General features: G+C 33.8%; 1 protein-coding gene across 1 annotated transcript; it reads right to left on the bottom strand.

The window, feature by feature from the left end:
- Positions 1-44,934: 44,934 nt before the first annotated feature.
- LOC127849937 (guanine nucleotide-binding protein-like 3 homolog) lies at positions 44,935-49,087 on the bottom strand. The gene is made up of 3 exons (XM_052382680.1): positions 49,007-49,087; positions 48,583-48,633; positions 44,935-45,555 (listed from the first exon to the last, which is right to left on the bottom strand). Exons 1-3 carry the CDS (start codon positions 49,085-49,087, stop codon positions 44,935-44,937), a joined length of 753 nt encoding a protein of 250 aa, XP_052238640.1.
- Between the last annotated feature and the right edge of the window lie 23,002 nt (positions 49,088-72,089).

Genomic DNA, 72,089 nt, shown 5'->3' with positions numbered 1-72,089 from the left:
GTAAAAAACTTATGAATGAAAGTCATATGTTAAGACAGAAACACTTATTTAGTTGTATTGAATACTAATAACTGCTTACACAAGATTATACATAATCAATTAGCACGATCGGAATTGGCGCTGGTTAGAACGCAAACGGAAATCGCACACGATATAGCTAAAGAAGGAAAATACACACGATTTTAATTAAGGAGGAAAACGCCGACGGAAACCTGGTTTTTTATAAAATTGAGCTTAATTGTAATTGAAAAAAAAGATAATTTATCATATGCACGTTAATTGTATATGCTTTGACAAATATTATTATATATTGTCGATCTTACCGATAGTTAAAAAAAAAATATTTCAAACGGATGAAAGTGTTAAGTCCGCATGCCATGTTTGTTCTGGTTTGTGTAAAATGAATTTATGTGTTTATGTTGACGTTATATTAATTACAATATTTTTTCGTTTAAAATATTTCAAAACCAATAGCCGAAAAATCATCACTAAATATTTTCTTCTCTTATCTTTGTAATAAAAATATATTTGCTATGTGTTGTGTATCATACACCATAAACACAAAAGGTTACATGCAAAAGTTAATGTTGTTTACTATGCCCAGGCAAATATGCCAGCGTAGGGTGATTTCTTCTCGTATTCGTTTCCCTTCTATTGTTCATATAGTTTGCGTATTTCTTATATTTTCAAAACCTCTGCGTGTTCCTATATTTGATTTTTACAAATCTTCAAAGTTCAGACTTTAACGAGTTATTGACTATTTATACGTTTTAGGCATTCATTTGACTATATTTACTTGCAAATAAATAAGGATATGTTTACTGTGTTACGAATAATAATACCTATAACTTATAGTATAAGAAACAAACATTTATTACAAACATGTATATTTTCTATTCTTGCCTTGCTGAGATCAAGGAGAGGGGTGATTTTTTTTGCGTCCGTGTTTTTCTTCTATTTTCATGTTGTATGAGATGTTCTACTGTTTTCATATCGTCCGCGTTTTCAATAAAAACTTGCTGATAATTAAACTTAGATATGTATTTTACGTATAATTGATAAAAAATGCGTATATTTGATTTGAAAAATATCTTCTTTAACGATATATTAATTTGGTCCCTGTTTCCATAGCAAACTTTAACTTCCTAAAAAAATAGCAGATTTATAGTAATAAATATTGTGTGCTACACACAATAAACATTAAACAAACCACACATTACTTAAACAAATACTGTTATCCATTTCTGCCTTGCTTTTATGATTGCGCCGGGTGACTTATTGACGTCTGATTTTATTGTATGCGTTGTTTTACTATGGACATATTGTCTGCAGTTCCGTTGTACTTCACATCGTCTACATCTTTGAATTCCGTAATTTTCCAACACCAGTACAGACGTTTCGAGTCTTCAACTTGTTAGTTCTACTGTAAGTTTCTATAATATAATGTAGATACACATCATGTCAGAATAATGACCGCTTTAGCCTGGTGACCTATCTAGCCAGGTGACCGCAATACAAGGTAAACACGAAATCAGGTTGGGCTGTACATAATAAGTTTTAATACCCACCAAAAAGGGTTTCCGTTATAAACTAAACGATAAAATATCCGATATTTCAAATTTATCAATCAAAACGATAAATGCTTACCTATGGAGCTGTTTGGAACTCGTGATTTAAATAATGTATAATCCTTCTTTCCTTTTTTCATCTTTTTTTTTGGGGGGGGGGGGGGGCGAGGTGAGATGAGATGAAGCACAAGTTACGATACAATTCTAAAAATAAGATCGGCCTTTTTGCTGGGTTGGCGTATTATAGTCAATGATATTGCGTTTATACAAATGCACACGTAGATGTTTAAATATATGTACAATTGTATACAGCGTTTATAATGCTATACTACATATAGGCGGTTACTAATTAGTAAAGTAAAAAGACCCAGCTTTATCCTGGTACCCATGTTTTCTATTCAAATTTGAAAAAGTGACATGGAAAAATATATACATATTTACATGTATCACCCTCAAAAGTCTCGTGAATACGACCGCGCACTATACGTGTCGTTTTACTCTCTTTTACTGAGACCAATTAAGCGTATGTAATTGTTGTTACGTAAATTAAACACTCAATATAGCTCTTTAATCCAAAACGCGAGAACAATCATAGGGCAATTATTTATGAATATAGATCATCAAGAAATGATTTTTTAGAAGGCACAATCGTTTGGTAGCCTAGAAACAACATTTGCCCTCATTAATAACCTGTGAACAATACCATAGACATAAATAACAGAGATTGTCAGCTTTCTTCTTCCGATATATACCTTTGTACCGTGAATTCTATAAGACCTTGAAACGCTTCAGATAAAGTGGAAAACGACGAGGATTGCGCTTGTGCAGGGGAATAAAACAGACGATGAGAGCATTACATATTACCGGTAACGGTCCGATAAAAACTTTTGCTGATATTGGGCTGAGCGACGAGAGCATTACATAACCGATAACGGCCCGATAAATACTCTTGCTGATATTGGGCCGAGCGATGAGAGCATTACATATAACCGGTAACGGCCCGATAAAAACTCTTGCTGATATTGGACCCAGCGAGGAGACCGTTACATATAACCAATAACGTATAACGGCCCGATAAATAAAGAATAACAGGTTACTGCCTGATCTTTTTGTAATATATCAGGCAAGGCTTACCGAGCCGTTATTTTATTCGTGCCGAGCCTGATATATTACAAAAAGATCAAGCAAAAACCAGTTTTTTTGTTAATCATACCTCTACGTCCCCGATTTTAAAGAAATAATGAAAAAATCGCTTAAAAGCTGCATCTTTAGCGGGAAAGAATACTTTTGTTGTTTTACGTGTTAATTATGACGTCATGAGCACGTGCGCTTTATATTTGTAAAAACTGTTGTTTTTTTTGCTATTTGTGTTGCATTTTGTGTTTAAAATATATTACATCTTGGTATCAAATTGTTTGTTTTGTTGAATCTGATTCAAATTTAATGAAAATAATTACTTTATAGTTGATTCCGAGTAATATGACCCTCCTCCACACATGATTGATATAAGAACTTCCTGTTGACCATGATATAAAAGAATATATCAGGCAACGTTATATCAGGCAGATATCAATGTGGTGGTATGATAAATACCCTTTTTGATATTGGGCTGAGCGATGAGAGCATTACATATAACTGACAACGGCCCGATAATTACTGTTGCTGATATTGGGCTGAGCGATGAGAGCATTACATATAACCGATAACGGCCCGATAAATACTCTTGCTGATATTGAGCCAAGCAAATGCCAATTGGCAAATCCATAACGACCTGCTGTTTTGCCGATATTGAGCCGATAAGAGAACAAGATCGGACCGACTGCAGCCCGATACATGTTTGCTAGCTGGGAAATAAGCATATACTAAGAATCTAATGTAAGGACAAGTAACTATAACTTACTCTTTCTTGAGCATCATCATTATGGCACATGTATAGTTGGTCTGATAAAACTCACAGGTAGTTATAGTCATGTAATTATTAGAAAGAAAAGTCATTACAATTACAACCTTTATTATTATGATTATTGCATACATTGTGCTTATTAACTTTTATTAATTGGCTCTGTTAATATGTTCAAAGGGTTGTATGTTTACATTTCTAAACACATTCTCTGTCTCTTTAGGTTTATCAGAGAAAATGTCAATGCTGCATCTCCTTAAACTAGTGCCTTTGTCCTGCCTTATCTTGAAATATTACAGACACCAGATTTTTTAGCCGTTCTCAGTGTTTAGCAATTTTAGGGACAGTTTAGTTTTTCACCCTCATTATTTAGGAATAAAAAACTATGTTAAAGTAAAGACTGTTATATTTGAATATTATTGTAAATTTGTGTGGTCAGATGTTATTTTAAGTAATTTCTGGAGAGACGTTGTTAAGTCTTCAAAAACAGCACCTTACCCAGATGTTTGGTAGGTTCATTTCCTGTCACAATTATAGGAATTATCCACCTCTGACTAGGTTACTTTAAAAAATATTAATGATAACTACTAAGTTATTAAATATCCAACTCTAGCACTTTCAATATTGAATTATATATGTACAAATATAATGTTATTGTTATAGTTTCTTTTCTGGCAAGTTTTCTAATATATATTTCAATAACATAACTCATATAATTTATCATATAATAGTAACATGTCCAACAGAAATACGTTTCATGTTTATTTGTGAAGTTTGACTGTCTATTTACAGGGTTTGCGAAGTCTACATACAATGCACATTCAATATATAGTCATGTTCAACAAAAATAATACTGACAGGTATTTAATGTCGTTTTCATTGGATGAGGATTACCAGTGAGATTTGTCAGACCAGCCCTATGTATGCAATTAGGATGATGATAATGGTTATAGTGGTGATGACATGATTACATAGTCATTTTTGCCAGTGAGACCAAGTCCATGTATGCAATAATAACAATGATGAAGGTGGTAATGATGATATCTTGTCTTTCTCGTGATACCACGACTATTACTACCGGAAAGATTTGTCAGAACAACTTTAAGGTTGCAATAATGATGATAATGAAAGCGGTAGTGATTTTATCGTCACATTTGATATGTCAGACCAACAATATATTAAAAATTATAATGGTGATGATGAACGTGGAAGTGGTTTTGGTCATTCTCATTAGTTTGTTACTATGTCCGGCAAAGAGAGTTGTCATATCAACTAAATATATGAAATAATTATGATGATAAGGGTACTCAGGGTGTTGACTTTTTTTGGGCGAATTTGGAAATGGTTGAGGTTTGTCAAAAAACATGGCGGCTAGGGGCAGAGCAGTTTACGTATATTGCTATAGTGGAACCTTGTTAACAAACTTGTTATGAATCACACATGACCTTTGTTCGGAAACCCAATCCTTATTTACAGAGAATCGATGGATATTTAAGTCTGCTAGCCAGCGAGATGACAGATAGTTGGTCTCCTCAAGGGGACAGCAATGTAAGGATGTTCTTTTCGCACGCACAAACCACTGGCCAGCTTATACAGTATTTACATGCATAAAGATTGGTTTTATAATTAAAAAGTTTAGTTTATTTAGTTATGAGTGTGCATGATATAGAAACTCCAAATCAGAGGATTGCAGTTTCGATTCCCAGCCATATTATGAAAATTTTCCTGCCCTTTGACCGCCATGTTTGCCAACGAACAGGAACACTTTTCAAACTCAGCCGATACTTTATTAGAACAATTGATCCGACCAAGTTTCATGAAGATTTGACAATACATTTGACTTCTAGAGGTCAACAAGGTTTTACTACAGCCATATAAAGAAAATTTAAACCTTGTTAACACTCAAGAAGTCACATTTTGAGTCTAGTCTTCATAAAACTTGGTCAGAACATGTGTTATTCCCTGCATAAGGCTTGTCAATAGGTCCGTCAGTCTGTCAGTCCGTCCGTCCTTATGTCACACAACATTTAAGGGCTATATCAATATATAAGATATCAACATGAGACGTTACATATGTATATATATCAATGAGGAGAAGTGCCATGTACAAGAACCATAACAACACATTTTCTATAATTAGAGTTACTGCCCTTTGTTTTTTTTCCATTTCCACATGAAACTTTATGCGTGTATTGGTATTAATGGGGAGAAGAGCCATGCTTAAGAACTATATCCTTTCACTTTCTTAAATAGGAGTTATGGTCCTTTGTGTTTTTGTGTAATGGAGCATTTTAGGGCTATATCTCAGATATTATACAACATTTCAATTAGGATGTGTAGAAATCAATGGGAAGAAGTGCCATGTACCATAACTCTTTACTGTTTAAAAAAAGAGTTATCACTCTTTCTTGATTTTGTATTATGTAACTTTTCAAGGCTTTATCTCAGATACTCTACAAGATGTCAACATGAAACTTCATGGGTGTGTAGATATCAATAAGGAGAATTGCAATTAATAAAAACAATAACACTACACTTAATTATTACCTTCTAATTATTACACTACGCTTTATGATTCTACTCTATATCAAGAGACTTGCATCGATCCGTAAACAAAGTTTATTTGGTAAGGAATATCAATTGAACGAATTCGCGTGTTTTGCTCAGAGTTTAAATTGGTTGGGGTCCGTTTAACCATCGCTGCCAGGAGGCGGGGCAGTTTTCCTTATATGGCTATAGTAAAGTATATAAGATTGGACTGTAAAAGTGACTTTTTGTACACTCTAAACGTCACATTTTCATTCCAATCATCATGAAACTTGGTCGGGTATTTTTTCTAATTATTTCCTGTCTGAAATTTAAAAAACTGTACCGGTTTATTGGAAAACATGGCTGCCAAGGGGGGGGGGCAGTTTCCCCTATATGGCTATATGGAAACCTTGTAAAAGCACTGCTAGTAGTTGCCGAATTTTATGAAACTTGACCAGAACATTTATTCCAATCAAATCTAGGCTGACATGTGCGTTTACAAAAATTGGTAACTAGGTTAAATGAAAACAAGTATATTTATATTCTCGAAGTAACTTAATTTGTCTAATCTTCATGACCCTCGATAAGAACATCAGTGTTTATGATATCTCTGCCGAGATCAAAAATAAAAATTGGCCTATAAATCAGATATTTATGTTTCATTAAGTACTTTAATTATTTTGATCGCTACCTTGTCAGCATAGATAAGTTCATTAGGGTCTCAGGTGAGAGCATTAGGTGCCATGACAATTGTGTCTGATTTATCCAACAAAATATTTGTTGCAGCAAGTTCATGTGCCACAGAGCAAATTCATTTAAGATGGCCTGAACACATCGGAGTAAAATTCATCACCCAGCAGCAAGAAGCGCAATGGAAATTAAACTTGCCGGTAAAAAATATCTTGAAACTGAGTAAATAATTATTATGTCTGCTAAATGAAGATCTTCATTTACTTTAATTGAACCTAACAAAATAATTGAGGAATGTTTGAGCATAGTCGGCATACCTTTCTGTTGATGCATAGGTTTTTAGAGGCTGACATGTTCATATAATATAAAAAGCATGATGAAAATAATCATATCATGAACAGAAACAAATTGATTTTTGTTATGGGGTTCAACTGTGTTTGTCAACTGACCCTGAAAATCAGGTTAAACAGAATGACTGCACATTTTAAAATCAATTAATTTGTTATATAATAAAATAAAGCATTCTCATCACTTATCATAAACCTATGTTGTTGTTTTCTTTCTAATTTATTATGAATTTTATTTTATTGTTTTCAGTGTTTAAAAATGTTTGGCCTCAATTATAGAGACAACCACATGTGAGAATATTTTGGGAGTTTGGGAAATGCAGACTTCTTGTTCCTGGATGGTATCAAACCTATCTTTGTTTCTTAGTCGATTGCAAAGATCTTTACAGTAAAATAGGCTGGGTATCTTGTTACGCTTAGCACCGTATGGTCAGCATCTCCAACCCTAGCTCACACGATTGGTTTATATGCGCTATTTGTATTGCATATTCAGTTTATGATGCAAATGATGTGTTGCTCATGGCAAGCCTCGCCGTGTAATCCTTTCTTTAACGCGTCGGACAAAATCCAGTACACACAGAAGTATTCTGTCATATCTTTTTGAAAAAAACACACGCTGCACAAAATGCAGACATTAGCATTGATAGTATTTAACCAGAATAATGTCGTCCTAGTTTATTTTCACAGCCTGAAAAGAAACTAACAAAAAACTTAAATAAAGATAATATTTTAATTAAACTTTAAAATTTCACGAAGTTGTTGTTTCGAATCAAGTATAGTCGTTTGTAGCCGTTTCTTTAGCTCCGATTTTCTTTAGCTAAATTTTCTTACATTTAAACCCATCAAATGCGCAAAAAATATAAAAATCGGAACTACAGTGCTTAATTTGGTGATGACGTTATCGAACGGGGTACTCCCGGAATGAAGACAACTGTTTTACACGAAGAATGCTGATGCGTTGTTTGAAATATAGTCACAGTAAATACAGAGAAGAATTTTAGAATATTTAAAAGCCGTAAATTTGATCATTTATAACTATTGTATCATTATGATCAATCAGAAGACGCCAGTGATTTACTTCGAAAATGTCCAGTTTCGGTTTCCGGTTCGGATATTGCGCGCGCAGATACCAAACTTTTCAAAACAATAACCTGTAGATCTACAGTCAAATACACGTGTTAACGTAATACTCGCTTCTCTCTGCGAGCTCGCTATCAAAGGCTCTGGGAGTACTTTAATATGGACAAAAATATAAACCAGATTTGTTTACCCCATTTTGCAGATGCATATTAAGCCAATTTGATTTCACATCTAAGCTCTTCATACTGTAGTTGTAGCGACTAAAACTTCGAATATAAACTGGATCACGTCATGTCTGGTATCATTTTAAAGTGCAGATTGGGTTTTATGGCTGCCCATATAATCATTGTAATATTCCTTTAAATAATAGAATTGTGCAAGTTTTAATTTACCCCATTGTTTACATACTTGCCTAAAGCCATTTTGGGTTTCCCCAAGAATGTGCATATTTCGAGTGGCATATTAAGATAAAACAAGGGTGCATTAGAATTTGCATCATATCAAACTGGTATTTTTCTAAAGTGCTGATTGTATTGTATTTTTTGCTTATATTTTCGTGATGATATCCCTTCACTTAAGAAAATCCACTAGATTTTATTAACCCCATTTTGTGGATGCATGCTTTAAGCCAAAATGTGTTTCCCTCCATACTCTTCATAGTTGTAGGGACTGAAACTGAAAACATGTACTATGGACCATATCATAAATGGTATCATTTTAAAGTGCAGAATGAGTTTTATGGCTGCTCATATGTTCATTTTTATATTCCTTTAAAAATGAAATTATGCACGATTTAATTTATCCAGTTTTTCAAATATTTGCTTTGAGCCATTTTGAATTTCTTCGAAACCCTTTAATATTTTGAGTGACCAAAACTAAATAAGGGTGCACGGCATCATAAAATATCTGATAGTTTTAAAACGTGCCAAATGTACATTATTTAGTCTCACATTTTCAAAATGATATTCCTTTGCATAAGATAATAACATCAGATTTTATTTACCCCATTTTGCAGGCGCATTCCTTAAGCCGAAAATTTATTAAATCCAAACTCTGCAAAGTTGAAGCGACTAAATCTTCTAATATATTAATTATGGAGAACATCACATATGGTATCATTTTAAAGTACATATTGAGTTTTATGGCTGGCAATATTTTAATTTGGATATTCCTTTAAATAATGAAATCGCGCAAGTTTTAATTTATCCAGTTTTTCAGATATTTGAATTCGGCCATTTTGATTTTCCGCAAAAAAACTTGCATATTTTGAGTGACCAAAGCTAAAATAGGGTGCATTGTATCATATTATAACTAATATTTTTCTAAAGTGCTGATTGTAATGTATTTAGTCCAACAGTTTAATAGTTATATTAAAATTTACAAAGAAAATTACACCAGATTTGTTCCCCCATTTTTTATAGGTGCATGTTTTAAGCCAACGTTGTTTTCATCAAACTCCTCATTGTTGTAGCCAGTCAATCTGAAAACAAATCCCATGGATTATATCATAAGCATTATTGTTTTAAACCCTCGCGAGTTGATGTTAGTATATTTCCCCATTTGGTTATGTGTCGCAAAAAAGTGATGATGATTCAAAATGTGTTTGTATTTATGTCAGATGAGCAAAACAGTTAAGAAATGCCAATATTCAATACAAAGATAGGGCTTTTTAATTTTTGTGTATGCACAGAAATAATCTAAATTTAAACACGCGCGGGTCACATGTAAACTCAATAAACTTTTATCAAGCTCGATAAAAACTCCTTTTGTTTTCAATCCACAAATCGGCCTGATCTGAGAAACGTTTTTTATACAATCAGCTTGCATTCTGACTTTTTATGAACATGATATTCAATACTAAATGATCCTCGTTTATCCATTAAGACAAAAACATGTTTTATAATCACTTTCCTAGGGCTATCCGTAGATATATTTATTCGTTTGTAAATTGCTTGTGTTATTTAGTAGTTCTTCTTTGTTTTAAAATGCGAGTGGAAATCACGTGAAATTTGCGTTCACTTGACGTCACATGTTAATAATTGTCTTGAGAATTCCGTTATGTACACGATTAGGTTTCGTATTTTTGATGCTTTGGCATTTTTAAGCAAAATTTTTGCGAAAATCAGTATGGAAGAGTTAAGCTTTAGAATGTATCTGACGAATACTGATCAATTCTGGTAAGTTGAGATAACCGAGAAATGTTGTGAGAAATATCAACTCGGGCGGCTTTAAAGTGCTTATTGAGTTTAATGGTTTCTCATATTTTTATAATGATATTCCTTTTAACAATCAAATTATACAAGTTTTAATTTACCCCATTTTTTACATACTTGCTCTCAGTCATTTTTACTTTCAAACAAGCGTTCCATATTTTGAGTCATTAAATCTAAATGATGATGCGTTGAATCATCATAACTGTTTTTTTCTAAGATGCTGATTTTATAATATGTTGCCCACATTTGCTTAGTGAAATTCATTAACATAAGAAAATTACTACATATTTAATTTATCCTATTTTGCAGGTGCGTGAATAAGGGAAAATGACAATATAACTAAAAATCTGTGTTTAACTTGCTATTTTATAAATAATTATATCCCAAGAAGATTCAAATTATACAAAAATGTACAAAATAAATTTGTACAAAAAAATGGACTCAGGCGTGAAATTTGAGGAGGGAGATTTTGGGGAAGGGCTCGATTTCAAGAAGATATTATGGATTTTATGGATATATATTTTAATTTATAAATTTAGTTTTAATATAAGATTCATTTTATACTTAATATAAGAATTTAATAATTTAATTTTAATAAGGTGATCAATGAATGTTAAATCTAATAATTTAATTAGAAACAGGTGCTTGCAAATCAATTTATAATACATATTTGTAGGAGGCAATTTGAAAAGCTGTCTTAGCTCAGGTAATATTTTTTTCCACACAATACCTGGTTATAAGACAACATTTAAATGATTACAATTTTGTCTTATTACCAGGTATCGGTTGGTGTTATTTGTGGATTTGTTGTTTACTGTCTTCTTGTTATCATTTGCTGAATTATAACAATGCATAAATTAAAATGAAGTTCATAAAGTTACAAGGAAAGGAATTCTGTATTATGGAAGTGTTTTTAAGTTAGAATGCAACTTTCATGTAACACAAGTAAATCCTATTTTCATCTGTAATATCTTATGGAGAAATCGCCACTATTACAATATGCATTAACAAATCAAGTGAACAGCCTGAATGTTATCGGTGTGAAAAGCTGATAGAAAGACAAATAATTCACGTATGAAACATTACAAAATGCATGATGTTAACATGTATGGTTGCTTAAATGCCTTCTTTATACATTCCAAGAAGCCTTCATACTTTATCTTAATTTAGAACAGTATATAACACATATGGTGTTTATCTAACATGCACATTTGTATTTGCAGTTTTGCCATGCCTTGGGGACAGAGACTGAGTTATGGGGTGCAGAAGAAGCACAAGCGATCTCCACATGGACTTCATGAATCATCCCCAACTTCACTTGACGATGTTTTCCTGCTCGATGAGGATGACTCCATAACTGAGAACCGAGAGGATGATAATTGTCTCAACACCGCATTCTATGAAGACTACGCAACTCAGTGTGTTTCCTCGTCGTCAACATAAGCAACAGACTCAGTTGACACTGGAGACCTTCAAGTTGAGACTACTGTGCCTACCAGGGCTGAGAGTTTACATACTGAACATAGTGATGTTCCAAAGCCATTTATTGTCAATACGCACGCCAGAGACTTGGAAATTCTCTGTTTACATGATTACATTCAGATCAAAGCAATGGCAAAAGTATGAAAGTATGTGGTTATGAAGCAGGACAAACTACTTTGTATGTGTATGGTAAGGAAGTTGCCCAGGACCATTTGTTTGTGGCAACGAATTTCTAGTGATTATAATTTTGCTTGTTTAATTTATCCTTACACATAAATTTTGTGTCGTAGGTGTGATTTTCACTTTAACATAAAAAACTATATAAACAAATAACAGTTATGTTTAAATTCTCATATTATCATATTTCGTACTTTAGATTAGTAACTATAGTTTGAAACATTGTGTGTGATGAAAAATTCTTATGTGATTAAGATTTTTCTTCAGCAATTAACATTTATGACCTGCCTCATTCGATATTGGCTCGTATGCTTACATGTATGTTGCCTGCATAGCTTAAGAATGGTATCTGTTTACTTTCAATCTTTTATTTGTTATATCACTAACTTGCTTTATATGTGTAATGTTTGATAAATTGCTAATTTTTTTGTTATGCCATGTGTACTGGTATTCATTAATGAATTATGAAATTCTGATGAAATTTAATTTAACATTAAAAACTATGTTCACGTATAATTTTATTGCACGAACTTAAATTAAAGGTTTATTAAAGAACAGTATAACATAAATAGTTTCATAGGCTCCGCTGTAGAATCCGTGCCACATTTCATATAGTATTTCATTATGTATATAAGAGGACATTCAGTGCAGCTCACGCGGATTTTTCAAATTCCGCGTCCACTGCGGACAAACACGCCCGCGGGCGGACAATCGCGGCGATATTGCTTCTTGTTCGCGGTATTTCTCGGCGGTATCTCTCGTCGTCACAAAAACGCCGCGGACACTACCACAGTAACAAGTCACCGCGGAACGGCGTGGACTTATCGCGGATCGCGGTGGGCGCACGGCGGATCATGGTGGAGGTTTGTTATAAGACAATTTCATTCTTGAAAAGGTTCATTATTAAAAGATATAACATACATTTATACCTGTATATATTGTTCGTGGTGAATAATTTATTATTTTTACGGATACTTTAAATATTAAATATACGGTAGTAGCATGCAAAAGCACACGTAATAGAGTAAAAAAAAACACACAATACACGATGACAGACACGTCAGTCCTGTGAAAATGCATTGTCGTAACGATATGTATGGTCTTATCATGTTCGTATTACGCGTTTATCTTATGGAGCTAAATGGGAATAATCAAAGCTGACCACCTATACTATGAATTGCCATCATATCATTTTTGTGCAATGCAAAACTTTTTTAAAATAGTTTATTGCAATTTTATTCTTTAAGATGGTGAATAATCTGTTTCAAAAAATTCATCGCATGTGAGTAAGCAAGTGCTGTCTTTAATATGCATTTTATGGCAACTTAATAGTTATAATCCAAACATAAAACGTACTTACGAGTATGTATATGTAACGAATATTCAACATATGTTATTTAAAATTAATATGTTGATTAATTTTCCGATTCGGCATCTGCAGTTTAACATATATTTTCTTAAGTAAATCCATGACATGGATATGTAAATGAACGTATACTTTACAAAATGCTTTGCTTTCGAAAAACCATTGCGGACAATTTTCTGAACTACCTCCAAGTAAGTGTTTATGCTGTTACAGCATTAGCCATGTGGAGAAGATTTTAGATATAGATATAGTTTTTAATTTCAATATTTTAACACACACATATCCCTTTTTAATAAATTGCATCTCCTAGGAATAAAATTAATTTTTACAAACAATTTGATAATTTTTATTACACCGTGTGTTGGAATTTGTTTGGCACGGAGAACTACATTTTTTGTATGAAAGTTTTTATTCCATACATCAGGCGTGGTACAGACCGTTATAAATATAACTCAAGGTGCATTATTTAAGAGTTATTTCACATTGTGACTTTTCCTAGTCTGATACTTTTCTCCTTTGTATTTGCACTTCAAAAATAGGTTGTCAGGCTGATTGTTTTCGCACAATAATTAAAAGCAATTCTGCATAACTTCTGATGTTGCACCTTTTTGCATCTTTTTTTATACAAACCATGGCTATGTTAACATACTTTTTCTGGAGAAGCTTTCAGAAGTTACATATATTACTTGTAAAATATTAGATGGTAAACACATTTTTTCCATGAATGTTAGTGCAAACTCTATATGGTCATGATTTCAATATATGTCAGCAATATGAAACAAAAAATATACTTTTACACACGATGGTTCTAAGCCCAGCGATCCAAGTACATACTAATCAGGCCTACAGATCCATAGATCGCTCATCTGTGTGGACGTTGCTAGTTTTTTACTGCTGGTTATTATATGAGCAATCCGTGCAGTGAATGTTAACGACAATCTTCTATCAAATTTAGTTTACTCACAAAAATCCATACACCTTTTTGACCGCATTGAATCTCCCTGCCTTATTTTATATAAATACATCATTATTGTGTGACCCTCGAGCATGGCCAGCAGTTACCATATGGTTATACAACGAACAATATTTTGTGGATTACGATATTACAAAACAATTATATAAACCATGACCCTACATATCTAAGAAGATGTTTAACGTTACAAGTCTATATACATCAAATGACCACTAAGGTGTGGCAAGGTTGATCTGCTAAGGAATGATTTAATAAAACTTTGTCAACACGATGTAACACACCAAATGAGTATCCCCTTATCCTTGCGCTTTCTAAAAAAACGTTATTTTACTCATTAATTTAAACGTCTACATAAATCATATGACTTCTGGGGTGTGATCGGTTTTGATACAGGAATATTTTTTTAAATATCTTTACACAGTACAGTACAATAAATAAATAAAACAATAAAACGATGGTTTAAATTAACTGTGGTAATTTGATTACCGCAGTTATTTACATGATTAGGTTACCACCGTTTATGTTCATTTGTATAAACGATGGTTACTGCGCGGTTACCTAACCATTGAAATTTGTTAACTTACCGCAGTAAAATTACCAACAATGCAAAACTAAACATGACGTCATTTTCGCGCAAATTGTCAATTTTATAGACGACGTTTTAAAAAATGGACTTTGCAAAACGGGCTTAAGCTTTTAGCGACAGAGAAATTGACGTAATTACAGATTTCATGAAAACAAACATTCACAAGCTTAGAGCGAACCATGGCTCGGGCGGTCCGGGCATGGTTGCTCGAGTAAGAGAAATCTGGAGTGAACTTTTAGCGGGGGTAAATGCTTGCGGCAACGGCCCCAGGACTCTCCAACAAGTTAAAAAAAAGTGGAGAAACATGGTAAATATCGCATTAGTATGTCTTTTATTATTAATTTACATAAAAAAGACGAATTTCTATTAAACGAGTGAAAGAGATTTAACTTATGACAAAATTAAGCACTGACGGATATATATTTTGCCCGAGAGTGGCTCGAACCCTCGACTGCCGTAGTAAAAACACGTTTTGCAATTCATAGATATACAATTCACCTATAAATGCCAGAATATTAAAGAATGTTAATAAGCGAAATGAAATGTATCCATTTGTGTTATATTTATTTTAGACAAAAAACGCGAAATCCGAGGTTTCAAGAGAGCGAAACCATGCTGCAGCTACAGGGGTTTTTCAGCACTGTCTGCGCCTCCGGGAAACGGAGGCATTCCTAAAGCAAACGGACCCGTTCCCAATCGAATTTTGATTGCATTTTTCCCAATTCCAAAAAATAAAATCTTCCAAAATCGTAAAAAGTAAACATAATTTATGTCGAAAGAGAGACCTCCCTTCATTCGCGACGTAATAAAGCCTTTAGTGACACAGATTTTTTGGTGTATTTGCCGGGTGCATTTACTCTCAGCGACGACGTTCTAACTGTTCCGCATTATACAAGAGTATATATTAACTGGTCCCCCGTTGAATATAGCCGTTGACTCCGTTGACTATAATATACAACAGGCACAGGCTAATGTATCGGCGATTTTAATTGGATAACGCGAAGACCAATCGATATCGCTGTACGTGACGTTACGTTACAATGTTATGGTTCGCGCGACGGGTTTCCCAGATTATTTTTTAATCTCTATATCATTCAGTTCATAACTAGATCAAATACAAAGATTCACATGCTCACAAATCAAGAATTTCCACTTTTAAGTAACTCGAGGATAAAATATATCATTTAGTATTCAAGCTGCATATGCATTATGAATCTTATTTGACTAGAACGAGCTTTTATTCTTACCTGTCAGCTGTCAAAAAGTTCGGGAAAATAAACCGGAAATGGTACACGGATTAAATCCCCTGATATGTTTCTATAAATAACCGGTCCGAAATTGGACCGGTAAAATTAGCTTGTACCGATCCCTATAGGTCACTTAACTCCAAACCGGAACTCCTGTTTGCAGGGTTACATGCAGTCAGTTTGATACTTAGCACACATTGTTCAGTGCATGCTGCATAGGATTTGTAAAATACATTGCAAATGGAATGTTTTGGTATCAATTTGAAGCTATATTTGTAAGCAACAAGGAAAAAAGCCATTTTTGTGCTCTACTTTTTCTGTTGATGGTTCTGTTGAAAGAAGGTCATACTATTTGAGCCCAAAATGGTCGCCTGCACAGCTGTCAAAACCGGTTTGCCTATTCTAAGGTGAATATTTCGAGTTACAACGTATAGAATTTAATGACACCCATTTTTTCAAAAGATTATGCATTTATCTTTCCAATGATTTATAATGATATAGTGGGTCATTGCTTGATCATGGTAAAAATTGATATCGAACTTCAACTATTTTATATGTAATATAGAAGGAAATTAATTGCGCATGCGTAACCTTTAAGCACATCCGATCAAGTTAGTCGTCTGCCAGAATTTTGACATTTGACCATCAAAAACTCTCTGTACTGCAAAACATAACTGCCAGATGTCATTTTGACCCAAATTAGGGCTGTTTGCAATTGGGCTGTTGCACTTGGGGTCATAAGGGGGGTAAATGCTGGAAAATCACACCGAAACCTGTTCCGGAGACATGTTCTAAGACTACTTAAACACTCGGTATTGTTTTTCAGTGCCATTTTGACATAAATTTGCATCAATCTCAATAATTAACCTAATGAATGTCTTTATTTCATCTGTATTTATTATTATTGTTTACTTTTTGAGCCTTTTACTGTTAAAAATGCCCGCCAATTTTGGACCGACACTTCTATCTGCCATTCGCCTTCAACCCCGTCAGGCAGATTTACTCAGAATAACACTACTTTGCCTTATTTTACCTGTTTGGATATCTTGCTGAGTTCAAGTATTCAGCTAAAAACACAAAAATGATAATAATAGTATGTTTTCTTTCCTGGAAGAATGTTGTTGTGATAGACCCTGCGTGAAAAACACCAGGGAATCTGTATTGAAGTGACCTCAATATTATGCGTAAACCTAAGTGTGCATTTGTAGGCGGTGTCGAAATGGGTCTATAGCTCTGCCTGAACTGTCGTCCAATTGGTTTACAAGTCCGGCTGAAGTGACAGGCAATCAAAAACTGTACAGCATGACTGATTCGGAGACTGCCCTCAACACTCGCCCAGTCGTGTCGAGAGGATCGGTGTCTTTGCAGGTTAGTACGCCGTTATTTTCAATTAAATCTATTGTAAAATGATTTCTTTGATATCCTGGCACACTTTTGTCACCAAAATTAGGAAAATTGGGTGTTTTACATTGACTGCAGCTCTGAAACCACATTTTGTGGCGATAACTTTGCCGGTGTGTCCGACAATGTGATGCCGGCGTGGTGAATTAACAATTTGCTGCAAATAAAGCAACAAAGACTATTGAAAACTTACTCTAATTGTATCTAACTTACATTAGTTGGCACCGAAATGGGTAAATGTGCACAAAAAACCTTTTTGTTTTCTCAGATTACACGGAATTGAGCACCCGGGCCAGACTGACACTTTCCGGAGCCTGTCTGAGACGGAACTCGAGCCGAGGAATCATAGGTCCAGGTGTGACAAAAGACTTAAAGCTCATGTCTGACGATGACTTTTTTTAGTCAGGAAGTCAAGTGTGTTGTTTTTCCATGCAAGCAAGCCTTTTTGTTGGGTCAAATGACATTAGAATTGCTGCTTCTACATGGATTTTACCTAAAATGTGCAAAAAAAATTAAAAAAGTTTGTTCGAATCCAGTTCAAAACCTGCTTTGATGCACAAATATTGCCATTGATGATTTTTTCACTTATTAAGTCATATGTTAGATCAGCTTTGCCTATTAGAATCGAAAGTCATGCCTTGTATGGAGTCTAAGTGCTGCATGTATGATGTAACCAACTTCCAAGTTTGGCTTTTCTACCTTAATTCTTGACGCGAAACGCTGTTACGCATGGCGCTTTCAACGGCAACTTTTATTAATTAATCTGTGTGTCATTGTACCGGAACTTTGTGATCTTTCTCAAAACAGATTAAACCTGTGGGAAAAGTGCCTTTAATTTAAATTTGAAGGGGTTGGGTTCTCTTTAAGGTCACATAACCCCAAACCGGAACTCCTGTTTGCAGGTTTACATGCAGTCAGTTTGATACTTAGCACACATTGTTCAGTGCATGCTGCATAAGATTTGTAAAATACATTGCAAATGGAATGTTTTGGTATCAATTTGAAGGTATATTTGTAAGCAATAAGAAAAAAAGCCATTTTTGTGCTCTACTTTTTCTGTTGATGGTTCCCGGCTTTGAAAGTAGGTCATACTATTTGAGCCCAAAATGGTCGCCTGCACAGCTGTCAAAACCGGTTTGCCTATTCTAAGGTGAATATTTTGAGTAACAACGTATAGAATTTAATGACATCCATTTTTTGTCAAAAGATTATGCATTTATCTTTCCAATGATGTATGATGATAAAGTGGGTCATTGCTTGATCATGGTAAAAATTGAAATCAAACTTCAACTATTTTATATGTAATATAGAAGGAAATTAATTGCGCATGCGTAACCTATATAGAGAGTAGCGATAGATACGGGGAGGTAACCAATCTAGAGTATATAGAGCCGCAAATAGAGCCGCACAATACACATTCTATACCATATCTGTAGACGCTTATTTTCAATCATGGCTTCGCACAATAGTAAATATTACATTTTAAAAAAACACAAAAAAATAGACGCTAAAGGATGTGAAACGATATCATCGATGTTTTCGAAACGCTCAGAATCTTCCGATATTACTGCCGCGAGTAACCCTGAACAGACAGGCTCGGACGATACGCAGCAAAATGTAACAGCAACAGAACATCCCTGTACGTCGATAATCCAAACTCAGTTGGATAATTCAAACTGAGGACAAAAAATGTTGGCCAAAACCGAAACTGAAACGTAGGTGATTATTTGATCATTTCTGCTTATTTAGTAACTATTATGACGTAATTTTTCTACACATGTGATAATGAATGTCTGACACACACATGCGTTTTGAGTTTTGTAATGATTTAATAGTTTTCTAGTAAAAAACGATATATTTGTCTTCGGAAAATGCTTATTTTCATGAATTGCGACCTATATGTATTGAATTTTTTACACGTTAATTGACAAAAGAACGAACGAAACTGTAACAGAGATATGCCAAACTATATCATGAATGTCCTTTAAAATTTTACTTTTAACACATAGTGTGTTTCTGTGTTAAAATCATGTGTTTGCAGGACGGGTATAAAATTTTATGGATAAATCCAAACGGATATGAAAATTTCTGAAAGATAATAACCAAACTTAAAATGGATAATGCACAAAATGCGATGTATCGAACATGTTTTCCAAAGACAAGTTGGATATTATTCTTTGAAAACAACTATTTATAACAAAAAAACTCACACTATGTGTATAATGGAATATAAAAAATACTTTCAACGAACATCAACATTTATTTATTTGTTATAAGTAAAATCAATTTCAACTGAACTTGCATAAATATACAATTGAGATTAGAAGCAAAATAAGCATGCGAAATTTGCATTCCACGTACACAGAGGTGTCATAACACGTGTTCCATGTCATTTTGGATAGGATGAAAAGCATAGAAATTTAAAAATGTCCGTATTTATTATTTAATCACTTGATTTAAAGGGATTCGAGTCGAAGCTGCAGGTTAAAGTGGCACTAACCCCGCTGATTCAGGTATTTGTCACCATATTTAATTTAGAGGTTTCGAATATTATTTGAGGCATTACTGATCTGATTCATTTTACATTATATCAGAAAGATTGCATCGAATGGTACACAAATATTTAAGGGACATATCGACGGCTAGTATAGCATTTTACTTTCCGAAATATATTTACATATTGAAAGAACATATTAAATGATTTCTCAATACACAGACATATATATTAAAAATCTTCTGTAAATTATGTTTTTCAATAATAATAAAAAGTTTTCCCCGTGACCCTTTTCGCCGGCGCGGGAAAATTGAAGTAGTAGTAAAATATTTACGAGTGAATTGTACAGTACCCCGCTATGCGCATGCTCATTGACGATAAACGACTTGTAACTGTATTTTAGCTAAGAAAGCTTGCGAGTTGTATATGGAATCAATTTGAACCTTATTGAAACCTTGGTATGAATAATATTTGTGGACTTTTAACTTTTTTTCTTTCCAATTTCACCAATTACGTATTATTGCTCCCGATTTTATGTTAATAAAATTTGGACTTTTTGTCATTTTGAATATTTTATATCTGATTATATAGAGAAATACCGTCGATTCGCTTCTTTAAACTTGTGGCAAATAGTTTTAGAGCCGGGGCTTGGGTACATAGTATTGGCTTTATTTCGCCACGTGGTAGGACCAGACTGATAGAGGCATTTGTATGAAATGCTTATTTATTTTCAACATTTGAACAAATGTTTATGAAATGTACATTTTTCAGTACAACTCAGAAATGGAGATCGATCGGCATGACGAAGAATTTGAGTTGTCATTTGAAGACGAAGAAGAAGAAAAGAAGAAAAAAAAGAAAACATGTTTCACATGAAAAGAAAACAAAATTGTTTTTGAATAATGATTGTTTAACAATGTTCTAAAATGCTTTTGTTGTCAGATAAATCTCAAAATATTTTACAAGAGTTTTCATTTTACATAAATCTTTACATAAAGAAATCTGGCAGTTTGGTCATTATCCATCGACTTCCTAATGTTAGTTTGGAATTATCCATACACTAGTTAGGGTCATTATCCAATTTGTATATTCTTGTCCCAAACAAATACGAATATATCGCGTTTTCGAGCATTAACGCCAATCAAATTTTGTACATACAAATATGTAAGGTTAATATATAAGTCCAAGCATTAAAACATTAAAAACATTCGAATATAATTGTTTTTGGCCTAAAACTTTCGAACATTTCATTTACTTTTTCCAGATTTTCAAACATATTCATTTTATTTCGACGTAATTGTTTTTAATTTTTATGTGTTTATAAGCGCATTGTATCCGGCAAATAACATTTTATAAAAAAGAAACGTTTACTATGTCACAACTAAACTTAAATAAACGTGTTCTTAGAAATAAATGACTGAAGTCTTTATTTCTGTCGCCATTTGCTCTTCAGTTTGAATTATTCTACTCAGTTTGGATTATCGACGTACAGGGGGTGCAGAAGTAATGCCAGGGCCGTCAATCACAAAATCGGCAACTGAATGCTCAGGGCCTTGTAAGAAAGTTGTAGTTCAATCATCATTTAATACATTAAAGTATGATATACCGATGGCTCTATATTAGCTCGGCCAAAAATGTTGCTGTTACTTGTGTTTGGGCAGTGTTTGTTTTGCATGTGTTTATATATAGAAAATTGTTAAAGCACAGACTTATTTAAGTTTGATTAATTCTTTTTTTTTCCCCAAAATGAGCCGTTTCCTGAAACAAAAATTCCCAAAATGGGCAATTTTGTCGATAAAAAATTCCCAATTTGGTCAGACTCCTTTTCTGAAAGTAGGCAGAAAAAACCCGGTTTAACCCCTGCGCTACGAGGGGATGACCGCCACTTCCAGATATGTCACAAACCTCGCAAGCGGTGGCGAGTCTTTTCGCCACCTCGGCCTCGTTTCACGGGGGACGATTGAACTTTACCGGTACGCAACACTTAACATCAAACAGCGAATCCCTAACCCTAACCCTTAACACCTAATAACTAACGCAACACCTTATAATCCTTTTTATCCTATATATTTCCTTAGTATCGGGGGCTACCGCCCCCAAACCCCCGCTTTGTCGATAGTGGTAAACAACTGCGTACCGGTAAAGTTCAATCTAGCCCATGAAATCTATTCCCGATATTTCATCTTCATAATCAATATAGTTAACATACCCAAATATAATCAATACCAACTACTGGTATGAAAAATAATCAAATAATTTAAACGATTTCGTTTCTTACCTTGTGCTATTAATTATCCATTGAATCTGATGATTGTCATTGATACATTAGATCCTTTCCAATCATTTTAGAAACAAAATCTGTTACACTCGTAGCACATTCACGCATTAATTTAAATAAAATCCCAAATCGTTGTAGCGCTTACTCCTTTATCGCCGAGTTTCCTGGGGCTGCCTATGATTGATATTATTACCGCCATGGACATCCCAGATCCCTTCTGTGTGGCGGAAACCGTTGAAGACAGTAAGTACATACACTTAAAACTACATCCTTTAACGTAAAAGTACCGAAATGCGACTGTCCAGTTCAACATCCACAGACTAAATGACATTGACTTTACACAGCGACTGTTCCAAAAATGTTTGGGTGAACTCAATTTTTATGCTTTTGACATACGGGTGCTTTGTGTAAATAAAAAAGTTTTTCTTTGGTTATAATTATATCAAAGGTGCACACATATTCGCCACTTATACGTTTGATGCATGTTCCATGCTATTCATGTTAATATGTGTAGTTTTTTCTTCGCAAAATTTACCCGTGTTATTAATGACTCATTGAGCGATTCCAAAAAGACGCCGTGTTGGTGCAATGTGAAGGGGACCAATGAGGGGAAACTATTGCTTTTATTTAACATAATAGATACAGATTTGTTTAATTTAATTTCCAGATACGTCGAAACCCAAGGAAAAAACTACCGGTAAGTTCTTTCATCAAAATTATTAAAAGTCTATAAAGGAACATGTACGAATTAATACTTTTTTTATTTGTCAATTTAAACAATGCCTATATTATTTATTAAAATGAATTATATACATCATGAAATGTTATGCTACTTTTACAAATACTTCTAGCAGTACCACTAACATAACAAGTGCTACCACTACCACTACAAGTACTATGCTACTGCTACTTCTAGTGCTACTATTTCTACTACCACTTTTAGATTCTACTTCTAGTGCTAAGTACTAATACTACTTCTACTGCTACTACTCATACTTATGAAACTACTACTTTAACTACTTCTACTACAACCACCACCACTACCACCACCACATTTTCCTCTTTTTTCCTCTTTTATTCAGTTAAATAACTTTAAATTAAAATATTCGAATATTTGTTGTTCAATTCTAGCAACATCTGTTCCATCAGCATCATCAGAAATGTCCAGTAACAGAAGCAGGTATACATTGGAATATGTAAACTTGAGTACTATAATTATTGATGAATCATGACTATTCTTTTTGTGGGATTATTTTTTAATTGGCAAGTTCATGAAATGTAAATGCTTGATACCATTATGTATTTTTTTTTTTTTATTCAATATAAAACATACAATGTAAATATGTGCATAAGCAAAAACAAAGTGGTATAATACAACATTAATAATATCAAACACATATTATACATGATATGCTAGGATATAATGTTTTTTTTGCTTTGGTTGCATGTGGTGTATGCTGTTATTTTTAAATGTAATAATCAATCCTATAGATGAGTTGCGTAGAGTTAGGTGGATGACAACTGGACTGGGTTATGAAAGTTTATGCGTTTCCATTTTTGTTCAAAAATATGAAGTTTATCGTTGTTGAGGGCTATTTCTTTTTCAATTTGGATCTTTAGTTTTAAATAGTTTATAAAACAGTTGAAAGTAGGTATTTGTTTTTTGTATTTGAAGCTAATTATAAAAAATTTCATTAATATGATAATGTGATTCACAGTGTTATTAATTTCTGGTATTTTAAAAGTATTCACACCGAAACTGATATTTAAGAGAGACAGTTTTAATTTTAATTGTTGTTTCTCTAGAAAAGTTGTTAACTGGTTCCATAGAGTTTGAATATGTTTGCACTCCCAGAAAAGGTGTTCTATTGTTTCAATGTGTTCGCTGCATATATCACATAAATTTGTGTTGGATAGGTTGCACTTAAAAAGGTATTTATTTGTAGCTATGATTCTGTGGACATATTTATATTGAAAGTTTCTCATTGTGCTATCTATAGTTGTTTTATATGGCATGATAAATATTTGTTTCCAATTTAATTCTTGTTCTCGAAGAATGCTTTGCCATTTATTTTGAATCTTGGAGTTTTCTGCAGGGTGTTTAATTTGTAGTTTGTAGAATATTTTGTTTGTTTTGTTTTGTTTTGCAAGTATGTTTTCCATGAATGATGTTCGAGTACATGGTGTGTTATTTGTATTAATTGTAGATTTAATATGTAAGGGTATGCTTTTAATTAATGTGTAATACATTAGGAAATTGCCTGAAGGTATTCCGTATATATAACATATATTCTCAAAAGAATAGAAGTCTTTTATTCTGTAATCGTACAATTGGTCGACATATTTAATGTTTTTTTCAAACCAATGTTTATAGAAAAAAGTCTTATTGTTTGAAGTTATGTCTTTATTGTTCCATAGAATAGTTTTACTGGTGATTTGGGTTTCAAGATTATGAGTAACACTAGTCCATGCTGATAAAACATTTGATAGAAATATGTTTTCGTTTGCAATTTCATGCAATATGGTATTGCTGATGTTACATTCAAAAAGTAAGGAGTCACCATATTTTTTTAGGATTTTCTGGTAGAATATTTTCCATTTACTTGTATTGGTATTATCTAAATATCTTTTAACCCAGCTGCATTTGATTGCATTCAAGAATGAGTAGATGTCCGTTAATTGGATACCTCCATTTTCTACAGATTGAATTAACTGAGTTCGCTTAATTTTATCAGGTTTACCGTCCCATATGAAATTAAATATTTCTGATTGTATATCTTTAATAATATCTTTTGGTGGGTTTGGGAGAACTGTTAGTGTATAAATTAATTTAGGTAGTGCAAACGTTTTCAACACCGTGTTTTTTCCGATTAGTGTTAGTTTACGATGCTGCCATGATTTTAGACAGTTTTTAAATTTTTGTAGTTTAGGCAGTATGTTTTTTAGAACTGTTTCATTTTCATTGTTTGTGAATGTTATTCCTAAGGTTGTTGCTTCATCTGATGTCCAGAGGAATTTCATTTCTTTTTTAAGTTGAATATTACTTTGTTTAAATTTACCTACTCGTAGCACAGTGCATTTACTTTTGTTAAGTTTAAGACCCGATGCCATTCCAAAAAGGGTAAGCGATTCTATAAGATTATTGAATGAGTCAATACTGTCATTTAAAAAATAAGTTGCGTCGTCAGCAAATAGCGACTGTTTAATTTCTTCGTCAGGTTCTAGCGATATTCCATTGATATATTTATTTGATTGAATATAGTGTGATAGATACTCGATGCATATAATAAATAGTGAGGATGAGAATGGACATCCTTGTCGCACCCCTCGTTCGATGTTAAAACTGTTTGAGAAGAAGCCATTGTTAATTATTATACTGTTAATATCGGTATAAAATAGTTTTACCCATTTAATTAGACTTTCACCGAAATTCATATTTTCTAAGCAAGAGAACATAAACGAATGGTCTAGTGAATCGAAAGCCTTTTCAAAGTCTGCAAAGAAGATGAGGCCAGAATTGTTTGGTTGGTTGAAATAATTTATGCATTCTTGTATCAGACGTACATTTTCACCAATGTATCGTCCTTTAATAAAACCAGATTGTGATCTTGAAATGACTGATGGTAATACTTTTTTGATTCTGTTTGAAATACTTTTAGTTGCAATTTTATAATCATTGTTAAGTAGACTAATCGGGCGCCAGTTTGATAAGGATTCCAGGTTTTTTCCCGGTTTTGGAATGAGTGATATTATACCTTGCTTTTGTAGCATAGTTAGGTTTTTGTTGTTAAATGAATAGTTGAGTGAATTAATTAAATGTGTTTTAATATCGTTCCAGAATATTTTATAAAATTCGACGGTGATGCCATCAGATCCTGGACTTTTGTTATTTTGCATTTCTTTTAGTGCTATTCCACATTCATATTCATTAAGTAATCCGTCGCACAGTTGTTTTTCTTCTTGATTTAAAGCATGGTGTGTATTTTTAAAGAGGGCGTTATTTTCAACATGTTTTCGTTTATAGAGGGTTTCGAAAAATAATCGTTGTTCTTCTAGTATTTGAGTTCTGTGTGTTATATCTTCGCCATTAACTACTAATTTGTGTACAGTTTTTTGTTCACTTCTACGTTTTTCGATGTTTGCGAAGTATTTTGTATTTTTTTCATTGTGTTCAACATGCTGTGCACGTGCTCGTAATATTATTCCATTTAGTTGTGTATGATATATTCCTTCTAATACTTGTTTGTTTAATGTTATTTCATTCTCAATGTCTTTTGTATCGTTTGTGTTTGTTTCATGTAATTGTTTTTCAAGTGTTTCAATGATTTTGATGGTTTCAGTTTCAAGTTTGCGTGTTTCTTTTTGTTTAAATGATGTGTATCTAATCGTTGTGTTACGTATATTTCCTTTAATTACTTCCCATAAGGTGTTTGGGTTTGCATCTTTATTATTTTGAACTGTATTGAGTATTTCTTGTTTTATTTGCGTTTGGTATTGTGTATCTAATAATATGCTGTTATTGATTTTAAAGTATCCTGGGCCTCTTTCAGGTTGTATTTTGTGTATTATAAGTTCAACTAGAGAGTGGTCAGTCATGAATCCTGGTTTTATGCTACATGTGTCAATAATATTGCAAAGAGATTCAGATATTAAAAAATAGTCTAATCTGCAGAATATTGTTGGTTTTGTGTTTGAGTGCCAGGTGAATTTGCTTTCGTTTGGATTTACAATACGCCAGATGTCTATCATATTGTAGTTTTCAATTATGTTATTTAAAATGTTTCTATTTTTAGGATGCGTATAAAGGTTTCCCTTCTTTTTATCTAGTAATGGGTTAAGGACAGTATTAAAATCACCACCGACTATAATGTTTTTATCTTGGTTGTTAATTATAAAGGATTGTAATGTTTCGTAAAATGTGGAGTCATCTATGTTAGGGCCGTAAACGTTGATTAATGTTAATTGTGTTTCGTGTATTTTGATATCTATACTTGCTTGTCTGCCAATTATTATTTCGTTAAAGTTTTCGACTGTGATCCCTATATTATTTTTTATCAAAAAGGCAATGCCTTGTTTATTAGTATGTTGTCCACTGAGATAGATGTCTCCGTCCCATTCATCTTTTACGGTTTGTGCTAAAGTAGGTGTCAAGTGACTTTCTTGTAATAGGCATATACTATAATTTTTTTCGTCTAACCATTTGAAGATTTTTATGCGTTTGTCTTTATTGCTTAGCCCTTTGACATTCAAAGTGCATAATTTAATCATTTAAAGAGGTGAAGGGTGATGTAGATGCTAATTTGTGTGTGCTTGTCCAGTTAGTTTCTATTTGAAAACATGTCCAGTTGGTTTCTCTACTGTTAATATATATACATTTACACAAAAGATGTACAAAATTCATTCTATCTTCATACAAACCAACAGAAAAAGATAAAATCAGAGAAAATATAAAATACCACATTTGAAAAAAAACAAAAAAAACAAGCGAAATACAACGAAACAGAAACAAAATGTACAAAAGGAGTTTCAACATATGAGAATTGATTGTAAATCAAAACATACAGGCTAATTTACATCTAAATACATGATTTAACAACATATATTTTACATTTGATAATATTTGGAATGTATCAATTATTGAAATCCAAAAGTGTTCATAAAATTGAAAAGTCATTTAATTTTTACATATAAATTGCTTATAAGCAATAGGAGAGTTTTGATTTATCAAAACATGTTTTTCTTCTAAAAAACTAAAACCCACACTCAAGCTTATTACAACACACATGCGCTAAACAAACAAGGATCAACACATCCACATATAAAAAACAAATTGTCATCAATGTTCATGTGTTTCAGTCATGTGAATTACCGTAATATCTAACTTTTACAAAAACTATATAAACCGGTAAATTATTAAGCATATATTTCGATAAGGTATACGACCTTAAACAACGACTTCATCAACGTTCATGTGTTGCAGTAGTATGCATTATAGTCGTATCTAACAAGGAACAACATATCCATATATTAAATACAAAATGTCGAATTTATCAAAATATTTTTTTTTCTAAAAGCTAAAAACCTACAATCAAGCTCATTACAACATACATGTGCTAAACAAACAAGGAACAACACATCCACACATAAAATACAAATTGTCATCAATGTTCATGTGTTGCAGTCATATGAATTTCAGTCATATCTAACCTTAACAAAAACTATATAAACCGTTAAATTATTAAGCATACTTCGATAAAGTATACGACTTTAAACAACGACTTCATCAACGTTCATATGTTGCAGTAGTGGGTATTATAGTCATATCTTACCTTAACAAAAACTATATACGCCGGTAATTTATTAAGCACACTTCGATAAAGTATACGACTTTAAACAGACCTGACAGTCCACAAGTTTTAAATCTCTACATCACTTTAGTTAAATTCAAATTATAAATTAATCAATCTCGGTGAATGTACTGCAGATAAATATGAAAACATAAACAAAACACACATTTTTGACCTAATTCCAAGGTTAACACACAGTCACAGATCAGCGAGGCGCCCTAGATAAAAATAAATTAACCACTCAAATTGGCCGGGCTTTAAATAGAACCAAATGGAAAAACCATGACTATAGTCTGTTTCAGTCATCCAGGTAAACAAACAGGTTTTTCAGGCGAAGGGGAAAAAATGTTCATTTCTCATGTCACCATCAACATGCCCCGACTCAATTTAAATTTATGTCACATATCTTATCACCATGAAGCTATTGTTATTATAACTGTTTGTAAAAGTTGCATTGTCACTGTATACTCATGTGTCACTGTATTTGTGATTTGAGCTTAATTAAGGTAATGTTGTTGTTGTTGTTGTTGTTGTTGTAGAGACAGTAGAATAGTACGGGTATATAATAATTCCTAAAACAATAACTCTAAGGGAATACATTTTCAATAATTTAAGAACAGTAGCGAAGTAATGTTACATAACAATGTTAGTGTGTAACAACATGAAAAGAACAAGAACTATACAGTTTACTGTATATAGTCTAATTGACCTAAACAGGTATGTATTGGAAAAAGTGTTGTTCTTTCTGAGTGGACTGAGATGTAAAAAAATCATACCATTCAAATTGAGTATAGACTCCTATATATAGTCTAATTTACATCTAAATACATGATTTTACAACATATATTTTACATATTATTGAATTTGGGGTGTATCAATTTCTCAAATACTAGAGTTTACATACACTTAAGTTCATGAGGCAAGATATTTTATTGTAACATATAAATGCTTATATGGTATTGTAATAGATCTTTATTAGATACAAACTGAAATATCAGCCGAAATACCCCCCAAACCGTGTGTTTTTTCGAGTCAACTTCAGTGCTTAACACACTACTCACTTGTCTTGGATAAGGAGCCGTGATGTATCAAAACATTTTTTTTCTAAAACGTAAAACTTACACTCAGGCTTTATACAACACATATGTGTCAAACATATCAAATAAGAAAGAACAATACATCCGCATATACAAAACGAATTTACATCAATGTTCACGTGCGGTTATCAAATATATTCATATCCTCGCAAAAAATATATATACAGGCTAATTGTCAGGCATACATATGTCAAATATACAAGTTCAACATGTATGTAAATTCCTAAATCATATAATTATACTAAGGATTATAAGTTTTCAATATTATAAGAACAGCAGTAAAGTAATGTACATATCAATTATAGTGTGAAACAACATAAAGTGAGCAAGAGCACTACAGTCTTGATAATTGTCCTACATATGTATGTATATGAAAAAAACAGTTATTCAGTCTGAATATACTGAGGTGAAAAATATTCATGCAAAGGCTTAAAATATATTTTTTATTTCTAAAATGTTTGGATATATTTTTTTTTAACAATAACTTTCTAATCTTTATCACATCTTGGAAAAGATTAGTCCATGTTTTATATTATGTAAAGAAAAAAAAAGTATGTTTTATTGTGATACTTGTGAATGCCAAGTTATATTGTACAATTTAGTTGCTTATTTGTATTATTGAAAAATATATGTCTTGTTCATTAAGCATATCATGCAACATTTAAAAAACAATTGTAAAATTTTGAAAGAACTATGTAAAATGTGTATATGTTTTACAGTTAAGAAATAACTAGTTTTGGATATATGTTTTACAGTTAAGAAATAACTGGTTTTGGGTACGAATATACCTTAATATCATCGATTTTCCAAGTTACAAGATTCATAAACATTGAATGTGTTTACTTGTATTTCGTAACGGTGACCTACATTCTTGTTAATAATGCCCATGCTTTTCAGTGAAAAACTGCATTTCTCACATTCATGTCAATTGTCCTATACACAAGATGAGGGCTGTCTATAAAAACATGCTGTGTGTTATGTTATACTTGAAATGTGTACTACATCGGGTGTGCGATTTTTTAAACACATAATGTTCATTTGTAATTACATTACTTCTTAAAACTGTTATTTACGGTTAAGTTTTTTCAAAGTGGGATGCCAATTGATTCTATACAAAAATTTACTCGAATAGGTGTGTAATTTGTAAACAGCCCTCTATTTGAAGAAACACTCCAATGAACATTATCCTACATTGTCCATGGAAAAATCATGCATGTAAACGTCATCATGCAAGTACCGGTAAACTTCTTAACAGCCAGTAACAAATAATGTAAACAAACAAATGCGAGAAAAAAAGGTGTAGAATAGCATTAACTACAAAAGTGATTGAAATGTATTGTGAGACATCATTGTTCCGTATGCGTTTGTATAAAATTTCAATATTGTTTGTGTGTGTGTTGCTTTTTTAATCCCCGTGTGTTTAAATATACATTGATAAAGACTATATACTTGTTTATATTTGGGGTAGCCATTCAAATATTTTTACCGGCTATAACCACGGTTATAAGTAGGCCAATTTTAAATTGTATAGTCTGTTTCCTAAATGTATGTACATGTATACATATGATGATGTCATGTAGTTCCTTTCATTGATAGTGATTTTTAAAGGTCATACGTTCTCACATATTCTGAAAAGCAGACTTATTTATAATAAATTGGATTATATAAAACTACGTAAACAACAGCATAAGACTAGTTATGAATGTTAAAGTAATATGTAGATAGTCAATAGATATCAGTTATTTCTCCATAGTAAACAACATACCATGTCTGTTTGTAATGTTTAAATATCTTCTAGCGACTTTGCGTGCCATTACGTCTGTACTGTCTGAAATCTTCTATGACACCACTCACATTGTCATAGATGTCGAATTTAATGCGTTCACCCGCGACAGTTTGCCCGTACACCGCCCCATTGAAATACCAGGCACTTTCGATGTCTGGATGAAGGTGGAGCCTGTTGATGAGCCCTTGATTGGGCTTGGTGACATCATCGACAAGTTTGTATCCGCCATTCTTCATTGGTGCCCGTTTCCTCATTATGGCAGATTTTACTGAGTTATTTCTCAGTTTGATGAGCACTGGGCGGGTCTGTCCCTTCTTTGTTGGGATACGATGCATGGCTACTGTATCGATTGGCTGCAAGTCAACCTCGGTATGAGTTTTCAGGATCCCGATTACCGTTTTGGCCAGTGATTCATCATTTTCATCCCTGTTCTCTGGTATATTTAATATTTTTATGTTATTCTTTCTGGAATATTGTTCATTATAGTTAGCCTTTTTACTTGCCATTCTGCTGATTTCGTCTGTCTTGTCTATTTGTTCCTGAAGTGACTTCAGATTTGTTTTGTTATTGTTTTCCAATTTTTGCAATGTATCTTTCAGACTTTTATTCTCAAAGTCTAATGACTCTATTGTTGCTTGCATTTCTTTGTATTTTTCATTAACTAGTTGATCGATCTTTTTGTTCATATTTTGTTCAATTTTATGCATTACGCTAGTGACTGTGTTGGTGATAAGTTGTTCAACTTCATCTTTACGAAGCATACTCTTGAGATCTTCCCTCAAGCATGATATGCCATCAGTCATTGCTTGAAGTTGCATATGTATGGAATTGAGTTCATCCATGCTTGAATTGCTATTGTCACTAGTATCTGGCCTATATTTCTTGACAGCCGGTTTTGTTTGAGGTTTTTCTCCTGTGAAGTTAAGCTTAAGCTGTTTTTTTGTTGTATTATTGCTCATTGTGCTTATGAACAATTACAGTTATCTTCTCCAGTGTTTTTCAGACGACACATCTAATAGTAAATACTCAGAGCTGACACAGTTATAATCCTTATAATCCTTATAATGCCAATTGAGAGTCCATGCACAGGGGTTTTCTCAAATGCATGTGTTTTACAAGTCAAACACCTATCACACACAAATATGCAAAATCCTTTGTTGAATTCTTTGTTATAAACATTTCCAAATTGCTTTTTATCACATTACAATTCCTGGATGTCACTTTGTCATAACATTGAAAGCACAATTATGAACATGTTGTACTATAAATTCTCACTTTTTCATCACTATAAACATGTATTTTAATGTAAATTTTGGAGAGCAAAATTATCTACACATCCCTCCAGCCTTTACCAAACACAATTATGTATTTTTGTACTATAAATTCTCACTTTTTCATCACTATAAACATGTATTTTAATGTAAATTTTGGAGAGCAAAATTATCTACACATCCCTCCAGCCTTTACCAAACACAATTATGTATTTTTGTTTAACCTTAAATTTCATAAAAAATGTACATTAAAATGTAAGATCAATTACTTGTTCTTTGGGACACACTCTTTGAACATTGTTCTTTGTGACATACTTTTTTAACATTGTTCTTTAAGGACTCTCAAAGATGCCCAATTAGAGACTGGAAAGCCAGGCAGAGATGAGCAGGGCGGGGGCAGAATGCTTCAGAAAAGTGGCCCGGCTTGCAGACTTACATATAGCCAAATTAGAAAAACATTAAAAACATTATTCTTGTTAATGTTATTTTACTGTTAACTATTTTTCTATGATCCATTGATTTGTTAAAAACATCAACAGTTAATACAATATTATTTATTTTACTTCATATGTTCATGTATTTTCACAATGTTAATTGCAATAAATAATTCATTTTCCTTTACAAAGTTGTAACTGTTTAGAAACAATTCAAAGCTTGTAGTGCACATAAATTGCACTATTTCTTTATAAAATTAACTAACGCAGAGGAAATAATGGCATTTACATGTAATCAAGAATAGCAAATGCATGTGATATTTTAAAAATTGAACTTATAATAACAAAAAAAAACATAATTGAAACACTTTAACATCATACAAAATACTGATCAATCAATCTATTTCTAACACCACGTCCGTCCATTGGTCCGTCAAAGTTCTGTACGTCCGGTTGTTCGTCAAGGTCGTCTTGAATATCCGGGTTCGGTTCCCCCCACATCCGTCTCATGTTGTGAAGTACAGCGCACGCCAACACTATACTCGTTACCTTTGCAGGCTTCATTATAATCTGAAAAATGCCATAATGTATTTGTAATTAATAATCAAATACTAATAATAACAGGCAAATTCGTTGAAATCATATCCCCTGTCAATTTAAAAAGTGTGACAGACGGATGAACAACGCCAAAACAATCTCATTCAGACAAAAAGGACGGATGGACAACGCCAAAACAGATAAAATTATGACAGAAGGAAGGACAGACAAGTCAGCGACTACAATGCTCTCCCTTGTTGGAGCACACAATCTGTATCCTGTAATTTCTAAGTACAAAGATGTAAACATAATTCTAGAAAAATGCTGGTCACTTTAGAAGTTTAGCGTACAACATTACATGAAGCATTTGTGTAACCTTGACCCTTGATGTGAATGGTATGATCTTACATGAAGTATATTTTGTGAGATGGACCATAACCCTAGACATGAACCTTGACCTTACCCCGAGCCATGAATCTGACACACAGCAAGGAAGAAGAGGGGGAAGAATGATGGAAGGTGATTATAGAATCCATTGATGCATAGAACAATAATGGCTAAATAATACAGTATCACGGCTCTGGCTCATGTGTTAATGGAGATAAAACTCTAAGCTGCTATTAAAAAGCATTTTTTCATGATACAAAGAGCTTTAACTCCGTTATAACAGATGGTGTACAATGCCATTAGGCGTGCCCTATCCATATATACTCATACCAAGTTTCAATGAAATCCCCCAAAGCTCTTCCAAGATATGGCTCCGGCAATAATGTGCCCAGCGGAAGGAGGAACGGACGGACAACACCAAAACAATATCCATTCGCCTATGGCGGACTATAATAAATAGTTTTAAAATAAAATTCTTACTGCATTATTCACATAATATATTAGTAATACTTTTCATATTGGCAATCTTGGCAGTAAAGACTTGTGCATGCATTCATGAAAATTAAATTGAGAATATTAGTATAAACAAGGATGTTAAATATAATTTGAGGTACCAATTATTTAATATCAACCTTCATTAACGTTGCTGTTGAATCTTCCTGGATAAAATATTAATGAATCTTGATTTTTACTGCTTTTGTATTGAAAACATATGCTATTCATTCAATAATTAAATTTATTATGATTTAATCAAATATTTAATTTAACTCCACATGCAGTATATGAAAGGTTCGCTTCCAAAGCCCAAAACATCTCTCAATATTTTTTCTCGTGCTCGTGTGTGCCTGGTTATACCGCACCTCGGCTTCATTTCCTGTGATAATGTTGACAATAATGATTATTATATCATGCTCATAATAATTACTCTTTTTTAATTTAACCTTATTTTTTTAACAGCATATTAGTTTTTATGTAGTTTTGATTTTATTTAGCAATTTATTATCTAATAATTATTACAGATTATATCTTAATGAGTATTTAATAAATAAATCATATTATCGATATGATAAAAATCATTTTTACCTATATTATTTTGCAAATTATACCAAAAATAGAAAGGATTTTTTTTTTAATAAACTGGTTTTAACAAATTATGATTTTTAAAATCACAACTGATCTTACTTGGATGGGTGTCATTAGGAATGGTCGACACGGATATCCGCTGTCGCCTAACAACCAACCACGTCCAGGATCTGCGAGTAACATCTGTATATATATATATATATATATATATATATATATATATATATATATATATATATATATATATATATATATATATATATATATATAGCAAATCACAAATATCAAAACAAATACCTATTTATCAAATAATTGAAATAATTTTTTTTGATTATAAATTATATAATAAAATAGTATTACTATAAGATATGATGTATTTCAGGATTAAGTACATCACAGTCTATCTTTACTTTATTATAACAGACAGTCTATGAAAGTCACAACATCAAAATACCACTGAAGCTCTTGGAAAATAACAAAGAGAATGTTCAATATTATAATAGGTAATACAATTTTTATAAATGTACCTTGATGATTTGCTTCTAAATGTCTGGCAATGTTTGACATTCTGAACACGTGGGCATCGTGGCAGCTTCCTGGACAGCAGGCATTCATGCTTGTAAAATTCCCTATAGAGAATGGATTTAAAATATGCGCTAGACATTTTTTTTGGTGTATCATAATTAATTTACATAGGAATCTCAGGGTTGTTATTTTGTATAATTATGCTCAAAATTTAATGTGAATTTTAATTTTAGCTGAAGTCGTTATAAGTAGATTAAATATAACAATGTCCTTTGATTTATTCTGTTAACAGATAACAAAATTAGCAATATTTTAATAATTAATAATGATAACATGTAAAATTTATTTGATTTGCAATTTGTAAATATGTAACTAAAGATTTTTTAACAATCAAATCCATTGTTAAATTTAATGGATGTCCTTACTATTACTGCATCAGTTCTGATTTACAATAGATGAACTATTTTTAGAGATTTATCTTGAGTTAAATAAGACAAAAATAATGTTGTTTTAAATGTGAAGCAGCTTTGCAGTAGTCTTAACTGTTAGAATTCTTTTAAAAAAACAAATAATTAATTTGATATTTCCATCAACATAAAAATACAGAATTAATTATTTGTGTTCTAAAAACATACACAACTCAATGATTATAGTGCTTTACATGCACTTGTATGCGACCAATAATAATCTTATGTAATATTCTCATTAACAAATTAGATAAAACTAATAAGATGTATAATGTGCTAGGAATTTTCAAAGATAAGTGAAAAGATCATAGTGAAAGGTATGATTTAAGAAATTCTGTGTTTGTGAGGAAACAAGGAATAATACTAAATAACACATTTTGTTCAAAGAATATGTGGTAGATGTTTATTTCAATCCAATATGCCACATGAAGCACACGAGGAAAACATATTTTAACAAGAAATAAACACAAATAAAACAAAACAAAAATGTAAAACTACACACGTACGCTCGTTCAAGCGCACAGAAACAAACACTCATACAAACAAGAACACACTCACAAGTAAACAAATCATACTTCAACGTAAATGAACTAAACTTTTTTACATCATGAAAAAGCGGAGAAGCTCATTATGCGTGAGAAATAATAATAATCGAAACATTCTATACACAATAATTATTATCGAATAGTTACTTAAATAAAAATAATCAGAAGTGATCAGCATATAATTACCGATCACTAAGCTCTATCAAACGAAATATAGAACTTATTCGGTAATCATAACAAATATGATGTCAGCAAATTACATAGCATCAGAAACATAAAACATAACTAACGATACACATAGTATAAACACATGAACAAATAATAAATATCTCTGTACGATGTTTCTCTGTAAATGAACATAAACAGAAACGATCAGCATATCGTTACAAATTAGTAAGGCCTATCGCAACGAAATATAGGACTTATTTGGTATTATTAGAACAAAGATGATGTTAGTAAATTACATAGAAACAGAGATATAAAACATAACGATACACATAGTATAAACATATAACCAAATCATAATTTACTCTAAATACAGTTAAACGTAAGAATCCAAAATATTATGAACATCTGCAAAACATACTTCAATTAGTTTTTTTCATATGAATTTCTTAACTATTTAAGTACGTAAGGGGTATTACTATTACACTATGAAGAAAGAGGCTAACTAAGTTGAGTTTATTGCCTATTCTCAATTCTAAATTATTAGATTATTTTTTTATGAAAATAAGAGACCTTAAACATAATCTTTTTGCCTTAAGAAACGGAAAAGTGCTAAAGTGACACATTCATTTAAACGTTTAATGTAAACAATATTAAATGAAATCTTTATTTTTTGGAAGTAATACATTTTAGTGAAATGTAAAATTCGATATTTGTGAAGGTGTTTAGTGATGAACAACATGTGGTTAAAACAGCTGTAGTCGTCTGTCGCGGGTATTGTCAATTTCAAAAACTTTAAACATTCTCAATATTGTATAATAAATTGAATAGTTAATGAATTATCCCTCTGACCAATTGTAAAGAAATCAACTGCATAATTGATTTATTCTCATTTTATTTATCCATTGTTAAATTTAATGGATGTCCTTACTATTACTGCATCAGTTCTGATTTACAATAGATGAACTATTTTTAGAGATTTATCTTGAGTTAAATAAGACAAAAATAATGTTGTTTTAAATGTGAAGCAGATTTGCAGTAGTCTTAACTGTTAGAATTCTTTTAAAAAAACAAATAATTAATTTGATATTTCCATCAACATAAAAATACAGAATTAATTATTTGTGTTCTAAAAACATACACAACTCAATGATTATAGTGCTTTACATGCACTTGTATGCGACCAATAATAATCTTATGTAATATTCTCATTAACAAATTAGATAAAACTAATAAGATGTATAATGTGCTAGGAATTTTCAAAGATAACACTTATAAAATATGTAATTTTCTTATCTTGGGAAATTTTATTTTTATGTCTTGTTCAAAGACACAAAAAGTTATTACAATGTTCAATGAAGATTTTTGACCAAATTTAAATATCATATTTTGCATACATCATAAATGAATTATAATTCAATTCTTAAAAAGAATTTGTCTTAGTTAATACACATTTGCAATATAAACATATTGTAATATCAACCTCCACTGAAAATAAACAATCAAACTATCAAACTAAACCTAAGCTTTCAATATTTAAACATTTTACATATGGGTAAGTAAAAGCTTTTTCAGTAGGTGCCCATAGGGAACCTCAATTTCCAAAATTACAATGTACACGAGCTGTGTAGTACATATTTTTGTATATGCATTCAGAGAAAACTGAGTGGATTTAGCCAGTTTTCACACGTTAAGTCGCAGATACAGTCGCATTTTTAAAGGAAAGGAAACGGAGTTAAATAAACGTGGATGTGCATATGGACAGCAGTCATTTAAAGTGAATACTATGATTTCTTATTGACAAATGATGCGATCATTTCGTTTTATGATGTATTGTTTAATATATTAAGACGAAATTCTTGCATTGTGAACATCATTGAAATAATGAAATATGAACTACGTGTTTTGGATAAGATTCCATGGATTTAAAAATTAATGCAGTTTTTCCTGGAGATCAATAATACAAATAGGCTTACCGTCGCTATCACAAGTTGCCTGTTCGTTGATCGAGTGATAGTGTGTCCTGTTGACGTACGCTGCTTCGTCGGGCTTCCCGCGTGATAGAAGACGGATGTGGGTTCCGTCTATACAACCAATGACGCAAGGGAATCCCCGAACCCGGAAGAAGACATTAGTCGCTCGGCGTCGGTCTTCGTCGCTGGTTGGACATTAACGGCCCTTCAGTCCGAAAATAACGTCAACGACAGCGGTAATAACCTGAGAAACACTAGCTATGTCAACGCCAAAGGTGTCGCCGATAACCTGTAGAAAATTCCCAGTAGCCAAGAATCAAAGAGTTATAAGTAACTGCTGCCGTGTTGACAGAGATCTGTTTCGTCGCGTCTGTCGTCGTAAAATAGGGTCCAAGAGGTCGACAAGTCTGTCAATGCTCTGGGCAGAAAACCTATACCTTAGGCGCAGTTCGTCGTCATCAAGTCCATTCGTTTGTAAGTCAATGCTTCGAAATCGTCGCTGTCGTCTGCGTCTAATATAAAGAACGACCGCCATGTTGGTCAGTAGTCCGTGTGGTAACCAGCATGTAACCCAGCTCGTAGAGGTGGGTAAGAAATCACCGCGGTAATAGGGCGGTTAATGTCAACGTCGTTTTTTATACAAAGCGCCGAGACGTGGTAACCACAGCGGTAACCGCGATCTTGCGGTTACCTTGTGGTTAAATTATTTATAAAATTGGCTGCTGAGGGTTTCGATATAAATTTAAAAACATTTAGCTGGTCAAAGGGAAGCAAACCAAACAGTTAACCTCATGCATTATTTCCTAACATTTTAGTTATCTAACCCTTTACGTACACGAACATCTAGTCACCATTGATTGACGTATATTTATTTTAAGGAAATAATACAATTTCTCAAGTAAATAACAAATGGTTATTGATAACTATTAAATTGCATACTATTGTGACATGTATGTACTATTTTGTACTTTTCGAAGTCGTTTTAAATAATGCGTTTTCTGCATTTAATTTTTCATAGACGACTCGCCGTACCTACTCTGTCACTGTGTATATTTGTAATTTTCTATCGCTTTCTAAAGATATATATTCTTGTTCGTGTGCATATTGATTCAATATTTGTTTCAGAAAAAAATCCTCTCCATAACATCGGAGGATGGTCAAATAACAATAAAATATATAAACATTTCATCTGCGTTCATTAGATGTAATCCTCGCTGAACACGTACCCTAGTCCAAATAATTAGACGTAAGCTACCCCGCTTACGTCTAAACGGCTACCGTCGTTTTCCTATAGCAAATTGATTTCAGCTTTTTTTCAGTTTTTCTTGCTAAATCTTTGCTAATACATACAATGATCATTAGTTAGATCAAAATGAGAACGATTACCTCTTAAATGTGTGAAATTGTCGAAGAACAACAGTTTTGTAGATTTTGAAAATAAACATAAACAACACATGAAGTGTATTTGTCGGTTATAGAATTACTTTGAATTACTTTGAACGAAATTAATTATTCATAGGTTACACATGACCAATTGTTGTTATACAACAGACCAAAGCATATTTAAGCTTTCTGTACACTTTTAATAAATGAAACCTTTATGTGTGTGTTAAAACCAGCAGTTGTATACATTAGTAATTATTTGAACAACATAGTGAAAGGTATGATTTAAGAAATTCTGTGTTTGTGAGGAAACAAGGAATAATACTAAATAACACATTTTGTTCAAAGAATATGTGGTAGATGTTTATTTCAATCCAATATGCCACATGAAGCACACGAGGAAAACATATTTTAACAAGAAATAAACACAAATAAAACAAAACAAAAATGTAAAACTACACACGTACGCCCGTTCAAGCGCACAGAAACAAACACTCATACAAACAAGAACACACTCACAAGTAAACAAATCATACTTCAACGTAAATGAACTAAACTTTTTTACATCATGAAAAAGCGGAGAAGCTCATTATGCGTGAGAAATAATAATAATCGAAACATTCTATACACAATAATTATTATCGAATAGTTACTTAAATAAAAATAATCAGAAGTGATCAGCATATAATTACCGATCACTAAGCTCTATCAAACGAAATATAGAACTTATTCGGTAATCATAACAAATATGATGTCAGCAAATTACATAGCATCAGAAACATAAAACATAACTAACGATACACATAGTATAAACACATGAACAAATAATAAATATCTCTGTACGATGTTTCTCTGTAAATGAACATAAACAGAAACGATCAGCATATCGTTACAAATTAGTAAGGCCTATCGCAACGAAATATAGGACTTATTTGGTATTATTAGAACAAAGATGATGTTAGTAAATTACATAGAAACAGAGATATAAAACATAACGATACACATAGTATAAACATATAACCAAATCATAATTTACTCTAAATACAGTTAAACGTAAGAATCCAAAATATTATGAACATCTGCAAAACATACTTCAATTAGTTTTTTTCATATGAATTTCTTAACTATTTAAGTACGTAAGGGGTATTACTATTACACTATGAAGAAAGAGGCTAACTAAGTTGAGTTTATTGCCTATTCTCAATTCTAAATTATTAGATTATTTTTTTATGAAAATAAGAGACCTTAAACATAATCTTTTTGCCTTAAGAAACGGAAAAGTGCTAAAGTGACACATTCATTTAAACGTTTAATGTAAACAATATTAAATGAAATCTTTATTTTTTGGAAGTAATACATTTTAGTGAAATGTAAAATTCGATATTTGTGAAGGTGTTTAGTGATGAACAACATGTGGTTAAAACAGCTGTAGCCGTCTGTCGCGGGTATTGTCAATTTCAAAAACTTTAAACATTCTCAATATTGTATAATAAATTGAATAGTTAATGAATTATCCCTCTGACCAATTGTAAAGAAATCAACTGCATAATTGATTTATTCTCATTTTATTTATAAACGTATACACTTTATAAGTATTTATTTATTTGTCCGTTGCACTCAAATCCCTAAATATGTATTAAAAGCATTACAACTTTATATTATACAGTCATTTTAATCAGCAATACAATGTACAAAAAACCGAAATGTTTAAGTTTAATATTGATTGAACAGATAAAGCACAAGATCTGTGACCAAACAATTAAAAAAAAACACGTACACACACAGCCACAATTAGACACATACACGCACACACACAGAGTCACACACACGCATGCACCCACGCAGTCGCACACACGCGCGCACAGATAAAAAGTCACACGCACACACACGCACGCACGTATGTATATACACGCTTTAACAAAACACGAATGGCTTTAAAAAAAAGTGTAAAACCCCAGAAGCACCGATACGTCACAAAGTCACACCATAACCATTTATAAAGGCCATATTCCGCAGAAGACAAATACAAACATTTTACATGACTGCATTACAAAAACTTTGTACGCTATTCCACTTAAAATGTGTCTTATTTATGAATTGTATTTTATGTATGCTGGCATGTAGGGAGACTACAAACAGTGAACACAAAACAAATCTCCCATTAACGGAAATTGTTCGCATGAAACTTTAAGTATGTAGAAAAGATTCAATTATTGAAATCCAAGCACTTATACCATTATCTGACAAATATGAGCCTCGCTCTGTGAAAAGGGTGTTTAATGCATGTGCGTAAAGTGTCGTCCCAGATTAGCCTGTGCAGTCCGCACAGGCTTATCAGAGACGACATTTTTCACCTAAACTGGAGTTTTGCTCAGATGAGACTTTCTTTCTGCGAACAATGTCATACAAGTGGAAAGTGTCATCCCTGATTAGCCTCTGCGGACTGCACAGACTAATATGGTACGACACTTTACGCACTTGCATTAATGCCCCTTTTCACAGAGCGAGGTTCATATATATAAATTGGAAATATTGAATCAACTGATTCAAAGATGCAATCAGAACTAGCTACGAACACACTTATTTTCAAGCATGTTTATTCACAATTGTTTTTTTTTTACTTACTGTCTATCACTACTTTCTTAAGCCTATCGAGGCGCAGCGACAATTGCTTGATTTTTGCTGCAAATCCACCTGGTTGCTTTGGGTTTATGTTATAAACATAACCAGGGAATGCGTTATGGTAACGCGCAGGTACATTCGTGAACAGTTGTTCATCGTGCAATAACTCAATGATCCTACTCACGTTTGTGTCTCGGTTACAGTCCCTGTACCGATGTCGATATATTTCGTGCTGGATAACATTGGAATCGAACACCGAATCTAATGCTCCACCCAATGGACCGATAATCTGACTGCATCTTTGAATCGTTAGGTCCGTGTAACGACCCTTCGCTGCATCGAGCAAATCTTTGAACAGTCTGTTCAAGATCTCGTTCATAAAATCCATAGGGAGATTTCGACCTACACCACCAGCATAATTCACAGTTCTGTTGTGAATGAGGTCATGTCGCAGTTTTTCTGGTAGCCATCCATTGACAGCCGCTAGAGGTCGATGGGCTAGAATGACGTATTTTGGATGTCTGTGCCAAAAGAAGTGCACCAGATCAAACTTCCAAAAAGTCAGCATTGCTTGTCCGTCTGCTTCTCTGACAGCATCTCTGCGACACAACAAATTAAGGCCGCACCAAAGTATAGATTTGGTGTAGTTCTGCTTGAAGTCGACATTTGGACGGACGTCTTGACGTTTCTTTTCTACTTTTCCCTTTTTGCCCATCATACTCCGACAGTCATCCGTACAGAACCAGCGGCCTTTTGGTGGATTTTTTGGATAAATTCCAAAGCAACGAATATGGTACCATTCTACCTTTTTGCACATTGTCTCTGCTGCGCAGCCAATAATTGGTTCATGTGTCCCAAGGTCTATGCGACAATCGCAGTCCTGGTATGGTACAATTTGTCTGTTTTTGCATTCAGAGGAACAGTACCACGGTGATGGTATGTTGTCTGGGTCGACCCCTATACACGCATAATGAAAAAGATCACCCCCTGCACACTGGCTGCGACATTCGCAACCGATCATTTCTTCATCATTTTCCTCGCCACAACAAACGACATTCTCTTCTGTGACATCTTCGCGCGTCAGTTTAGAAACGTCAAGTGTCTGCCAAACTTCGTTGCTGTGATGTTATCAAAGTACTCTTGTTTGTCAAGGTTATTTGCCGTCTCTATACCATCAGGCGCAGTTTGCGGTAGATCAGAAGGACTGTTCATTTTCAATTGCTCCATTAAAAGCAAGCAAACAAATCCTTCCACAATGGTCGCCATGAGTTCCCATGCATGCGAAAAGCATTTCGAAATATCGCTGCGAACCTGTCGAAAATTAAATAGGTTTTTAAGTTGGCAAATTGTCCCCCTGTCGGCTGCACTAGACTGCTTGAAAAATCCATCGTAGAAGTCTTGCAACAGTAGCATTTCTTTATGAAATTCTTGTGCAGCAGGCCCAAGGCCTTCAAGTCTTTCAGATGGGTCCAGTCCATTTGCTCTGGCCTTGTGGGCATCGTTTCCACGCTCGCAACTGAGGCCGTCGCCGTAAACTATGGATGTAAATAGTTAATTTCTAACAACCGGAACATACTTCTGCAGCTTTTCATAAATCCCAATTGCACCCTGTGTTGAAGATGGATCCTCGTTAAAGACACCCAAGTTGATAATAAGGCTTTTTCTCGTAGACTGTAGTGTGTTATCGTGAACAATGTGGGGAGTCGCCTCGAAATTTTCTTTAAACCATTGTAAATGACGCGTGACTATTCTGCCGACAATGACACGCATGCGATACTCTTGACGTTCAACATCTTCTTTGTTTGATAAAAAGTGTTCTACCGGTATTGCTTGTGCTTCTATCACAGACGGGTCGTCGTAGAGCTTGGCAGTTGGAGATCCGACTCTGTTAATTGCCATATAACCTAGAGCCATATTTACATACTTGTTTTTGACTTTTTCGGTTGGACGTCTTGTTATCACCTTTTTCCCAACATTTTCCCTAACACATTGTGAAGCCAGGAGCCATGCACGTGTCTAAATCTTTCCCATCCTCACCACCGGATTTTTCTTCAGCTTCTTTTTCCCCAATGCTATCATCAATCTCAACATCCTCCCCTATTCCAACGCCCGATTCTTCGGTTGTGTGAACTTCGACGTCATCTTTACCAACATCAGCAATGTCATCTCCCTCATCCTCCTCCTCCTCTTCATCCTGTTCTTCCTCGTTATCATCACTTTCAACATCATCTCTTTCATCATCATCTTCTACCTCATCATCATCGTCCACCTCATCATCATCCATTTCAACATCCATAGGGCGATCTGTAGTCTGATATTCTAAACTCAAGTCGTGCGCTGTGTTTTCTGAGTACAAAATAGTGTTATCACACTCCATTTCAGACTGAATGCAGCTTTCTTCCTCACCTATCAAGGGGTGTTCGGACAGAGCAAATGACAAGTCTGGGTCGGCACATTCAGCGTCACCTACTTGCAACTGATTGTTTAAACAGAACTCTGTATTCTCCGTTAGTTTCAACGCTGACAAATCAAAGTCGCGCCTGATTCGATCAATGGCATTAAGTGTGGCATCGTAACCGGCACACAACCCAAGCCTACTGAGCTGTTTGATCGTCTCTCTTTTTTAGCGTCCTCTCCACAGCTGCACTGATAATAATGTATGTAGGAAGTTACATGTCTTAGGCGCTTTGACATGGAGAACATACGATAGCACTGTACCAATCCGAGGTTTCAAATTAACTGAGCCTCTTGTGAGATTGTCCTTGTTTTTTTTTTGTTGTCACGGAACCTACTACAACGTTGTATAACAGTGGTGCCTTTTCCGATACATTTTGGAGAGTGTTGTCCCATGTGAATTCACTAATGGTTGAAATGTTCACTGGCTGACACAGAGGTAACTCATTCTTTTGTTCTAGAAGACGCCGAACCTCGGATCGAACTATTTGTGAAGCAACCGTGTGGAAATGTCTTCGAGATGCGGTCGAGGCATTATAAAGGCCAAAGATGGCACGCCTGTATTGACGTGCTCTGATTGCTGTTATGATCGTGTCCCATTTCGATGGAAGCTTCAGTGACCGCGCAACATTCTTTTTCTGAAAATAATAATAAACAATCGTATTAACAGTAATGAATATAATATTTCCTCACATTGTAGGAAAACGTATGTAATATTGTAGGAAGTTGCAAAACATTATCAGTGGTCATCATATTAGTAAAACCTAAAGAAAAAAAGTTGTTTTCATTAGCCGACCGACCCTAATTGTTCTCGCCGACACTGCATTTGTGTGTCTATTAGTATTACAAAACGAGTTCACAGCTAACAATCTTTGTTTTCGGTCTTGTTTGTTAACATAAAACAAGGTTCTCAAAAATATGTCTTTTCAAACTTATTAATAAATATATATATGAATAAAATAATGCTGCATGTCAATAAGGATAATTTTTGGTCAATAAATGATTTTCATTGAAAACAAACTTAAATATTTTAGAATAATAGAAGAAAAAAGTTGCAACGACCTACCAACCCTTATTTTGGAGCGATTTAGTAGACGGACAGAAAAACGTGTGTGTAAAGAAAATGCAGGCCGGCGAAAATAGACAGACAGACGGACAGACGGACAAACACTCTTGTCATCTGCTATTCTACAGCCAATGATAATTCTACATCGGGGCTTTGAAAACACAAATCTTCGCTTATAATGTTATCCTTTACGCGAAGGTAATTTGCATAACGTAATATTCACTAATCACTATATACACTTATACACTTAAATTAATATTTAAGGGGAAAAAATACATGACATTGGCGCGCTAATTCCTGTTACATTTCTTCAATGCAACGGAAATCTATGAAGGAGCCGTCTACGCAGCGTGTCATTAAATCAACAGTGGTTTAATGGCTATTAAGTGGATGTCCCGTGAAGCGCAATTGATAATAGCGGGTTGTACCTACTCCTATAAATATAAGGTCGATAGACATCGTAATCTGTATATTACGTCTAATTATTTGGACTCGGTTGTACCATGCTTTGGGCGGTCAACAGAGAAAATCTACCGTATTTTTGTTGATTTATTCATAATTGTACTGATTAACGAATTCAATGAATTGTAAAATTGTTAAAGTTGCGCGCAGCCTGAATGAAAATGTAGAAAATATGTAACACATGATTATTGTTTAAATAACAAAATACTGCCAGAAATGAAGATAAAATGTCTCGAAAGATGAAAAAGATATTATGATCGGAGAGTTGTCAATGAAAAATACACAAGGCTTATCATTTTGCGGCCCCAATACCGGAATGCTTCCGACGCGACTGATTATTTCAAGTTGACAATCGTATAAGGAGTATGAAACCCCGACTCTATGCGTACTGCTTAAATTTGACCCTGCATACTATCTTAATTGGTGGTGTCAGTTGTTGTCTTATATAACAAATAATTTAAGTGATGATTGAAAAACTCTGCGTGCGTACAAAATAAAGGCACGTGCCCCCACCGGCACCCCAGATGACACCAAAGCTTAATTTATAAATATATGTTAAAATAAGGACGGAAAAAAGTAATTTGCCCACAGAAGCCTGTTATTTCAGGCTACTGCGAGACAAACAGCTACGACACAGAAAGACACGCGTTGTTAATGCTAATCTGCGGACACAATACATGCGCCGATGTGATACTCTCAGCAGGGGAACTAGGGATACGTTGCCACAGCTGCCCGTTAACAGATCCTTATCGCCGCGTTAATATCATCTTAAACGGGTGGGCTATCAGCAGGGCACAATTCTACAGCTTTACCACACGATCATTATTTTTGGACATTCATAACACTGCAATAGCAACAACATATACGTGACACGAGCGGAAATAAAACTTATTGTAGCTGTAGTTTTAATTGTATTTGCATTTGTAAGTTAAAAGACGGTAGGCTTTATGGGACCGCCCCTTAAGAATGTCACGCTAGTTTAGACAATTGTTAACCCCCCTCCCTCCCCCCTGTCACAACATATTTAAAATATAATATAATATAAAATACACTTCCCTATTACACTGTATTAAAAAAACACTTAAAAGATCAATCACATTATTTGAATGACTTGTAGTTTAAAAATAGTAGAAAAGTAAATTATGAACAGTTGTTACTAAGGGTTTCACGTTTAAACGGTCGCGTTTCGTGTTATGCTCACAAACGTTTACAAAACAGTACACGTTTAAACGACAGGCAATATCAACATAATCCATTTTAGTTCATGAGGTTACGACGTTGCAAAGCTTATAAACAGCTGCTGAAAAAGACTAGTTTTTGTATCACTTGCGCCAGATGGCCCTTATTCACAATACCGTAAGCATAACAATACACCCTATACAGACTAGTTGTCTTTAATATTTAATGCGCGTCGGCACGGAGTGTTCGAGAAATTTTCCAGCCATTTGTTGCATGAGCATGCCCCGAATCGTCTTGAATATTCGGCGCGCGTCGGCACGAAGTGCACGAGAAAAATTTCCGCCGTTTCCGAGCGTGACGTACTTTATTAACGGCCCAAATTGACTGTAGAAATTTAAGAAAGTAGGCTCTGTCTGGTCATCTTAATAGACCACATTCGATTATGAATTGTTTTAAAACTGTACTCACCTTCACAGGAGTGCTTGTGTATCTCGGCCTTTTAAATGATGTACCAGGTGACTGTACAATATCACAAGCGGCTCTTTTCGAAGACACGTACGATTCTTGTTCGGTAGCTTCAAAGAAGTCTTTTACATACTGTTTGTATTTGAATGAATTTCCAAGCCCTTTCCAACATTCATGACAGAGAAATTTGCCACTTCTTTTCTTCGAGTCAGGCGTGACGCTCGAACCAGTCACCTATTCCAAGTGTTCGCGAGCAGTGATATTGCTGCTTGAACCTAATTTGTTTTCAAGCGAGTAACGATAATATCCCGATCCACCAGGTTTTTTCTTAAACGAAGAAGCGCAATTAGCACATGTCTCCATTTCTGCATGACGCTTAACCACAATGCAATTTAGAAAAACAACATTTCTTTTAAGAATCACTAACCCTGCGTTCCATATAGTCAGTTAGTCTGTCCCGTAATCGTTCATGGTTCATAGATGACACATAGTTGTTAACAATGTTCATTACTCTTAAATTACCGGTATGTAGCCTATCATTCGATATCTCGTCATGCGCGAATTGCCAAGATGACGAGTTTTGCATTAACTCCCATTTTCTCGTGCCGCGCATGGGACAAGTCGGTCCCTCTCCATTTATGTTAATTTCTCTGCATAATACAGGATAAAATATTCAACAACACCATGTATCAGTTTCTAGTCCAATTTAATGTCTAACATACTTAATATTTTCGGTTATACAAATACAGTCTGATAGCTACATGATCGTATCTTTCTCGATCCGTACACCTCCAAGTCTAAACGCTAACTGTCTTGTTTCCCTCTAACATCCTGCCCGTGAAACTCAGTTATGAATCCCATTGGTCAGTGTTCTATGTGTGTTTGTTTCTAATTGGCTGAATTACAATCTGGAGAAGTCACTATTCAAGTATGCACACGTTAATGAGCGTTGTGGTACAAATAATAAATAATGCAAATACAGCCTAAGGCTTGTGTCAACAGCATTGTAACCCCTTTGTTGTTAAACACACACCAGATCCAAATATTTAATCTTTTGTCAATATTTCGTACATAAAGAAAACCCAAATATTTCACCCAATTTCTCATCATTATTTGACACAACTTATCCTCTCAATTTGATTTTTATGTATTTTAGGATACAGAAAATCTTTAAGAATGTAAGTATGGAAATAACCGAAAACATATTAATACATACGATGTAGAAAATCAAACACGCAAACATGAAAACATAAGTGACTAAAACATATATATGATGAAAATCTGCATATTATTAATGAAATTTTTATCGAATGTTTCTGCTGAAATAATAAAACGTCGGAATATTTAAATAGTCAATGTCAATCACAATGACGTGGAATGCGTCACTGATTTGGGAAATCCGATACGAATAGTGTCCATTTTTGACATCTTTGCTGGAGGCGATGTGGCGTCTAGGTGAAGAGATGAGACGTCCGGTATGTGACATCTGGTTGTAGATGGTAACATGCAGTCGATTGAAGACGTCGGCTTCCGAATGAAGACGAGTATGGTCGGTCGGAGAAGCTGTTGGTCCTCGGCTGTTGCACGATTTAGAATACTTCAAACGTTTATTATAAAGAGTTCTGCAGAATGACTGCGCTCATGACTGTAGTATTATACTAATTGTTTATGTACACGTAATTAAGGTAACACACATATATATATATATATATATATATATATATATATATATATATATATATATATAAGTTCATAGACGATAAAATGTTCACCTAATATATGTACAACGTACGCGCGATTTTCATCATCAAGTCCTTTCATATCATATCATCGTATCTTTAAAAATCATTTTCGACGACGCGTGAAATGTCCATTAACAGTCCACTCGTTGTATGGTACTGATGCTGGTTCACAATTTGGAGCAATGTCGAAAATGTTGATCCTAATTGAAGTCGTCTGTTAAGTCATCTGATTCTCGACGGATACATCGTCGTCGAAGATATCGGCATGTCGATGACATATTCTTCTTCTTTGTCGGGGTGTTAAGATCTGATCACGATCTCAAATGCGTTATGAACGCATGTTGCTGCAGGCAAACCACGACAACGATGTCAGGAGCGCTGCTTTTCTCCTTAACTTGTATCGCATTGGCAAATCTTATAGGGTCAATTACATGAAATGATAAACGGGCCTTTTATTTACATATTAATGGAATTTGCTATATAAGCACTCAGATTACTATTCACACCTATTATAAGATATACCCAAATAAAATTAATGTGCTAAAGGAACGCGATTCTCATGACACAAATTTATGATGTGTTATTTAAACTATACGCGTTTGTCTATTCAATGAAATGCATTGTGCTTTATTATGTTTTATTTACTTGAGAACAAAAATTTACAAACAAAATCCCTTGTCTTAATGTAGGTATTCTTATAAAGAGACGAAAAAGAATAAACTACATATTCGATCAGTATCAAATTTGTAATGAATCATAGCAATATAGTTGTATCTTTTACATTATACTAATGAAAGGGACACTGCTTTGTTTTTAAGGATATTTACAAACTGTATTAAAATGTTATTTATGCCTAAAATGTTGTTTACCTGAGCGCTGTAGGGCATAAGCTAGCGTTGGTTAATGTCGTTGTCAAGTGCGTTGTCATAAGCTTGTCAAGGTAAATAATACAAAATGAATATTTCCTGAGAGAAGGCGAGGCCCTGTCTGCCTATTTTGAGGGTTATTTATACCAATTTCGTTACGTACTCGCCAAATTCGTGACCCACGCCTGTCATCAAGTAATGGGCGTCAAACGTGTGTATCTTGGCGTTCATAGACAGATAATGTACTTACTAATTGTTTGTATGCATTTTGCGAGTCACGATTCTTATATTTTACGCATCGGAATGTCGCGTTTTTTTTTTCTCTTAATGTACCTATTAATTGTTTATGTGTATTTTGCGAGTCACGATTCTTATATTTTCTGTTTGTTACATATTACTGAAATATATCTATTATATCACCCGTTGACTTAAATATTACATTTTCATTTCATTCTAAACCCGTAAATCAATGCTAATGACGATACATTATCAAAATCGGACGATACCGTCCTCTATAATCCTGTTTTTACATATATACTACATATACATTCAAAACATATTTCTCTATACAAAATTTTTGGGGTCTTTAAGTCTCGACATCTATCTCGCTTTATTTTGTAGTCCATTCATTTACATGTGTTCAGTCATTGTCTGAAGGCACGTGAAAATTGCTTTCTTCATTGCGTTATTTGAACGTGAAGTCTTTTTTGTCAATTTTCGTTTTTTGTGTTTTAACGCTACCGCGTCAATTTGCATCTGATCGTCTGAAGAATCATTTTCAAACCTACGTACAGGTGAGTTTTGTGAATTACCGTTATTGTAATGCATCGTATCTGATTCACTGGAGCTTGACTGTATATCCGCGAATTGTTTGTTTCTCAAATGTTTTTGCAGTTCCGCAAGTGGAATATTTTCCTCGTCGTCCGTATTATCTCTAATCTGTCGGGTCTGTTGCGTAATTACAGGTAACCCATGTACTGAGTTATTTGAATCGCTATCAGAAGATAATGTGTTGTCCGCAAAGGCTAAATTTGCTTTTCTAATCGGGCGCGTTAACGGTTGATTTATCACTGGCCATTCATCGATATTTGCGTGTCTTATTTGATCAGCGTGAACTTTAATAGTTGAGTTGTCTAACTGATTTTTTATTACGTATGTTAACGGCGACTTTTGTTCGATTATACGATAATATGGCCTCCATTTACTGTCTAATTTATTCGTACGTTGAAAGTTTTTGTAGTAAACGGGGTCATTGATTTCGAATTTAATATCTTTCGTATTTTTATTCGCATAATCAGCTTGTCTACGTTTCGATTTTTGAATTTGGGCACATACCTTTTTAAATGATTTGTGTTGTTCTTCTAATATTATTTTATGATAATCTTCACCGTGATATTTGCGTCTAGGCTTTAACAAGTTGTCTATTGGAAGAATAGGGTCTCTATTAAAAAGTAAGAAGAACGGTGTGTGCTTCGAAGTCTCGAATGTAAAAAATCTCATTGCCGCTAAAGACATGTTTAAATGTACGTCCCATTGTTGTACATTTTCTTGAACCCGTTTTGATAGTATATTATTCATAGTCCCATGTGAACGCTCGTTCATACCATTAGACGCGGGATGATATATTGTCGTCTTTACGTGGTCAATGTTCATTGATTTTAATGTTTCAGTGAAAGCTGTGCTTGTGAATTCTTTACCGTTATCAGTTATAATTCTTATAGGACAACTATGACGGCAATACATCTCGTTCATTAACAGGTGTATTACGCTATCAGAAGATTTATCCGGCGACGGAAATGCCTCTATATGTCCTGAAAATTGATCCACGAAACATATTATATATCTATTTCCGGAAAGCGTTGTTGGGTATGGTCCGCATATATCTACGGAAACGACCGAGAAAGGGAATGGTGGTATTGCGGTTTCTGATGATACGGGAGCTTTAATTGCTTTCAAATTTCTAGTTTGACAGACAATGCATTTCGACACGTAATCATGCAATTCTTTGAACATTTTAGGCCAGTAATATTTCTCTTTTAGTGTCTGGAAAAGCCTTTGAGACCCAGGATGTCCGTTTTCATCATGGTATTGCTTGACAACTGAATCAGTCAGGTGTTTAGGTACAAACAGCCTGAGAGTAGGTTCCTAATCTACGTTTGATATGTAGTACAGTATGTCATCAACCGTTAAATATCTATCATCTTCACTCTTGTTCTGTTTCCCTAATCTTAATCTCGCTTTAATCTCAGATATATGGGGGTCTTTTTCTTGTTCTATTTGCATATTAAGCCCTGATTTATTATTGTTCGACGCTGTGTCGTCGACTGGGATTGGCTGCGGGGTAATAATATTATCAATTGACCTTTCGACAGCCGATTGATTGACAGGCTTATTAACCAATCAGATTACTGCATAGATTAGGCCCGTTTCTATCCGCCATTTTGTCCGTCAAACTCGCCGTTGTTCGTCACATAAGCTTATACGTAATGCTGTGTTTTAAACAAAGAAAATGGTTAAAAGGTGCTGTTATGGCACTTGTTATTCAGACACAATGTATCCAGAACGGTTAAAAGATGGAACTACGTTTTTTCCGTTCCATTAACCGGGTACTAATCTTAAAAAATGCAAACGTTGGATTCGTCTTTGTAGTCGTCTCAACGAACAGCTTAATCTCAACATATTAAGCTATCGCCCGAAAGCAAAACACCTCGACGTTTGTTCTAAGGTCGTCATAATAAGATACTACGCGAAAATAGAATATGCAAGTTTTGAACCGGACACGCTATAGAAAACGAGTATCACTTTTTACTTGTTTTTCCTCTATATAGAGAAATTAGAAAGGAACATTTAAAACCATATTTTCAAAGGTGGCTAACGTTAAATAAATTTGACATTCTAATGCAGTCGGCTAATAAAAAAAAATTCTAAACTTTGCTAACTAGATTATTAATGCTAATGAAATGCGTAATAATAAAGACAATCAGTTATAATTTTTAATAATATCACATAAAATAGAGCATTTTTATTTCTTTCGGTTTAAATCTTCCGAATTTAATGTAGCTAGTTGTATATCGTTAAAAGTTAAGAAACTATTTTAAAATGCGCATGTAATTATCAATTGTTGCCAATAAATGTCGTTTTACACCATATGTGGGCTTTCTACTAATCCGTTATCAAAACAGATGCCGCAAACTGTGAATGACCCTTGACACTTTGATAGCCAGTCTGATTAGCGAGTTTTTTTTGTACATGAAAATTCTTTCAACTTCTTTTATTTTAAACATTGCAAAAAATAGTTTAAGAGGAAATTAATAATATATTGTGTATGTTACTTTTTTGACGACATTGACTATGTTACACGATTATAACAATGCTCATGGGTCATTTTGACCAAACGCATTATAGATATGTGTTATATCGGATTTCAATATAACGTTCTTTGTCTTCTTATATAATAAATTTACTTACCTTTGCCACATTTGCAATATTGCCATCGGTTGCAAAATTAACGGCTTTTAATTAAAAACTGAAACATCTATTACTCAATGAAAAGTATTGTGACAAACGACAATGCATACTGTATGTGATAATTTGCGATAATTGGCCGACTTTGACTATAGATTAACGACTTTTAAGTAGACTTATAAAAAAGTTATGACTATTTCATAGATATGATAATTATATTCAGCATAACTATTCAATGATAATAAAAATATTGTATGGCCTTTCTGGTATACCATGAGGCGTTTTTGGTTCACTGATGCGGACTTTTTGGGAAGCCTTTTTGGTAAACGGCCTTTCTGGTACTATATCTTTGAGGGGAGCTAAACACCTATTTAATACATTACATTTAACACATTTTAAATAAAACATGATAACAATAGAAACATTTCATGTAATTTGGACCGAAATCTTTGTGAATATCTTCCAACGTACCGATTCGCGTAGCCAGTTTTATGACGGACTTCGGCGGAGTGACCTCCCTTGAAATCGGGGGGCGTGGCTTCACTCTCGCTGTCGAAAGGTCAATTATTTGCTTGTGGTCAATGTTTGTAGAGTCGATTACGTTAATTTCGCGTGTTTGGTCTTGTTTATTTATTTGCGAATTGATCGTAAAATGTTTATCGCTAATATCTAATTCTATTTCTGTTTGATCGCATTGATTATTCCTTATTTTGGTTTTTGGAGGTCGGCTTAAAAAGTCGGCAATAATATTCTTTTTTCCCGGTATATATTCAATTTTGCAGTTGTAACCCGCTATACTTAAGGCCCATAATTGTATTTTCTTGTTTTGCATCGGACTTTCCAATAAATACTTAAGCGGCTTGTGATAACTCTTTATAATAATTTCAGCATTGTGTAAATAATGGTGCAATTTACTTAGACTGTAAAATATGCTGTAACATTCTTTTTCAATAGTACTATATTTGCATTGTGTGGGGCTTAATCTGTGCGATATGAAAAATATCGGCTTTTCGCCCACATAATCCCCGGTCTCGTTACTGTCGCATTTTTGAGTCAAACAGGCTCCGACGCATTTATCAGATGCATCCGTATACAGAATATAACCTTTTTTGGATCAGGGTATGAAAGATAAGGGATTTGCGTAAATGATTCTTTTAATTGTAGGAAACTATCTTCGCATTGTTTTGACCATTTAAATGGGACATTCTTTCTCGTGAGATTAATGAGTGGCTTGACTACTTCTGAATACGACGGACAGAATCTCCTATAAAATCCTGCAGCACCTAAGATGGATCGTACATCGCGCACGCACTTCGGCCTAGGGCATTGTCGGATCGCTTCTACCTTTAACGGATCCGGCCTTATACCATTTTGATCTATGATGAAGCCTAGGTATCTAGTCTCTCTTTGTAAGAATTGACATTTTGATAGTTTTAGCTTTAGGTTATGTTTACTGAGACTCTGTAGTACTGTATCTACGTGTGATAAATGAGATTGCAAGTCAGGTGAAAATATTAGAATATCGTCTAGATACGCCACAGCGAAGCTCTCACAACCTTTGAGTACTTTATTAGCCAATTCTTGAAATATAGCACCGGCAGAGGAGGCACCGAAGGGCATAACATTAAATTGAAATAGACCCCTGAATCCCGAAGCGAAAGCCGTTTTTTCTCTGTCCTCTTCCTTTATAGGTATTTGCCAATATCCCGATATCAAATCTAAACTGGTGAAATATTTACTTTTACCTAATAACGCCAATATATCATCTATTAATGGTAATGGGTAGGCAATTGGTTTTGTAATTTTGTTTAATTGTCTAAAATCAACGCAAAACCTTTTCTCGTCTTTATTATCTTTGTTTGAGTCATGGTTATTTTTCTTTTTATCAACTAAAACAATAGGGAAGCTCCACGGACTTCTTGATGGACTTATTATGTGTGCGTCTAGCATTTCGTCGATGGCTTTATCTATGAATACCTTATTGTTTAATGGTGTTCGATACGGCCTTAATTTAATGGGCGGATGATCCCCTGTATCTATGGTAAATTCTATCGCTGAAGTTTGTGTTAATTCTAAATTATTTCTTGCGAAGAGAGTTCTGTGTTTTAAGAGTATCGGTAGAATATTTTCTTTTTGATTTTCATCTACACGTGAATCTGATAAGATTTCATCTTTAGATAAACCTGATTTCGGCTGATTATTTTTAATAACTTCTTGTACTGAGCATATTTCATTATCACTTACCGATTTTATTCGCCCTATGGCACAGTGTCGTCTAATCCTTATTGTTTTGTGCGTATTGTTTATAATTAAAATGGGAAATTGTCTATCACGCGTTGTCTTGACGACTGAATTAACAATTGTTAAACCGGGTTCATTATCAAAGAAAGAATTGCTTATTCCATTGAATTCATAATTCGTATTTGAACGTATGCAGTTTCTTTTAGCTTGAGCAAAGAGTCTATAGGCAGTTTGTGGTTTTAACACAGTATGTCTGGTTAATCTCGCTATCGTTGAAAGATGTACATCTTCTTCTAGAGGTACATAACAGTTATCAATCCTCAAACATCCTAAATCAAAGTATAAACGGACACCATTATTTTGTAAAAAGTCTCTTCCTAAAATAACATTTCTATTTATGTTACTTACTACAAAAACATGTGCTCTTTATATATGCTCCCTATTTTGAATCTCAATTTTACACTTCCGTGGACATGTAATGAATTTCCATTTACCGACTTTAGATTTACTTTTTTTATTATCAGTGCTGGTTTGTGTTTTAACATATCATAAGTACGTTTACTCACGATGCTAACTTCAGCGCCCGAGTCTACCAAGCTCCTAAATTGATAACCACCTGTTGAAATAACACACGAATTTGGACTACCACACAAAGCGATATTATATGTCTCGACTTTTTCATTCTTACCATAGACCCCTTTTGGTAAGAATTTCCTAGTTTTTCGATTAATGTACGTTTTTCTTTGAGTACATTCTCTACTAAAGTGTCCTAATTTACCACAATTCCAACAATCAATTTTATCTTTCCAATTTTTGTCATATTCGTTCTTGCGCCTTTTATCGTTTTGATCTATCGTATGACCCTTCCGCCCTACCGTATATGCACTTATCTCGCGTTGCCTACGGCGACAGATTTCAATAGAATGACCGTGTTTCTTGCAATATGTGCAAACAATAGATGACCTAATATAATCGATATCTGTCTGAATATTATCGGTCGTAATGTTATCAAGTCCATTTATTTGCGATCGTAACTCAAACCTAGCTCTGACACTTTGCTCATGTATAGCGCTTTTTAAAGCATTTGATAACGTTGCATGATTTTCGCGCATTAATTTAAGTCTCAAATAGTCGTGCGATAATCCGTCGATAAATATTTCTACTAATTGTTTTTCTTTATAGTCTAAATTTCTTTCAATATTTTCGTATGCGTCAGTCGCAAGAGATAAAAGTCGCTCAGCGTATATTTGAACATTTTCGTCGGTTCTTTGTTTAGTCGTCTTTAATAATGAGAAAGCGTATTGTGGGTCTTGAATTTCTGCAAATCTTAATTTAAGCTGTTCCTTTAAATCAGTCCATGTCCCTGTCGGATCATCAGTCAAAAAACGATGTATGTAATCACTAACAAGCCCTTTACTAGATTGGTAAGCAACAAATTTTAATTTATTCTCATCTAAATTGGTAAGTGTTCCATATTTTTCTACATTTTTAATCCAATTTTTAAATTCTTTTGAATTTCCATCAAATGATTGTACCACCTGTGAAGTCTGAGTGCTTATGGCCGTTTTAACATCTTTAATTTGTTCATTTAAATTTTGAAATAATTCAGGGATTATTTGATTTGCCATTTTGATACAAGCGTTAGGAAATAAAACAGTCACTCACCGGAAGTTGCAGAATATGTGCGGTCTGATGTCGTTGTTCCCGGCTCACGGTTGTTGTTACTGGTTACAGAAGTTGCCGAAGCGGAGTTTCTTCGCGTTGTTTTGCATGGCTTCGTAATCGTAAGTGGAAGTATTTCTTTGTTCGAATCCTGATCACGGCACCATTTAACGTCCTGTGTCCCGTAATCGTTCATGGTTCATAGATGACACATAGTTGCTAACAATGTTCATTACTCTTAAATTACCGGTATGTAGCCTATCATTCGATATCTCGTCATGCGCGAATTGCCAAGATGACGAGTTTTGCATTAACTCCCATTTTCTCGTGCCGCGCATGGGACAAGTCGGTCCCTCTCTATTTATGTTAATTTCTCTGCATAATACAGGATAAAATATTCAACAACACCATGTATCAGTTTCTAGTCCAATTTAATGTCTAACATACTTAATATTTTCGGTTATACAAATACAGTCTGATAGCTACATGATCGTATCTTTCTCGATCCGTACACCTCCAAGTCTAAACGCTAACTGTCTTGTTTCCCTCTAACATCCTGCCCGTGAAACTCAGTTATGAATCCCTTTGGTCAGTGTTCTATGTGTGTTTGTTTCTAATTGGCTGAATTACAATCTGGAGAAGTCACTATTCAAGTATGCACACGTTAATGAGCGTTGTGGTACAAATAATAAATAATGCAAATACAGCCTAAGGCTTGTGTCAACAGCATTGTAACCCCTTTGTTGTTAAACACACACCAGATCCAAATATTTAATCTTTTGTCAATATTTCGTACATAAAGAAAACCCAAATATTTCACCCAATTTCTCATCATTATTTGACAAGTCACACATTTATATAATATTACCCATTTCAACTCTCGGTTGCTCACAATGTACGGTTTGCATATTCGATGCCACCAGTGGCTATAGGGGACTCTGGGACAGTGCCAAAAACTTCAAAGCGGTGCGCTGACAAGTCACGTAACAACGAATACCAAGTCCAAAGTCCAGTATCTATTGCATAACATTATACAATGTTAATGCACTGGATACACGGAACGGGTGACCCCACGACACGCGCATTGGATTTTTGATTATTGTTTTGAGCAGCCAATTAAAATGGAAAAAGAAACTATAATTTCTCGTTTTAAAGAAAGAAGATCTCAACACAACATAGCATTTGATTTGAAAAATGAGCAAATTGAAATAGCAGCTTCAGTTGCAAAAAAGCGGAATTGTGTAGGAGTTTTACCCACTGATTGTAAAACTTTCAGTTTTGTGTCAAATGCAATGGTTAGTGACAATTCAGGATTAACATTGATAATTTCGCCTCTTTTATCTCTGATGGAAAATCAAATGGGAGCATTACGAGACTGGAATTTTTCGTGCGCTAAACTTGGCGCGGATACCAGCGAAGATATGCTGAATGGTATGTATGCGAATATAATCGAGATTGCAAGTATTTTAAAAAAAAATCATTACTTTTGATAATAAGCGATACTTATTAAAACATGTGTAATAAAAAAAAGTATTAAACTTTTCATATGAATATTTCAATTTCAATATTTGTGTTAGGTCGCAAGTTGATCAGTTGGTAGTAAATACCGCATCAGTCACCGGATTCCAAACCCTAGGCACAAATAAAGAGCTGTCGCCGCTCGACATGTGACTTTTCTAAGACCGAGATATGTGTCGCGGTCTGAGAAAACTGGGCATAATGCTTGTGCGTAAATTGTCATCCCAGATTAGCCTGTGCCGTCCGCATAGGCTAATCAGGGACGACAATTTCCGCTTTTATGGAATAATTCGTTAAAATGATGTCTCTTCTTAGCGAAAATCCAGTTTAGGCGGAAAGTGTCGTCCCTGATTAGCCTGTGTGGATATACATGTATATATATACATACATATATATATACGTTGTCCCTGTCTTTCACATGATTTGTTTGAGCTTAAAAAAAACTATAACTGTATACATGTATATTGATTAAACATAGAAATAAAAAGAAAAAATGGATGTAACGTTTCTTCCAGATATAGCTGAAGGTCGTTTCACGTTCGTGTTCGCCTCGCCAGAATCGGTTTTGAAACCAAAATGGAGAGATGTGTTCCTGACAGACACGTGGCAGACTCGCATATCACTCATAGTGATTGACGAGGCACATTGTATTTCGGAGTGGGGTGAGGAATTCAAACCCGAATATCAGCAACTGTGCCAGCTGCGTAGCTTTTTTAAAGCCCCTGTTTTAGCTTTAACAGCCACAAGCACAATGAAAGTCAAACAAGATATTTTTGAAGTCTTGCAATTAGACTCCAAGAACACCGACATAATTTCGAAATCACCAAACCGAGAAAATATTTTCATATATTGTAGGAAAAAGGAAAGTAAGGAGTACGAGCAAAGTTAAAATGGCTGATAGATCATCTAAAGGTAAATGGCAAATCATCTAAGAAGATTTTAGTATATTGTAGGTCGATCGATACAGTGTCAGAGATTTTTGTCACTGTAAAAGAGTGTCTAAATGATTCAGCCTATGCAGGTCGTGTGGTTTCGCCCGAAAATTTGTTGGTGGAGATGTTTCATAAGTGCACTCATGAAAGTTCCAAGGCAAGAATTCTTCGAGAATTTTCATCGCAAAACAGCACAATTCGATGTTTGTTTGCGACAGTAGCCTTAGGCATGGGGATAGATATCCCTGATATTGATGTTGTTACCCACGTGGGGTGTCCAAAGTCTGTGATATCATATTGGCAAGAGGCAGGACGTTGAGAGATGGGCGAAAAGGATTGAGCCTTATATTATATGATAACTTAAGCGCCTCATTGAAGACAACTGAAAAGGCAATAGCCGATATGGTGAAAAACCCCTAAAATTTGTGTTTGAGACGTCAGGTGCTTCAAACTTTCGAAATTACAGGACAAAGTCAAAACGCTCAATTATCATGTTGCGAAGGATGCGAACAATCTCCATGTGAATGCATGGCGTGCAAGTGTTGTAGTGCGTGTTCCATTAAATGTACTTGTGCCGCAAGATTTTCAAAGGATGTAGCCTATTTTTTGTTGTAATTGTATTGTATCTATTAAGGTGGCCACATTTCTGTCATATGAACTGTACTTAAGTTGTATATATTTCATGTTTTCTACGTCTTTCTGGTGAAAATGTAAATATGTCTGATGTATTATGAATGCTCCTTGGTATATTACAGAAACCTTAAGCAAACTATGTTTACGTGTTTGTTGATTAATTTTACATACATTTTGTAATACGGTTAATAAATATGACATGAGGCCCTAATGCCGTTTTATTGTTAAATATACCAGACTATGCTAGCGGTGCTATTTACAACTGTAAAGTATTGTTGTGAAATACGATTACACGATTACATTGACATATATTTTGTATTACGATTAATAGATATGACATGATGCCTTACTACCCTTTGTATTATTATATTTACCAGGCTATAATAGCGTTGCTCTGTACAACTTTAAAGTAATGTAGTGAAATAATTTGAAATTGTTAAAACAAAATGCTAATATAAAATCAGTTAACAAAAAGGGCTACACATTATAATTCCTAAAGAAATACAAAAATGAGCATAACATAATTAATAAAGTTAATAAACACACACGGCATGATCAAAGTTTTAATGGAAAACTAATATGACATTCCACGTAAATTATTATTTTCGTCTAAATCGAATACTATATATAGAGAAACAATGTATTTATAACCGACCAATGAGGTAACATTATGCAACTTTCAAGTTACACAGTGCTATATGGCAACAATATGGAATTTGAACAGTGGTAGTGTTTTAAGGTCTGGACTATCATTACTTGTAAGTTTGTATAAACATTCTTCTAATGCAATTAGTAAAATAATGTTTATATTTTATGTTTAATAATTTATTGCATGATTATTCTGTGCTGTTATATGAATTTGATGCAGTTAAAGCTTCCGACATGAATTCATGTCGGAACGATGCTATTGCAAAATAACGTTAAACGATATGAGGTCGATGTAAATCGATCTCATATTTATAGGAGTACACGTACCCCAACAACTGCAATGGTATGAAGCATATGGATTTTGTGCGATTAATTTAGCTTTAAGATTGCGCGGGCCTTGAACATGTTTCATCTCTCAATACCCGATGTTTTTCATGTTCAATGTATTTTTCAAAAAATGACAATTGAAAAGTTTCCAATAATGCAAGACTAGTCTGCAAAACAAGAGGCGCATATCACAAAGTACTTTTGTAAGTCGTTTATGATAAGAACAAGTAAAAACAAGTGTGTCGCATATCGCGATAATCTAGCCGGAACATAATCGTCATTTTAAAAGATGTCTCAGTAACGTGAAACCAGCAAACCCAGAGACCACCCAAAGTACTAGTTACACAGTCCGGTACATGTTACCTTCTTTTACCCATTGTGTGCAAATTGTATACATATACATATCCCACAATAATATAAATACTGTATAACACGCCGTTCGAAGACTGTTTACTATGAGTTGATAATAATATACACATACACTGCGCATTGGTATAAACCGTAAAACTTATTTTCAAATATTGGTTTTTAAATATTATTGATGACGATGAATGCTTGCTTCTAAAATCCGTATCTGCATGTGCACAAGTCCTTAAAATTGGAGTAATTTTATTTGGTATAATTTAAGACATGTAACAGGCAACCGGATAAAGTAAATATTGCCACAACTCATCTACGAAAGAGATATGTAATCCTTAGCCTTCGGGCTCTGGTCATTATACTTAAAAAAATGTAGATGTATAACACCCAAACACACTCGTCTATAAATATTACGTTTAACCAGCTCTAACTGATGTAAACGTTGAATGTCTCTTACAGTCATTAGCAACAATATTAAAATATGTTCATATCACATTATATGTTATAATATAGATAAATAAATAAATATTGTTTATCGTATACATAAACTTTACGTCTATTCGACTCTGTATCACATACATATTAAAATGTGTTATAAAAACAATTGAACATATATTTTGGAAAATTACATTGCACATTTCTAAACGGAAAACGTTTCTATATAAACGGGCATCGATTTCAAATTTTTAAACGACGTTATAAGGAAACATTGGCATTGACTTTGTTCCTGATCTGAGGGTATTTTGTCCAAGTCTATTTCCAGTACTTTTTTTATATTTATTCCAATAGACAAGCAACATTAATCCATTAATGTTATGTTTTGCAAATGGTTGGCCATTGTCTTAAACCTTGGAATAAAAAGGTTTGTTTAGATGTTAATTTAATACCAGGCATTTGAATAACATGTAATTCACAATAGCTTGCTTTAAAATTAACGGTAATATTACATTTATGCAAAATTAAATTAAACCAGTTGTATATAATTGTTTATGTTTGTTGAATATGTCACTAAAGTGTATAATATAGTTGGCGTGTTGCATAAATCTAATAGTGTAAGGATACGACCACGTTTATTCAAAGATTAATGAATTAACTGTATCGTTTTTGTGAATTTTTGCATTATGATAATCTTTCTAACTAGTTACTTTTTGCTTATTGATTGCAATATGAAAGTGTTATTTGGTGAATGCATTTAATAATGTTTGCTTAAAACGTCGCTTTAAATTTTAAAATCGATACATCGTTTAAATTGAAAAGTTTACCTTTTAAAAACTCGCCATGTAATTATCCAAAATATATATACCGTTTTTGGAATACAATGCCTCAACTTAAATGCATTATCTTTATTTGGAATAATAATAAGTATTAAAAACTAAAGAATACATTTCTACAGGAGCTTTTTAAAAATCTATATCCGAAAATAAACCCTAAATAGCCATATTTATTAATAAGTGACCTGACCCCCGGTATCGTTGGAAATGAATTTGCTCCTGATCTGAGGGTTTTTGTCAAAGAATATTTCGAGGAACGTTTGTTCCCTACACTATCAATGTTAATCAGTTATTTATAAACTCTGTTATAATTATGTCAGGTGAATTATGTTCGTTATTTCAGTAAGGGGCCCTCTCTATGTATGTATTATATAATAGTTTTGAAAGGCATGTATTTGCTGCTTCTGATAATAAACTGAAACTTATCTATAAGTACTTCCTTTTTTATTTGGACCTGCTTTTAGCGCAGTTACTAAACCGAAGTATATTATCACACATGCTCTTTAGAAAAGTTAGTTCTTTGATAGTTGCTATGTTTTGCGCAATATTAACGCCATAAAGTCCGTAAATATCAATACCGACTTTGATTAAGTTATAAAACCATTTTTATCGCATTCGCACAATAAAGTATTTGTGCATTTCTGTAAACAAGTTCGATAATGAACGCTGAAACAAAGTCGACTACAAAATCGTGGGTTTATCCTTGAGTTTCAAAAACTGACGACTGTATAATATGTGATAAAACCGTATGTGCTAGCTTCCAAGGTGAAAGCTTTCATTTATTTATTTACTTATTTCATTTGAAATGCAAGCACTTTAAAGAATACCAGGACACAATATGTACAGACGATTGCTACGGATATTCCGTAGCAATAAAGTCATATGAGGTAGCTCTCACCTAAGGGCTTTTTTGCAAAAACGGGAAACAACATTGTAGAATGACCTAATAAAACACGTCCACATTAACGGTCCTCTCAAATAAAATATGTACTCTAGGTTATAGAGTTCCAAGTGCGCGTATAAAATAGAGCCGTGACTCTCTGCATAACCTTTTAACAAAGTCCAATACATTGCAAGATGAGCTGATAGTAATTACAAAGAGTATTGAACGCTGAATTATCATGATATTGCTCTTCATTGTCATATTCTGACTTGTTTACTCCGTCTGAGGCTTCTGTTTATTGCGTCACATTAGCTATTGTTGAAGATATTTCAGTTGCCGGAATTCGGTCCAACGCATGCTTGGACTTCTCACGCACGTCGGTTGGGGATCCCCGCAGTTTATTTTGTCGTAGGCTTACTTTAAGTCAAACGTACAAAACATGGTGTACAGTGTAAATTTGAACATACAAATACACGGTTTTGAGTTTAATCAGTTTCCGTACAAAAACAACATAAATTATGTGTATTTTATGTCCCCAGACTCCGTTGGTGTTGGGGGAATAAAGCGTTGGTCTTTTCCGTTCGTCCGATTAAAGAAGATAAACAAGGTATAACAGCTTTGTTTATCACCATGTTACCGATACGTTATTTGATTTCCATTCACCATCCACACGCAATGTTGACCAAGATCAATTAATTTCAAATCTTGATTACCAATTGTATCGTAAATATATTGCCGTTTGAGAGCATATCGACAGTATTTCCCACATAGTATAGGTAAAACAATCAAACATTCCCTTTAAACCAGGTAATGATATAGAACCAATGTTATATTGAATCCAAATTATGTTCAATGTAAAATATTATTTCGATACACGAGTTCCGTCAGGCTTGCGACTCACGCCCATTAAAACAGCTTACTTCAATGAGAATGTTGTTACAATGAAGTCCCGTTATCGGCGCATGTACATCTCATCCACAACGATTTCACAACTGCTGACTTCCCCGGCCCGCTGAGCGTCCCATTTCTATAGAAGTGAACCATAGGTATCAAGCAACTCATAATTACATACGTGTAGACAAATTAGTTTATTTGTGAATCTTAAATATCATATTAAAAGTGAGCATTCCTCTTTCATCATAAAAGAGCTTTTTTGACCTGTTTGCGTACCTAAAGATGTGTCCCGGGTGTTCTGTCAAACGCGTATATTGCGTACTGTGGTATGGGAATCAGCGATGTGGGCGCTATCATCCAGCCCATCTCGATCCCTCCAATTAGGCTTGAAGACGTAACCTTTGCAACCTCCGTGCAGAGAATTGACTTGAACCAGCATAGAATGATCAAATCCCATCCGTTTAACGTGATGATAGCCGAACCACTAGGTGCAATAATTGTCCCGTTGTTATTTTTACTTTTTTCCCATTTAGTTTTTTTAATAGTTTGTTATGAACCTTAATTATCCACTATTTTTCAATAGTGACAAGGATATTATACTACTTTTCATAATATAATTCTTTAACAAAATAATTAAAATCCTTCCAGACCTGGACAAATTTGCTCGTGATGGCAGAGATTGTATGCGAGAGCGTGGAACGACAGCTCTGCGTGGAGATTGGTTACCTTGGTAGGCGTGAGGGACGTATATGTCCATTGCTGATCCAAGTGTCAAATAAATTGAAGTAAGTGTATAAGACAGATCTGGACATTAATATATCACTGTCCAGTTGCAATGGTTGCATTGTAACTGTTTATAGTACTAAGCTGGTCATAAAGTAATCATGACCAACCGAAACATAGTTTTAATTTTAGATCTTTTTTATTCAGGATATGCTAACGGTATATACTGCTCAGTGAAACACAGTTACGGTAATACAAAAAAAATGTTACGAACACAAAAATTATATTTGAAACATTAAGTAATTAATCGTGAAACATAAATGAATAATCGTAAAGAAGTCATATATGTGTTAACAAAGAGACAACAACTAAAATGCTGGAACATAATGTAACTCCCACAAGCCGTTTCCCAGCGGCCGCGGACGTTTCTTATCATGTTTTCCGTAATCTTAATCCCGTTAAGACCAATTTGATTTTTCAGACGTAAGATTAATGCGAATTAAGTGGGTTAGAGTAAGACAATTGTGTCGTAGCTTCATACTACTCGAAATGATGACGGATGATTGGCCAGTAATCATAATCGGTAGAGGTGGGGGGGGGGAGTAAACACGTGTCTATCAATATCCGAAACGTATCCTATACCTGAAAATGTTTTGTCAAAGAAACTTGGGACGGAGCTTGGACCAGAAGAAGTAGTGGTGTCCTGCAGAACCAGCAGAGCTTGCAGGGTAAAAAAAATAAAAAAGTGAAACTCCAGCTGCTGGAGCAGTATTGAATTATTATTATAAACAATTAGCTGGTCCTTTATTTAAGGCAAGTGACCGACAGTACAAAACAGCACAATACAAAACAACATAAACACATATAAGAATAAAGCTGGGGTCACCGACTTGGAACGGTCAATGCAAAGCATTGGGAGTTTTAACCGGTTTTAGAGAGCTCAACCTCACACTTAGCCCAGCAATATTCATGATACATTTAAGTGTAAATAAAATTTAACCTCACAGCACTGTAACTCAAATTAAACAATAATAAAAGAGAATCATAACGCATTCATTTTAATAACCATTTAATTACTCAATGGTAGGAAAGATACCAGAGCAACAGAGTTACAACTTTTTGAGGAACGATGAAATGAAACTAAGAACAAGTGTCAACTACATTCCTTCTTTATAGAAAGAGATTTAAAAAATAAAGTGTCATGCAAATAATATTTCAGATCATCATCGCGCAAATACAGGAAAAAGCAGCAATAATGGGTGTAAAAGATCCATATCACATAATTTGGTTGTTTATGTGACTGCTAAAAAATAAAGCAAACAAGAAACGCCTGTCAGAGAGAAAATATAATTAAAATTGAACGCTTTTAACCCAATGACCTATGCATATAGATTAAAACAGTTAAAGTATGTGGTATGAAGTAATATAAAAGCGATGACGTCAAAAAAATAAATATAGCCAGGAACAGAGAAAGAGTATCGTATGACGTAATTGATAAGCGAAGACACGATGACGTGAACAAAATCCAGGGGCAGTACTGTAACATAAAAATAAAAATATTAAAGGGGTGGTACTGTAAAATTGAATTACCAATTTAACCAGCTTAGGTGATTAAATATTTAAGAATCAAATGTTTATAATGGTAGTTCCATTAATGATTCCAAATTTTAAGATAAGAAAGATATAGTGAATCGAAAACCAACAAGCACGTGCTTTTAAGTACGTTAACATCATATCCTTTTGATAAAAATGAGTTGATTAAATTGAAAAGTTTAATATAAACATTTTCTTTAAGATATTTTTAATTTGCGAACACGCTTCAAAACATCTCCATAAAATGATGGGTGGGAAATTCCATTAGTTAAATGCCATTTTAAAGACAAATTATATTTAGAAATTAAATCACCATACTTTGAGTGAAATTTGGCGAATTTACTTCTGAGGTTATGATACAAAAAACCTTGTTTTAGCAATTTCTTTGTTTATTAACGACTACGATCATTAAAATCTGTAATACATGAACATGATCTGGCATAACGTACCAACTGCGAACTGTAAATACCATAGGATGGACCTTTAGGGATGTTGCCATCTAGGAACGGAAAATTCACAATTTCAAAGTTAAATTGTCGCATAAACTAGTTTTAATCATATTATTATTAATAGTAAGATGTAAGTCTAAATACGCAGCGTCTGTATTGGGTTGACACGATTTATTTAAGACTAGTTCGTTCGGGTAGATTTTGTGAATATATTGTTCAAAGAATGGGTTATCTAAGTTAAGTATGTCATCAATGTACCTACTAATAAGGTTAAAACATTGAATTAAATCTAGTTGTTTAGTTTTAGATATTTCTTACATAAAATCGCTTTCATAACAATATAAAAAAAGATCAGCTATAAGTGGCGCACAATTAGTACCAATAGGAACGCCGATAATTTGTTTAAATATTTTACCATTATATTCAACGAACAAGTTATCCAGAAGCAAAGTAAGTGCTACACAAAAGTCAAGACAAGTCAAAATGATGTAATAATCTAATATCTGATTAGTAAAATAAGATGTTTAGTGTTTAAAGCAAGATACGAACACTTCTCTCTAGCAAAAGTTTTTTCAATCAAAGAAACAAGTTTAGATTTTTTAAAGCGTAAGGAAGCGTTGAATATAGTGTAGAAAAATCAATAAGTGCTTACGTCTGACACCTTATATTTTTTCTGCTCAATTTTATCAATTACTTCTAAGGAGTTTTTTATTGAGCATAATAGGTTAATATTACTATTTTCATAAACTTTATTACAATGTTTAACCATATGATATCTAATAGCACTCAATGCAGATGTAATATGCACTGATAATTGCTTGGTGGTACAAGACACTGAATAAGAGATAAATCGACTTTTTATGGCAATTTATGTAATTTAGGTATCTAGTAAAGTGATGACAATTTCTTGTCAGTAATATTGACTATTACATTTAATTTTTTGCATTCGGAAATATGGTCGGCAATAATTTCATTAGGTTGCTTATTGTAATCACAATATGATGAAGTTTGTGAAAGTTTTTGTGAAATAGTTTGAACATGAAACACTCGTCATATTATTATAACATTATAAGCAGCCTTATCTGCAGGAACTATAACGAATTTAGATTTTAAGGCTTCAAGCAGTTTACAGAGATTTTGTTTATTAAATTAAGGTGAATGTGGTAAGGCCGAGGATTTGTATTATAAAAATGTATTTAATTCATGGCCATGCTTAATAATTTTGTTGTCCGTTCATTGAGTGCAGTAATTGCAGCATTTTCCTTCCTGCACCATTTAGTGCAATAATCCTGTAAGGATGTTTCGATTTTCTTAATGCAGTCATCAAAATCAACAGGAATAGGCAGTCTATACTTAGGGCCTATGCGGAGTAAATTTCTGATGTTTTTATTTTGAAGGAAATTAAGGCCCCCAGTAACAACATGTCCAACTAGACCATATATATATTTTGAAATAGAACAGTCACATGATGTAGGACAATTTCTTATTACATTAATATCTGTGGAAATTATAATTACAAACGATACTTCTAACAGGTTTACTATATTTGTAGCAAATAATTGGTGATTCAGTATTGCATAAATAAGAGGGTATCAACCGACGCACATTTGTATCATTGAATATTTTTGGTGTGGTCAATTCAATCAAGACCCTTGATACATAACTCAATTTTGATACGATTTCTAATTTTGTTATGTGCACTTTCAATAAAAGGTTTTAGATAGTAGTCAGTGAAAGATTCAATAATACAAGCACATTCATACAGTGGGTCAGATTGAAGTAAAATAAGTTTACATTCCTTATCAATATGCGCCAAAGAAGAAACAGAAAGAGAGCAAAGTGCACTTAGTAATTTATGTTTACATAAACATATCACATTATTGCCTAAATGCTATAATGTAGTTTACCATATAGAACGGTAATGAAAAATGCTCAATGAGCGCGAATATCGTCACGAAGAAACATTTCTACTTATTACAACCCTGAACGGGAAAAGACACGACTTAAATTAAAGCTTTGATAAAGCATACTTATCGCCCCGGAAAAAGTGGCTGATTAGCTGGTACATGTCACCCTGTATGAGGAAATATGCAAACATGCCTTTATATAACAATAGAAGACAAGAGATAAGTAAAGCTGGCACGATACATAACGCATATACAACGCGCTTAGCAAAGATTCAGAAAGCACACGTGATATCAATACAATGTCAATTTGGTTAAGTCAAGGTTGAGAAACAGATAGTACAACAGCACAGCCAAATCAGTTAGTGAAGGTAAGCAAATCTGAAATGATACCAAAATTTGGCTAACTTCGGGATCGAAGGCTTGGAAAACGAACATCTTACACAAAAGATAGACAACTCGCTAAGTAAACGTTAAGAAAGCACAAATGTAGCATAGCCTTGTCAATTCCGTGATCTGAGGTTACGAAAGTAGAAACGCGAAACGATTCCTAAACCGGAGCCAACTTGGTTGGCGAAGGTTTGAAAAAAAAAATATAACACAGCAATGCCAACTCGGTGAGCGACGGCTAAAAAACAGAAGTGATAACAACAAATATCCCAGTCAGAGGGGGAAGGGAAATAAAGCAGAAATAATGCATGTACCAAACTGGAGCGAAATTAAATTAATTAATTATCAGATCATAGTCGCATTGTACAAGAATGTCAGTATTATATGGCTAACATTGTACGAGTAGACTAGTGCCAAATCATATGATATAGCTTAAAGTCAAAGGCATAATTGACATCAGAAGTGGTACACAGACAGATTGCATTTCTCGAACCTTCTTTGAATTATATGAGTATCAGTCTTATGCGGATGTTGGATATCGTGCGCATGGAAAGTAACTCGTGTAATACTTGATATTGACTTACCTCTGTTACTAATGGTATAGCGAGGCGGAAGCCTCACATGATCATGACAACTGCCAGTATGCCCGTTTAAATAACCATGGGAACTCTTCCTTCAGGGCAGTCGCTACAATCTTGTAGTAAAGTTACTGATTAAGCTTTTACTTGATTTGATAGTTATGTTTAAACAGATGTTCGAACAAGGCTGTCGAACATATTAAAATATTAATCTGTGTTGATTGTGTGCTGACTAAATGAATGATTGTCTTTTTACTTTATAAATGAGAAAAACTAAACTTAGCATTATACCAGTATAACGACAATATATGACGTTTACATGTTACGCGTGCGGTATCAATGTCCATACATGTAATTTCAAGAAAACAAAACTAATGCAGTGATTGTTCGGTCGTTTAATAATGTTTGTTTCAAGTTACACATATGAACGC

Source organism: Dreissena polymorpha, chromosome 11 (genome assembly GCF_020536995.1).
Source record: "Dreissena polymorpha isolate Duluth1 chromosome 11, UMN_Dpol_1.0, whole genome shotgun sequence".
NCBI classification, from domain to species: Eukaryota; Metazoa; Mollusca; class Bivalvia; order Myida; family Dreissenidae; genus Dreissena; species Dreissena polymorpha.
Note: the sequence above shows the minus strand (reverse complement) of the source record. Positions and strands in the feature narration are given on the sequence as shown.

Excerpts from the sequence above, each read along its gene's own strand:
- LOC127849937 (XM_052382680.1), bottom strand. The coding sequence starts at position 49,087 with ATGAACATTGTTAACAACTATGTGTCATCTATGAACCATGAACGATTA. Across the intron at positions 48,634-49,006 it reads CTGACTATATGGAACGCAGG|TCACCTGGTACATCATTTAA; the intron begins GTTAGTGATTCT and ends GATATTGTACAG. Across the intron at positions 45,556-48,582 it reads ACACAAGCACTCCTGTGAAG|CTCAGTAGGCTTGGGTTGTG; the intron begins GTGAGTACAGTT and ends ACGATCAAACAG.